The 52,749-nt window shown below is 45.9% G+C and overlaps 1 protein-coding gene across 1 annotated transcript; it reads left to right on the top strand.

The window, feature by feature from the left end:
* Positions 1-11,831: 11,831 nt before the first annotated feature.
* SLC49A3 (solute carrier family 49 member 3) lies at positions 11,832-37,387 on the top strand. Its single transcript, XM_059493128.1, has 10 exons — positions 11,832-12,010; positions 21,864-22,022; positions 22,907-23,126; positions 28,854-28,930; positions 29,048-29,185; positions 29,751-29,867; positions 31,408-31,560; positions 33,352-33,509; positions 34,382-34,494; positions 35,917-37,387. The coding sequence occupies exons 1-10, from the start codon at positions 11,882-11,884 to the stop codon at positions 36,069-36,071; spliced, it is 1,419 nt and encodes a 472-aa protein (XP_059349111.1). The 5' UTR covers positions 11,832-11,881; the 3' UTR covers positions 36,072-37,387.
* The last annotated feature ends 15,362 nt before the right edge of the window (positions 37,388-52,749 follow it).

Below are 52,749 nucleotides of genomic sequence, written 5' to 3' on the forward strand. Positions count from 1 at the left end.
TTTTTTAGGAGGATTTAGTGGAGATAGGTACTTTGCTGTACAAAAGGATTCATTACTATGACATGCCTTTGCTGCTTGTTTTAAATGCAAGCCAGGCTTTCTGCATGCTCTTCAGAGGGGATGCAGCAGCAGATTTTGAAAGCTTTTCTTCATTTTCTCAAGCAGTAATGCTTCAGCAGCCTAGAGACCTTAGTTTGTTTCTATTTCTTAGAAGTCTGCCTGTGCAGACTTCTAAGAAATAGATCTGAATTACTTTCTTCCAGCAGAAATCTCACTGAGATTTTACTTTGATTGTGGCCTTCACACATGCTCAAGAGACATTATATCTGTGTAGACAGATAGTTGGAAACTAATCCTGCAAAGAGGGAGGCAACTTCACATCAGGACCCTCTATGGCTTAATTACAACCAACACACCTGTGTCAGATGTTTTCATTTTGAAAATTGGGCACATTACACCAAATACTTTTTCCAGATATTTGAAAACAGCAACATATGGCAAACATGCTAAAATAATACTTCTTTCTCCACTCGGACTTTTGAAAACTCCTGCAATTTCATGCAAATTAGTTTTAACTTCACAGTTGCCCTCTAATGTGTGTGGTATGGGTTTCATCATGTTATTAATGAGATTAGTTAAATTGCATTTCTGATGTGCCTTTGAGCTACAGGTCAAAGGGGCATTGACAGCCAGTACATGACTGGCTCTTATTCCACAGCTCTTCAACCATGTTTCCAAGGCAGACAATTTGACCCTGTGATCCAGAACAATCCACAGCGGGAGAAGGCCTTCAAAAAAGAAAGGCAAACAGTTCGCCACTGTCATAGAGCGCAAGAAGCTTTGGTTTGAGTGGTGTTTGTTCCACATGCACATTCTCAGCAAGAGGATGTCCATGCTGTTATGATTTCTCTTCCTTCCCCTACCAATTATAATAGGTGTCTCCAATCACAGTTTCTCCACAATTGACTTGCAAATACTTACCTAGTTTAAACACTGGACATTATCTAGCATAGTTACTGTTCAGTGATATAATTCGACTTAGTTTGTTATTTCCTTAATTAGTTAATATGCTGTTACTTGAAATGGTGCCACTTCACCCAGTTAAAACCAGATTAAAGAACAGAACATTAACTATTAATACAGGACCTAAATCCATGCTTGAAAAGCTCCCTGAGATCTTCAGTGATTATTTTATTTTTTAACGTCTTTTATTGCAATGAACCTACATGTCGGACCTAAATAAAGGAAACTATATATACTTTTTACAATATAATTAGCATAGTAGGTCAACCTTTGAGTCTGCCAAGACTTCAATAAAGTAGTTAGAGGTCAAAAAATAAAATTAGTTAAGTTTGAATGTATGAATGGCTTTTTTTTTAAGAATGTTATGAATAAGTCTTATGCAAAATACTTCTCCTTAAGAAAATGAAAATGTGGGAGAAAGGTTGTATGGCTAAATTGCAGAGATGATTTTTTGCTTTCTCAAAAGTGTTTGAAATACTTATTCCAATATAGAAGGAAGCCTTATCTTTTAAATAAAATGCAGACTGCTAAAGGTTTAGATGGGTTAGAGGAGAAAACCTGGCCTATACGTTTTTAAGAATGGCTATCAGAGCTACAGTCTTATCCCCAACCCAAGGAGAATTCAGGAATATAAATAAATTGCGCCACTGTCAGAAGTGATGAGTGTATAGCAGCTGACTGCAAGGAAAGTTTGTGAGCATACTGTGGTGAAGCACAGCAGCCAGGTAGTCTCTGAGTCTCTTGTAGTTCACAGCCCATTTCAGACAGCTTCTCTGCCAAAGAAGTCATGTAAGAGAGATTTCATTTTAAGACACAGCTTTCTCCACTCAACTTTTTTTGTTGGTCCTCTTTCTAGATTTCAGTGCCAAATCAGAAGCTTACCTCGACAAATGAAATTTCCTTGTACCATGTTGACTGTTAACTAGGCAGACTAAACAGCTGAACTCATGCCGACTGACAAAGCAGAGGAGAGCAGCTTGATTTATTGTCAGCAGGAGGTTGCTTTTTCCAGTGAGGGAATGTGGTGTCTGAGGAGACAATGTAGCTCCTGATGCAATTCACAGTACTTCTGATGTGAGAAAGGTAAGGGCATGCTTTTTTCAGATCTGTGTTATTTTCCGAGTGCATAGGTGAAAAGTAAGCAACCTCAGCTTTTTGAAATGAGTGCGCACACTTCCCCTCTTACATTAAAGCTTTCAGTCTACAAGGAAGCTCATGCAGCTGATGTGTTCAATGTGGAAATGAACAGCTGGATTTTAGAGCATTAATATAGTAAAATAAGTTGGTTTTGTGTAGTTTTTTTCCTTTACATTAGTGATGAGCCAGCATAGTATACTGCAGCACCAGCCTGAATGGCTGACTGCATTGGCTCTGCTATCACAGTTGACCTTTGTTTTACAAGCAACCAGTTCTACACAGGTCACCTTCACTGGCCTCTGTAGTATCTAATTTATCCCATGCTCTTTTCATGAACAGCTCCTCTGGGTAACACATTACAGTGTCTCTCTTCCGCATGTGCAAAGGCCACAATGACAATCAAATATCAATCTCATTATTTCTGCTGGAATAAAAACTGTTCAGGTCTGTCACGTGGAAGCTTTACCATCCATGCAGTCTATGAGTTTTTCAAAATCAAATGATAATTCCAGCTTCATAGTCTTAAGCCACAGGATGTAAACACCCCATCTCTTACACAGAGGCTAATTATTCCCTAAAAGTATTTAAAATTTTCTGTAACAATTTTGATTTTAAAAATTTGTGCTGCTGAGAATATTTAAATTGTGTAATTGCATTTTCAGATATATTAGCACATGTGACAGCACAAGAGAGAACAAATCAGCCTCTGGTGGATAAAGTTCTAACAGGAGTTGAGCTTTAAAGCATTTCAGTAATTCTGCAGGACCATAAAGAGAATTTAAAATCATAACAATTGGGATCTGTGTTAAATACTTCTGTCTTCATATCTGTTAGTTATACATGGAAACAAGAACTGGGTATTTGCTCAAGGTGGGAAGCAACTGTGAAATTCAGCACAAGAACACAGAAGAAGTTCTTTGTGAAACACTATCCTATTCTTACAAATTTGAAGACAGACCTGAACTATACCCTATGTATTTTCCTAACAACTCCGTGATACTGTAAAAAAAAATCATTAAAACTGAAAAAAGCTTCAAGAAAATAGGCATGATTTTTAACTGGCTAGTTTTTACTTTCTGGCCTGGTGTAATAAAAAACTAAACAAATTGGTCTTTCTGCAGAAAACGTGTAGTTTTCATGCATTTCTTCCCCATATCCACTCTACCACATGAATCTTTTCTTCTGGTCTTCAAGACATAGAGTGTCTCTTTTTGGTTGAGTGGACAGCAGGCAAAGGGCAAGTGTGCCTTGGCTGGCTTGGAACAGGCGACAGGATGCCAACTGCCCAGCTTAACTCTACTTCTGAGCTTTTGGGGAGCTCACCAGAAGACAGAATACCTGACCCTTCTCTGCCTTTCCTTATGCACAGTGCTGTGTCTTCCTTCTTGTCTTCCTAGAAACCAATTTTTACAAAATTTATATGACAACAAAGCCATTGGGATTTCCAGCATGACTGAAACAGGTCAACACACACAAAAAGTTACTTATACAGATCACAGACTTTTCCCTTGGCAAAAGGAGGGGTCTTCTAGTGTGGCACTAAGCAAATTGTACTTCTTTCACAAATACTTGCTAGCTCTCATTTTCAGTAACACTGACTACATGCATGACAAACATAATTACTTTTCCATTTCTCATCCTTCTGGGCTGGTTTAGGTCCAGTTGGTTTGTTTTGTATTTGCTGGTCAGCAGCTATATCAGAAACAAAAGAAGGACTGAGATTAACTGGTTAATTCTGGACTTCAATGAAGCTTTCACATGCCACTTTCTGCCACCACTGTGTAATAGAAATACTGAATTGCTCTTTTCCAATTACACAAACTGACAGCAGAAGACCAGGAGCAAAGCAAGCATGCATGCCTCCATGTGCTGTGGGTGTGAGAACACACTGCGCGTCCTCCTGCAGAGAGATTAAGAAGTCCCCTGCTGGGGATTTCTGGCATGCACAGATAAAGGCAAAACAGAAGAGGAGGGAAGTAACCTTGTACACCTTTGGACTTTGTTGTCCAAAATCCTCTGCCAGCCTATATACACCTTGGCCAGCCTGTATAATTGAGCTGTGCTCTACATCTGAAAATGTGTTTAAAGCAGAAGGAATGCATTAGTGCATTTGACTACTGAAAGGTAAAACTACAAAAGGTTTTTAAGAACTCTGTAGTTATTAGCAGTCAAAAATGACAACATCCTCTTTGTTGTTTTGAATTAGGTTTAGGAAGGAATTCCATTCCAGAAAAATGTCCAGCTGAAGGGGCATATAACAGAATGTGCATCCAATGACATGGTAAAGTCCTCTGAAGAGAAAATAAAAATACCACAAAATAGGTCTTCCAAACACTAGAAATTGAACTGAGATGACCGATATGCAGAAAAGGCCTAGATAAATCACCCAACTTTTTTTGTTTTTCAGCGAGAAGGAAAAGGAAAGAGGAGGAGGAGAGAGAGAAAAGAAGATAGAAAGGCAGAACACAGAGCTACTGTCTACTGCTTTCTGGGAAGATGAGCAATAATGTCTTGAGGTATTTAAAAACGATAATGGTATGGCCTTTGCACAGTATCCTTAAAGCAGATTTAACTAAGTCCCTTGTGTGCTCTACCTGGATAGCACCAACCATCTCTTCTCATCTTCACCTTTGTTGCAGTGGACCTGGAATTGTAGCTGTTGCCTTCTGGGATCATCAGGCATCTAATTGTGTTGGCAATATGTGGATCTTTCTGCAGATCTTTACTTCACTCATTAGCTCCCATTTAACATATTTCTTTGTGCAGAGAGCAAAGGACAAATCTGGGAATGTTTCTGAGAAAAAGGCTGTCTTGTCTTGCACATACCTGGGGTACAAGACCCAGACACTGCTGACCCAGTAAGACACCTTTGTGCTGACAAAGAAATAAGAAAGAAAAAAAGAAAAAAGAAGAGCAGAGACAATGCTGCCTCAGGAAAGTTAATTGTTAAAATTTCCTTTTACTTCAAATTGTAAATTGGACCTATTTTGTTTGGATTCTGCATTCGCTTATTTTAAATGGAGCATGAAATATGGTCTGATATAATGACTCTGAAACACTTTCAGCTATGCATGTTTGCAAAGCCATTAAAATTAAAATTAAAATTATTACGTCTTTTTACACATAAAATACAATAAAATAGTAAACTAAAGTATTATTTCCATTTCTGTTCTTGAAAAATTTATCCTACAAGGTGCTAAGGAAGCTGTGAGTTCACAAAGGACAGATTTTTAGATAAACTATAATTCTACTTGCTTGTCTTGTATAAGTGGGAAAAATTGGTACAAGTATAAATGGAAACAAAATAACTCAAGGAGAACTAAATACAAAATAAGAAAATACTTTGAAATAGATAGGAAATTTTTACATCTTTCATTGAGTAGTCTTAGGCTTCACAAAAGACTGGCAGCAGAAATACAGCAGTCAGGAGTGTGTTTTACTTCACATTCATAGGATCCCTTTTCTAAGGCATGTGTAATTTTTTTTTGCCAAAAAAAACTGTTGTGAGACTGGATCTCCCCATTTGAAGTAATAGTTGTAGCTACGAAGACAAACTAGTACTCAGCCTTGGGAGAAGGAACATCTCCACAAGGAGGAGCGAGACAAAGTGTAGACAAGTCTTTAAGCTTACCCTGCAGAAAATTATTCCGAGATGAGACTGCATAATGTACTTGTCTTTCACTGGCACTTAGAGCAGCAGAGGTGACACAGCTTCCCATGCTTTTGGCAGCTGCTCGCAGTTCCCTTACAGCTGGTTTTCCAGGCTCACAACTGCCAGTGATGGCAACACAAGGAATCATTCCCAGGACCTGCCTCACTGTGGAGAGATTCAGACACTGGACGACTGGTTTGCTACTCAGAGTATGGGACATGCGTTTTGCTGTCTCCTATATTTTTTGTGATTTGACTGGCTTGTTTTGTTCTGTTTGTCGAAGCAAGCAGCTAATCTATGTCTGGAGGAAAGTGTCTGGTTCAGCAGTCTGCAAACATGCCAGTGCAGTGACTTCTGCATTCCTGTTTCCTCTCCATACCTGCCAGTAATGCGGAACTTGCATATGCAATACTCTCTTGCAGTCTGGGAGATACTTTGCTGCTGTTTTGCTCTGTGCACTCAATAATTGCTCTCTCTTCTGAAATCTTTCGCTGTTTCTGTTGTTTTTAATTTATGATCTGCTCCATGAAGGGTCTTAGACTTGTATCGTCGCAGTCTTTGACATAAAGATTTAAATAGTTTCTTTCAATTCACCTTCCACACTGTGCACTGTGGAAACACACCGTATGACTGCTGGCCTCCAGGTCTGCAGAATGAGTCTTCATAGCCCTCTCTGCTAAAAACCAAACAAATACATACTTTATTAGCATTAAAGCATCCAGATTTTAAAAAATTCATGATTCCCTGGGGAAACCTCCTTTTGCTTCTGACATCTAGAAAGAAAAAAGCAATGGAAAGTGGATCCATTTTTTTAACAACAGCACTTTTCACCATATTTTTGTGTAATGAAAATTAATTAAGTCTTGCTAATTTAAACATTAAAACATTAGGAAATGCCAGAATAAAAACTGCTTGAGCAATCCTAATTCCACCTCCACCCCCATACACACATTCTGTATTTCATGAGCTTGCGTGGCCTTTAATTACACTTTCAGATACCATGCGGGCTCCTTAGATAGTACAGAATGCACAAAACTAGTAAGTTTGCCTATCTCCTTCTCCTTTCTCTCTTTATTTTTTTTAATCTTACCAAGTTTTAATGATACATAGCAGAGAGGCAGCATTCCTAAGGTAACAAAAGTCCCTACAGTTTCCTGAAAACCTGTGGCTGAGGAAAGAACCTATTAGCATGGCAGCACAGAAACCTGAAGTGTCAGCAGCAAGCAGATGATCCATGCAGGAGGATATTACCAATGCCCCAACCATGATGAAAGGGTTGCAACTTTCTCAGTGCTAGTCAACCCAAAGGTGCAGCCCCAAGATATCTGACTCCTTAGTTCTGCAACTCAGGACATCTTGTTCCTCACCTCTTGCACAACTCCTTTTCACTCTGTCACTCTTTCCAGCAGTGAGGAGATCTCTGAAGCTTCCACCAAGTGTAAGAACAGGCCATCTCAGTGTTCAAGAACAAAGGAGATAAATAAGGAGACCGGCTTGGGTAAATACGGAATTGTGGCAGAACTCCAGTGCAAAAAAAGAATATACAGAAGATGGAAGCAGGGATGGGCTATGCAGGAGGAATTTACAAACATTGCCTGGGCATGTAGGAATGGTGTCAGGAAAGTAAAAGCTCAGCTGGAATTTTAACTTTCATGTCAATAGTAACAAAAAGAGCTTCAGCTGCTAAATGGTAAGCAGCTGAACAAGGAAAATTGCATGTGGTCACTGAGCAGGGTATTTTACTCTTAAGTGGACACAATCAAACCTGAGGAACTCAATGCCTTCTTTACACAGCAAGGTCTCCTAGGGCTTCAGGCCAGGTATTCATGGAGGGGAGAGATCACGATGAGTGGGTGAATTAGGAGTTGCTGGAGAAAACTTGGCTTATACAAGTCCATGGAAATACAAGGGCCGTCTCCAAGGATGCTGAGAGACATCTGATTCCAGCACAAGGTTTCAATCATCTTTGAGGAGCCATGGATATCCCTGCCAACAGTAGAAATGTTGTATTTATACTTAAAAAGAACTTAAAGAACAGCCCAAGCAACTGCAGGCTGTCCAATCAAGCTTCAATCCCTGGCAAAAAAGACCATACAAAAAGTTCTCGCATTATATTTCTGAACACATGAAGGAGAAATAGGCAATTGTGAATAACCAGCACAGGTTCACCAAGGATAAGTCATGACAGTGAACATGCCTGATTGCCCTTTTTTCATAAAAAAATGGGATTTGTGGATGGGTGAGAGCAATGCATGATATTTACCTTGAATGTAGTAACATTTTCAACTCTGTCTACCGGCGTTCTTGTATTTAAGCTAAGATATTACAGTCTGGATGTTTAGCCAACTGATCCAACTTTGAATGAGGTCAGAGGGTTGTGCTTAATGAGTTGTACTCTATCTGAGGGCTGCATTGTGGCATCTATCCTAGGACTGATCCAGCAGGAGAATCAGTTGCCCAAAGAGGTTGTGCAGTTTCCATTGCTGAGGGTTTTCAAGACCAGACTGAGTCCTAAGCAAACTGGTCTGACTTCATTTCTGCAGAATCTTAGGAGACAAGAGGGCTAATGTATATGTCTCAAACACCCATATCCAGATAGCTGTGGAGCCAGCCATGGATTGTTGGTGATAACAGCCAGGAATTATTGGTAATAATACACTGACAAAGAACAGGATGTGGCTGGAGAAGAGGCCATAAGGAGGTAGGGCAGCACATTTCTGGGACAAACATCCTAGTTCTGGCTCCTGGAGATAAGCACAACACAGCACAAGTGCAGGGATGAGGCTGAGAAGTGGGCATGGACTGTAAGAGGGGATTGAGGCCACCAAAGATCCCCAAAGCCATCCCCAACCCATTTCCAGAAAAGTCTAGAGGAATGGATTGCACAGGGTTGCTAATTTGCATAGAAAGTGAGAAACTTATCTCCAGTATGAGGAGGTTTATCTGTAGAAGGTACCACCATAAATCCTGGGTGCACAGCTGCTCCCAGAACCCTGAACATACCATCAGCTGGATCAGTGCTGGAGCCAGGACTTTTTTTCCTTTCACTCTGTCTCCTCCTCTCCAATTCATGCCTCTGTTCTCATTCAACTAACCCCATTACCCAATCCCAGTGCCATGTGCTTACACCAATTTACACACAAAGAGTGTCATTTACTAATAAAACTTGGTAAGATTTTGCAGCCCCTCTGATTTGTAATTTCTTTCAACCATGTGCATCTACAAATCTTGGGTACTCCCCTCCCCCTTAAGCCACAATTTCTGACCTTGCTTGGAACCTGGATGATCCTGTAATTACCATCATGAGGGCTTAATACTTGAAAAGTGCTATGGGTGCAGAATTCTTTTCTGACACAAAGTTATTTCACATCCATTTTTCAACCAAGGTACAGAGATTTCAACTACTCCACTGCTGAAAACTTTCTTTCCCTTACTTACTGTATCAATTGCATAGTTGGATCTGTTCAGTATATCTTAGATATACTCACACATCGCAGACTACAGGTATCCCAGTACAAGTACCTATGAAACAAGAAACTGCTTAACTAAGAAGGAGAAATCTGGCTTATCCTTCCAGATCATAGAAACAAGAACAAGGATGAAAATAGGGACAGGATGGGAAAGAGAGGGTGACACTGGGGAGAAAGAGACTGATAGAAATACATTAGAAACAAACAAAGGACTAGGAAAGAATGAGAAGATGCAGGGCAGATGAAGCCATTCTCCTTCAACACTAATCCTATCGCTGTCCTGGTTGTGCTGCCAATAGAAATGGTGCCTCTGTTCATGAGGGATGTGGTGTAGAGTAGAGGAATGAGATCACAAAGAGCTGCTCGAAATACCCCTATGTTTCTGCAGCTCCAGACCGGTCCTTACAGGGTGCATACAACAAGGCAATACATCTAGAAGGACAAGTGGAGAAAAGGATTAATTTTATTCCCAGGTGTGGGAGTAAATTGTTCTGTTCCAAACATCAAAGCAGCTCTCTTCTGCTGCATTGTCCTTTTCCCTTTCTGTAGCCCAGTTTGACACTGGATTTCTGATGTCTGCACTCAAATGGCAGAGCTGTCACAGAAAGAACCTCCCTCACCATCCTGCTCCAATTTTTTCTGGGACCCTATTTCAAGTAAACAGCACAGGTTATCTTGACATAAATAATATCAAAAGAGGCTAAACAGGGCAGACTTGATTCTGATCTGTCCTACAAATATTTGAGCTTTTGACATATTTTACTCACAAAATAAATCAGTAAGGGAATTTCACATGGGATCTTGGTTTCTGACAGCATTGCTCAGACATCTTTAATGATAATAGAGATTTTAAGCAGAAGAGGGTGTGAGCATGGTGATGCTCATCTACACAGAGTCTTAGTGAAGCTGATTTTCCCACAGGGGTTTTTCTGCCAGGAAAGACAAGGGAGAGGAGGGAATGATGGTTCTTGTGGTGAGCACTGGCCACTGTGCCTTTCTGCTGTCCCACACATCTGGGCTCTTCCTAGCATGTTGGTGGATAAGTTTCTCTGCATATGACAGATCTGCTGAGTCAGGAGGGCAGTTCACTCATGCACACAACTCAGATCACTGCATCATCTGTCTTTCCAGAGCAGGGCAGAAGCTGCTGTGCATCAGCCTACAACATACAAACAACAGTGCACATTTGTCAGCATCTCACACACCTGGCAAACCAGGTCAGGCATTTGTAGATAGATGAACATGTCAATCAATGATATTACCTTAATATTCCCACTTGCTATTACAAAATGTCAACTGGTATTACTAAATGTCAACCCCTCATTCCAGCTAAGAGAGACTAGAAGGCACAATCTATCAGTCAGTAAACCTGACTAGCTTGCTCACTAGCACAAATAACCCATGCTTCCCTCTACCTTGAAACAACAGGCTTGACATGGGCTAGAAATGGTTTCTTCTTCTTCATTTTCCTCTTTCTATTGCCTACTCCTCTCTGACCCCAGAAAATTTCAGCTAAAATTGTTCATGAGAGAATACTGGCATGCAGGATAATCTTCCTTGCCCACTCTTCCAAATATGCTCAATGCATTTAGCATAAAGTCGTTCTAACAGTAAGTGACCTCAGCCTCTTACTGAGAGGGTGATATGGTTTTAGCAGGTTGTGGTGAGGAATGGCACAAGGATTTCAAAGGCCTGAGCAAGAGGTGACATGGTGGATGTTAGTATTTTAGGGACATTTCTGGAATCCATCAGCCTGATTTCTCAGTACTGCTGAGGCTGAGTGTTGGTGTGCAGTGGGTGTGTGAGGGTGATTACATCTCAGATTGACATAAAGATGCTGAGGCACTACCAGTGTTCATCTGATCTGGTTACAGGTCTTGTTTGAAATCAGTGGAGACTTTTCTTTTGCATTCCTTTGCATTTTTTTCCCTTGGTGAGTTTTTGGGTAGGAGATAACATCTAGTAGCGTGTCTCTACATCGAGGAAAGACAGCAGCAAAAGCAGTCATAAAAATCCATAACCGAACTAGATATACTTCGGCTGATAGAACCCTGTGGGTCTTACTTCTCCCCTTATTCTCCTCTAGTCCTTTTTCGACTGCAGTAAGCGATCACCCCTCAGACAGGGCTGCTCCCGCAAGGCTTCTCGCGGCTCATGCCACCACCAGCACCCCCAGCTGCGGCAGATGCCGCTCGGCTGCTGCCCGAGGCGGCGGCTAACGGGGACTCCCACGGGAACGCGGAGCCGTCAGCGGGCATTAGTGATGGAGGCGACGCTGATGTTGTTTTTTTTGGCGACACACGAGCAGGAGAGGCAGGGCAGCCCCCTTCCGCGCACCTCAGCAGCCCCGATGCGGGGCGCCGGGCTTTCCCCCGCCGAGGAGCGCAGCAGGCCACACCGCGCTCCGCGGGGAAGGTCTGGCGCCCGGCCCGGGGCGGCTCCGCAGAGAGGGCACGCCCGCAGCGCAGCCCAGCGCGCCGAGCCGGGCGGCGGCGCGGCCGGGGCCGCCCCGGGAGGCCGGGAAGGGCGGCGGGGCGGGGCCGGACGGGGCAGTGCCGAGCCGAGCCGAGCCGAGCGGAGCGAAGCGCGCCGAGCTGCGATGGAGGGCGCCGAGACGGCCAGCCTGCTGGGGGAGCGCAGCCTGGGGCCGCCGGCCCGCTTCAGGACGTACCGGCGGCGGTGGTTCCTGTTGGCCGTGGTGTGCCTGCTGAACTGCTCCAACGCCATGGTGAGTTGCGGCCGCCTCTCCCGGCGCGGGCAGCCGCTCCCCGCAGCCGGCCTGGGCTGGGACGCTCCTCCGGAGTGCTGGGGAAGGGGGCGGCCGCCGGCAGCCCCGGGTGCCCGAGCAGCGGGCGGAGGCGCGGAGCAAGCAGGGCACACAGCCCTTCCCTGCCGCCTCGCTGTGCAGCAGATCTGGAGAGCAGGTCTGGCCGCTGCTGCGGCTGCGGCTGCTGGTGCGGTGGGAAGACGGGCTGACATGGCTCGCCAGAGCCAAAAACACCTCCTGTTTCTTCCTAGAAGCAGCCAGGCAATCCTCAGGGCTCTGCCCCAGTGCCCTGTCTCAGATCCGCCCCCTCATCCTTGGAGCACCGGAATCGGTTGTACGCGCACAGTTCGGAGAAGCGTCAGTCTGGCCGTGCCTGACGGACGGAATAACCGGGTTTTACTTTTGAACTTTGTCGTTCTGGTTATGACTTAGGCCTTCACGCTTTCCTTTCTGACGGGTGGGATCCGGGACACCGAGGGGTGTGACGGGGGAAGGGCAGGATGGGGCGGGAGGGTGTGTGGGATCTCCAAGAGCACAGCAGGAAGTACCGCAGCGTCAAGTCAGCCTGGGATGAAGCAAAATGTGTCCTGCAGCACAGCAAAAATTGCTGCCGAGTACACTTCGTGTGCCATGAGGAGACAGAGAAAGTGTTCATCGTCTCTGAGGGTCACATGTTTCTAGCCTAAGAATAGCAGAGCAGTGTTGAAACGCCATGGGAGAGGAACAGGAGTTAACTGCTGCATTGCTTTCCTGTGACAGCAGATTTATCTGGTCAGGAAAAGAAGCAAGCTTCCTTTCAGGGTCTGTTGCATATGCAGAACACTATAGGAGTGATTATGCACTAAACGGATGGTTGTATGAACTTCTTTTGGCCTACTCTGCCTTGTTCTGAGAGACTTGAAACATTTGGATGCCAGGTCATATCCCACCTGTTGAACTGATTTAAATTCAGTAGTTATAGAGATAAACCCATAAAGCTTCCTCTTATCAAGGCTTAGTGTATGAAAAAGAAGCCCAGATCTTTGCTCATCAAGTCTTTGAGGACATTGTTGATAATTATCAGACTGATGTAGAATTATTCATGTTCTTGAGGATTACCATGCTGTGAATGCAGGCTGTCTGGCAGACAAGATCAGGCACTGCAACCTGCAAACATGTAAATGCTTTGAAGGATGATTAGGTATTCCGTGATGCAAGAGTGCTGGAGTAGAGAAATGGAAAAAACATAGTGAGAATTTGGCTGTATATGGGGAAAAAAATTAATGCACCTTCTCAGTGGAAAATCAGTATATCCTTTAAGAGCGTAAAAAAGTGTTCTGCAGAAAAGCCCCGCTGCTTGCTTGCAGTTAAATTGGCACAGCAGATGAACATTATGTGACACGAAATAAACCCTGGAAGTGGACGGTGACAGCATGGGTGAAGGAAATTGTACCAAGCCTTTTTCAGGATGTCTTGTCAGATTTTGACTTTGCTGAAATCTTAAAGGTGAAACTTTAAGAAACAGATCTTTTCAGTATATCTGCAAGTATTACTGTGTCCTGTGTTTTGCTGAAAACTTTGTAGCTGTGGAAGATTGACCTGTTCTGTTCCCTTTGTATCTTGACAATTTCCTGACTGCCCATAATACTATTTTTCTACGGTATGAAATTAGGCCAGAACTTTACAACTTCAAAGCTGGGTGCCTAGTAAGTATCCTAGAGTGGAATTACTGTTTCTAAGCCATTGCAATGATCTGGAATGGCAACTATGCTAACATATAAAGTTGTAAGCAAACATTTCCTGATGCTAACGTTTCTTCTAAATGTTCCTGATAAAAATCACATTAAAATTGACGTAGTAGTTGAAAGTCCATGAAATCAAAGTGGTTGGTTGCTATTTAAATGTTACAGACGAAAAGATTAATTAACCAGTTCTGTAATGTGAAAAATTGCCCTGCAAGTTGTGTCATCAACTCCTGTGCAGATGTTGCGTGCAGCACTTTGTTTTATGTACATCTGTGTCATTATCTGCAAATGCATGTAGTGAGGACAGGACTTTTGAATTGTCTGGCTTGAACCACATTTGCTGGATCAAGCTTCCAGAATGATGCCTTGTATTCCTCATTCTTGTCCATTGACATGCAGTTTTCTATTAAGTACTGAGTGGGGGAGACTTTCAGTGTCAAGGAGACAAGGTAGAAGCAACTTAACTGCAGGTCAGCACATTTCGTCATGCAGCAAGTACAGGCTGAGAAAGGAGTATTTCTTAGTCTGGTTTAGAGTGTGATTGAGCAAAGCCAGAGCAGACCATGTGGTGATGAAAGAGGTACTCTTCCCTATATCCTCCTGCTGTTTTGTCGTGTGAAATCCTTGCATTAACTGGAGCAGAGTGGAGTTAATATGATATAGAGGCTTTTACACCAACGATAAATATAGCACCTTACTTGTGCTTCTGTTACTGACTTGAGTTTAAAAGCCTCTGTCTCTCCCTGCTGTACAAAGTGGGTACTACCTTATCAGGAATTTCTTGTCATTTCCTAAATAGAGCTGTTCGGGGAATTCCTAGCTGACAATATAGTGTGAAAAACTGCTGCCTTATCTTAGGAATGCCATAAGCAGACATCAGCATAATATACTTGCTGCCTGAAGTCGTGTACAGAGAGGATGTTGTGACCACAGCTAAACTTAGATGATTTATCCCCAGCTGTCTCTTGCAGCACTGCTGATGGGGGGGTTGACATAACTCTGTCTGTGGTTTCTCCCCAGATTTGTTTTGCCAAACTTATGCTGTGGTTTTGAGTATGATTTTCTTCATCTGAAGGCTTAATGTTTAAGAGTGTTCATGCTGTGCTTGCAGCTGCTGTAGCACATAGCTCCTCCCTTTTTTCCTCCTTCCTGCGAAGCTGAACAGGTGGGAACTTTGTGTTTCACAGGAGGGACTTTCTCTTGCTTTAGCACTGGAGACACAGAAAAAGACAGGAGAATGAAACCAAGAGTGTTTACTGCCCAGTGCTGTGCTCACCAGCATGAGCAAGCTGGGAAGGAGCAGGGGAGCAGAGGGTTGGCGCTAGCTCACACTTGGCCAAGTGGCTCCTGACTCACCAAGTGGAGGACTTACACTACCACTCAGTGTACTTGGGAGAGGAAGGAGAGCTGCACAAGTGGAGCCTGGCATGCTCCAGGGCAGGGTGCACACGCTCCTCACCCACACCTGTCTGCTCCAGCAGTGCCCCTGTAGATACGCGTGCGCACACTGCTGCTGCTCTTTTTCCTGCTACTTCTCTTGAGAGCTGTAGAGACTAAAAGAGACATCTTGGCAAGGATCTGGCCTTTTCTGAAGATCACACCTCTGTCCTAATGTCCTAAACTCCTGTGTCAGCATGGGTTCTTTCAGCTGAGCACAGGAGCTGTTTGCTTCCAAGCGGTGTGTCCCTTTTAACCTTAAAGATGAGGACTCTGGTGTAAGGACTTCATCATCCAGTTTCAGGGGAGAAGGAGGCAGCATCCATGTCACATAAAGACCTCTTACATCACCTTGTAAGCTGTCTTCAAGCACATGAAAGAATGCATGCTAGAGTTGGCAGAATTGCTGTAGGTCAAGCCTGTGTGGGGACTGGCGAGCTGTGCTGGTGCCTGTTACGAAGCAGAAATTCCCATTTCATTCCCATTTCACAACCCCCTTGGCTCCGTCTTTTAAAACTGTACATAAAAGTTACTGCAAGCATTTCTACAGTTTCATTCTATAGTCAGCTATACAGTATGTTGGGACAATGAAAAGTACTCCTTATAGCAACCCTCGCTAGCTGATACTGCCACTGACATGGCAAAGTGGCCTGATTCCCACCCTGCCTGATTGCATATGCTTGCTTTCTGCAAATACTTTCCACTTTTAGAATCTTGATTTGTTCATGAGGAAAGCAGGCATTGATTACCAGCTTGCCTTTTGTGAAGAACATGTCTGGCACTGCTTTTGTCAGGGTTGTACCTGGTTATATGTGTGGTGCATCAATATTGCTGCACTTAGAGACCCAAAAATCTTGCATCTGTCATGTATGCTGTTTTCAGCATACGTGACAGCTCACAGCTGTTGGTTACCAAAGTGTAGAGCCTGTGTGCAGTCCCACCTTCAGGCACCACCTTGGTACCACTGCAGACAGAGAGCTGGTGTCTCCCAGCCTACCTCCTGCAGAAATGGGAGGAAGGACAAACACTGGGCTCCCTTCAAATGGGTGGAGGGAAACCAGATCCTGCAGGTGAAATTGGTCCTGGAGAGTCTGTGTGGGAGTGGGAACAGTGAAGGCAGTAGGGTGGAAGAACTGAACCAGGAGTTCTGTTGGAGTTGTAAGGGGAATGAGTGCAGATCTTGGTCAAATTCTGGGAGGAAGAGAGTGGGACACCTGTAAACCCTTACCTGTCAGCTAAGAGTCTACAAGGATATCAGAAAGGACAACATAAAAACTTAAAAATGCAATCAGGATGAGAACAGCTGTAACCTGTTTTGATTACAGGAATGCCCATGCAGGCCTGCAGTTGTCATAAGATCATGATCATAGAATCATAGAATGGTGTAAAAAAAGACTGGATGTGGCACTTGCTGCCATGATCTAGTTGAACAGTTAGAACATCGGCTGGACTTGATGATCTTATAGATCTCTTCCAGCCTTGAACTTCTGTGATTCTGTGATTCTGTGATTCTGTGTAGGTTAGAAGGGACATTAAAAATCACCTAGTTCCATCCCTCTGCCGTGAGCAGAGACACCTTCCATTAGACCAAGTTGTTAATCCAGCCTGACCTTGGCCACCTGTAGACATGGAGAGTCCATAACCTCTCTGTGTAACCTGTTCCTGTGCCTCGCCAACTTTAAAGTAAATTTCCTAATATCTAATCTAAATCTACCCTCCCTTAATTTAAGGCCATTCCTGGTGGTTCTACCACTGTATGCCTCGTGAAAAGTCCCTCTCCATCCTTCCTTTTAGCCACCTTTAATAAAGATTAAATCTCAGTTAATGGAGAAGGGACCAAGCAGTCTCTGGCTGGTGCAGGAGAATTAAAATGTCAGCTAGAAGAAGATTAAAGCAGAGGGCAAGAGAGCTGAAAGTGGAGCCAGAACCATTCCCAACGTCAATATTAGTCAGAAAGTTTGAATGTCAGTGCCCTGGCCCTGGTGCAAGCCTCATTGTTAAAGAAGATGTGGAAGGGCCCTCCTGTAGCTGAGGATATGAGTTGACTGTGGGTAGAAAACATTTCTGTCCTTTTCTTCTAGTGTTGGGGCATGGCTCCCCAGCCAGACAGCTGTGTGCAGGGGGAGTTATAGCTGTACTCCAGTGTCAGCTGGGACAGGCTCGGGGATCATCAGGGGCCCTTGTGTTCTCTTCCTCAGCTGCTAAGCACAAGTTTTTATAATGAAGAGTGTATGCTGAGGTATGTCTTCCAGACCAGACTAGCAAGCACTGGAGCTTTTGCTATCTTTAAACCTAAAACCACAGTGAGATGAAGGTGTTTCTAAGGCCTGAGCTCAGAAGAGGAGTGTAGGAGCTAAAATTCCTGCCTTCTTCCTGGAGAAGAAACGTCCAATTATTGGAGAATAAACTCCAATAAGCGTCCATTATTACACTCTCTAGATGCATATGTGAGGAGAGAAAGGAGAGAAAAGTCCATAACTAAATGCTGAAGGAGCAAATACCATGATCTAAAACATCAGTGAAATAACGATTGATATTGGATTATACTACAGGAGGAGCTGCAATTTGAAAACAACTAATGCCAAATCTATGAGAGATTGCTGGGGAAGTGAGTTTTGACAGGTGTCAGGGGATTGATCTCACAAACTCATTGTGGCTTTTTGGCAAGCAAAGATAAGAGTCCCTGTGATTTAGTGGCTCTGCATGGGTGTGGGAACCCAGGACATCCCTCTGGCTGTCCAGAATGGCCAAGACCCCTGCCAGGGGGCCCAGAAGCCCTGGCACAGAGCCCAAAACACCTGTGGTTTTGATTGTGACCCGTGGAGCAAATTACCAACCTTATATGAAGATCAGCAAGCCACAACAGTTTAAATAGAATAATAGTGAAATTATCACAGGGTGGAAAAGTAGATTTTGAGGTTTCTGGAATGAGGGTTTAGGAGGCAAGATGGAGGGATCTGGGCGTGTCCAGCCTTTCTCCTTCTTCTTCTTGGCCTCCATCTTCTGCTGTGATGTTGGCACTTTTAGACTGGTTTAGAGTAGAAGCTCACTGTCTAACATAGGTGATAAGTATTGGAAAGTTATTATAAACATTGTGTACGTAGTTTTTAGTAAAAAGATATAACACCTCCCTGGGGGGAGGCAGAGTGCCCGGACTGTCTTGCTAAGCGGATCTTGGCAGGACAGGAGAAAGAATTTTATAGATAAGATGCAATAAAAAACCTTGAGACTGAGGAAATTAAGAGCCCTGACTCTTTCTTCAAGCACTGGTCTGGGAGAAGAGACTTTCAAACTCTTCTCGGGGTCACTCTGACAAGCTAAAGATCCTGACACATGGGCTTCCATGTAAATCTTTTGATTAACTTGCCGTGGTCCAGAAAGTGAACTGCTGCTGCCTTTCATCATTATCTATTCTAACTTGTGCCAAATTGAGAATTTTGTCAAAGTTTGCCAAAAGGTTTCAATAATTGTAGTACTAGCAGGGCTTTGAAGGAATATAAGCTGTAGTAGGTGAGTGAAAATTGCTTGCCAGCATCGCAGTCAGGAGTTTACCTTGTGGCATCTATTGAGCTGCATTTGGAGAAGCTCATGTGAGCACAGATGAAGCAGTGCCCTGCATAGCAAGAACGCATCTTGATGCCTTCTACAACTTGCACTGAGGCTCTGGTTTTGTGTGGCCTCTCGGGCAATGGAACTGCATGCAGCTTGACCAGACCACAAGGGTGTATTTCCACATAGTGAAGCTTGTGCAGGGACTGAAAATTGCAATGACTGAACAACCCTGCAAGAGGTATCTCTCTGTTTCTACTTTCTTTATCTGTTCCAGAAGACAACAAGCTTCTGGGGTCTGACATCCTATAACCCCACACATTGTCTCTCCCCTTGTATCTGTCACTGTGATCTGCAGTGATAAGCTTTGATACAGGCCATTAAATTAAGACTTGGACTTGATGGTCCTTGTGGCAACTTTCCAGCTCAGAATATTCCATCATTCTGTGATTCTGAGGTTTTGGTGTGCCAAAGATGAGTGAAGAAAATGGCCCTTGGAGAGTGCTGGAGGCCAGAATCTCTCTCTGTCTCTGTTCTCCATTCTTGGAGCTTACAGGACTTTGATCTCACCAAGAGAGAGCTGTATCTTCTTTAAGTGCTCTGAGGGGGCTTACCTCAGGGTGGCCCCTATGTAGGTGCCAGCCTTGGCAATGCAAAGTTTCAGAAAAGCATGTTGGATAAGGGCTCTAGTTTCCAGCAGAAGAGCTTATTAACTGCTGTGGGTGAAGTTACCATAACTGGGAAAACCAAAAGCAGAAGGTGTCATACTGACTGTGTATTTCCCTGAGTAGGCAAAACCCCACAATGCCACCTCTTTGTTGTAGGGGCATTTGGTGGCCTCTTTGACTACAGTTACATCTTGAGCTCCATTGCCCAGTTCTGAATTTCTGTGTTAGAGCAACACATGGTAAACAATGAAACATACTTTTTCTGCCCAGACCCATAAATAGACACACTTCCTATTTTGAGGGACAAGCTGCAACTTTCCACCCTCCATGCTCTCACATGGTTATGCTAGGACTGGAGCTCTTGCTCAGGATAGGAATATGGGGCAGCCCCTATGCTTGGTTTTCTGCATGAAATGGTTTTACTAGATCTAATGGAATTGTGCCAGTGCTTGGTCCCAGATCACCTAGATGCATACAGTCACTGAACAGAAAATGCTGTGCTTTGGCTTGTGGCATCACTTTCCTAATGATGTAATGCATGGTTGATCATGTTGTGTAGAGGAGCAAGGGGGTGAAAATGTAGCTGGCTTACAAAATGTATCATCTCTTTAATTGTTTCCTGGTAGAGTGTTTCATCACCACCACCCCTGCGTAGAAGGCGTTGAGGAACGCAGAAGTGCTGTTGTTGGAAATACACAGCTGGGATTTGTTTAGCAGCAGTTTAGCATCCTGTAAGCAAACTAATGCTCATGTCTCAGTCATGCTTGTAACATCTAAACAGTTACATTAGCATTAAACAATTAAACTCTCATCCCTGTCTGATGGAAATCTGGAAAGTGACCTGGATTAATCTCCTTGTTGTCTAAGAGTACAGTTTGCTTCTGCACCTAGCGTCTTCCTTCACCAGGTTGTAGAAGCTGAGTAAACACCAAATCCATCCCCTACCAGACCTTTAAAGGATATCACATAGGTGTGTCTGAGCCCAGCATGCTGATAGGAGCTCTGAATTGAATACAGGAGGTACAGCATGGCAGCTTCTTTCGGAAAAGAAGAAAGGGCTGATGCTAGGAGTCCTTGCAAGGCTGCTGAGAATATATTCAGAGCTTCTCTGTTACTACCATTTACTCATTGCCTCCCTGCCAGGGGAAAAGCCTAGCTAAAAAATCATTTGTGTGTGGCTGTTGTCACACGGTGACTCTAGGGAGAAGAAAAGCCCATCTCCCCTCTGCTCCTATATAATGTCACAGTTTTTATGGTCCCTGTCATGTAAGAAAAAAAACCCCAGGAACCCTGGAAATAACAAGAAACAGTTTGTAGGAGCACACCTTTCTCTGAGATTTTCCAAGTCTTTTTCAGTTAAGCGTAAATGCCACATCTGATGCTGGGTGCAGGATGCAGGCTGTGAGGAGGAAGCTTGTGATGACAAAAGGGAGTACCTGGAAAGCAACTGTGGCTGTAGTTCTTTTGTGGAAAGCTATAACTGAAGTTTTTGCTCACATTTCTGCAGACTTTATAACCTTGAGTATTCAGCAGCAGCAAGATCATCCTGTAACAGTGAGGCAGCCTGTAATCGGCATCATTGAATGGTTAGGCCATTTGATAGGTTAAACCAGTGTTTTTGAAAAGCACTAGGATGCATCTTGGCAAAGAATCTACAGGAACATCCTCTAACTTGCAGTACCTCATTTTCTTTCTCATGGATGTGATCTCAGAACCTGATTTTAGGATCAAGCAGTTCTTGTCATTCTCATAAGAAACCAGAAGCAGACAGGAACAATGAAATCAGTGTCTACAATGAAGTTTAGGGAGCTGTGTTCAGATATGGCGCTGGAAGAAATATGTGGATAGTTGTTGAAGTACCTCTTTTGTGTGTACCTCCCTGTTAGGTGTTCTAATACATTAAATAATGCAATCTCTAGGTAATTTTATATCTGTTGAGCGTGTCTAGGAAGGCAGGGAATAATGTATCTCTTGGCTGACACATAGTAAAGTTCTTCTTACAAGGCCACATCCAGGTGTTAAAATGGAACTGAAAATACCAGTCCAAGTTTAAGGGATCTTAGCTGTAGAGAGGAGGTGGCAGATTCTATTTGTTTATGCTAACACAGAATGAGTCCATGTGGTTTCCATCAGGTAAGTAAATGCATCAGAGCCAACCTGTTCAACATGGGGACAGGAAAGGTACTGATTTCTACTTTTGCCAGCCTCCAGCATCAGGACTAGGGGACTGGGGATGAAGCAGTGAAATGTAAGTGGTGCTCTGGGCCAAGTAACTGCGGACACTGAAGGTTTGAAATTTTATTACCAGCCTTAACATCACAGTTTCAAGGAGAGACTAAGACAGCAAGCCTCCTCAAAACTCAGTTTGAGGGCATGCTGAATTACTGTTCTGTTGGGAGTGTTCATGTTTACTGATTTTCAGTCTTTGTTTGGCAGCTCTGGCTGACATTTGCTCCTGTGGCTGATAAGACAGCTGCTTACTTCCACATTTCCCTGGAGACAGTCAACTGGCTCTCAATGGTGTACCTCCTCATCTCAATCCCATTTGGTCTGGTGGCAACATGGGTCCTTGACAGCGTGGGGCTCCGCTGTGCTGTGAGTTGAAGTGTTCTGCTTCCCTGAGAAAGTTTCACCTAGAGGTAGCAGTAGAAGCACAAATCAGTAATGTACACGCTTTGAATAGGAGTCTTCCCAAATGCTGCAGAGAATTAGCAGGTTGGAAAGGTTGGAAGCTCTATCCTAGTTCAGTAACATCACTTCTGTGGCGATGGTGGAGAGAGCAGTGGGAAAAGTCAGAATAAAGTTGTATGCTTGCCTTTTCCAGCTTTAGTTTTCATTGTCTTAGCCAACTGACAGGGACAGATATTGTGAGCTGACTCTGTGAAGTGCTTTCTGTAATTGGGTCAGATTTGCTATGGAAAAGTCTTAGCACCACAATTTTGTTGTCTGGGCCAGTTTAAGGAATAGCAGGACAGAGTGCAAGCAAGAGACCCCTATCAGGTTAGAGCTTGGCCTCTGCTAAGCCAGCTTGCGATCTGTGCACAATCCCAGAATTGTGTTGTGGAATGCAGCAGTGAAACACTAACATGCTAATAGAATAGAAGAACATTTGCAGGATCCATAAGCTGGATGATTCATTGCCATTATCTTTGGTTTGTCACAGCAAAATATGGGTGATGGCGCAAACTTGATAGCAAGGTGTAATTAGCGAACTTCAGATTTCTCATCAATGTGGTTCTTATATGGGGCTGAGACAGCCACCTTGCTCCCTGTCACCCCAAGACATTCCCTAAGGAGGCGGGTAGGATCAGGAGCATCTCACAGTGGCCCAGAGAGGTGGGCAGGGTCTGCGGGCAGTGATTACTGACACCCAGTGTCTCCTGTAATGCGTTTGAGACCTTGCTCATGCTAATCCATTGTATTAAGTTCTTCCCGTCAGGCTTCAGCACGCAAACCCTGTTTGTTTCTGCTCACTGCAGGTGGTCCTGAGTGCATGGCTGAACATGGTTGGTAGCATCACCCGGATGTTCAGCGTTCTGAAGTTCCTGAGCTTGGGTTCCCAGAGTTACTGGTACCTGTTTGTTGGACAGTGCTTCTCTGCATTAGCACAGCCTCTTATCATCTTTTCACCAACAAAGCTGGCAGCGCTATGGTTCCCAGACCACCAGAGAGCAACAGCAAATATGATTGCATCAATGTGTAAGTGATAGCTGCAAAGTAACATTGCTGCCTCACAGAACTTGCTAGCAATTTGTTTGCCTTTCAGAGGCAGCAGGCAGAGGAAGTCCTTTGTACTTCAGCCATTTGCCCTTGCAGATACAGCTTCACCCAAAAGTCTTCTAGTCATGTGCAACAACACAGATGAACACGAAGTGGATATAAGCCACATCCAGGTGCAGTGCTCACCACCCAGACTCCTAACCTTCTTTCTCTCTTCCAGGACCAGGTTGTCATCTTTGCCTAAATATCACATAGGATGACGACAGCCCTTAATGTTACTAAGTCTTTAGTGGCCTTAATTTTGCAGTTTCTTAGGAAGGTGTCTTAAATTGCATTGTAGTGCCAGTGGTCACAGTTGCCAAGTTCTGTAACTGGATGGAGGGGAGGTGAGGCTGCTGTGGCAATTTTGCCCACCAGTTTCATCCAGTAGGAACGCTGAGCACATATTCCTAATTGGTATGTACGCACCCACAAACAAAATATACTTGTCTGTCTGCACAAACATGTTGGGGATGCTAAATGGCAGGACTATCCATGCAGAAAGCACACTTGCCGTGCTAAGTGCCTGGAATCTGGGAAACTGGATAAGCAGATAAGCTTGCTCTAATCACATTCCTCTCTTGGCTCCTTTGGGCACAGATAGAGACAGGATACCACACTTGATGGACCTGTTTCCTCTCTTCATGTGACACTTTACCCAGCAGCCAAAGAAATCTCTTCCTCTTTTCTCCAAGGACTTGAGAGGTGCTCCAGAAACCGGGCTGGTTCACTGGCTCCAGCTGTGAAGTCTCACAGTACCTCTATGTGTGTGGCAGCCCCATCTGTCCTTCCCTCAAAACAGCAGCAGCTGCCTTCCCTCCCCATTGCCTTGAAGCTGTAAGGAAGGGTTAGGTATGGAGAATGAAGAGCAACCCTATGCAGCTTTTCTAATGCTGCTACTGGACTAGAGCATGGGCACTGTTGTTTAGCAAGAATGGATCTATGGTGTTAGAACAAATGAATTATTTTTGCACTGCTTTTCCTAGTGCTGAGACAGACCTTCACCTTCGCTGCTGGAGAAGGAGCTCTGTTGTCAGGCTCCTGACAACAGGCATTACCAAGGACCACTGGGCACTCAGTGCTTCACTGCCCTGAAGGACTGCAGCCTGCAAACAAAGGGCTCTTTTAAGTGAGAGAGCAGCCAGAGAAGCTAAAGAGCATTTTATTCACACAGCATCCTCACAAATGAATCTAACTATGACAAAGAACAAACCTGAAGAGCAAGGAACAGTGGAATCCCAAGACCTGAAGCTGTTCAGTATCTGGCATGTTGGGATGTCAGAGTGCAGGCTGAGTGGTGATTATTGTCTGCTGCAGCACCTGCATGTTGCTCTATGGAAGGCTTCTATTAATAATGCCTGGTTACATCCATAATGTCTGCTGTACAGTATCAGGATTTAATTTCAAGAAAATTTAAATGCTGTCTGGAAGGAGGATCTGCCGCAGCCCCAGTCTTTTAATCCAGTTTTTAATTAACTCATGGGAAATGTCATTATCTCAATGCTCTTTATGCCCTGTGTATTCAGACTTGTTGCACCTGTCTGTCAGGTAGTTATCAGCTCTTCTCTACTTTGTCTTGAAAGACTTGAATGTCTCTTCTCTACTTTGTCCTTAAAGACTGAATGGCTCCCACCCAGGCACTTTACAGCCAAATTTCCCTTTGCTTCTTTGCACTTGTCTCCATTCTTCCTGTTGCTGATGTGAGCTTTTTGTGTCATCTTGCTCCAATTTATCAGTGCCCACTTCCTGTGTAATTAATGCTGAGCAGCACTCAGAATTCCAGTTCCGTCAGTATCAGTGCTGCATGCAGAAACTGGCTCTACAGCCTTCTGCTGTTAATGCCTATGGATAGGCTTCCATGGGCTTTTGTGATAAATATGAACCTTGCACCCAGGATCCTGCTGAGCAGCTGAAATTACTATGACTCAGCTGTCATAATGATTAATAACTCAGCTCAAGTGTTTGTTCTGCCCATCACTTATAGAGACTTACTCAGAGAGAAGCAGTGCAGGGCCAAGAACTCATCTCCTGTAAAGATCACAAGAAATTCTCCTGTGTCAGAAAGAGCAGGAATTGTCTGAGTGCACTAAAGTGACCTCTGCTTCATTCATAGGAGTCTTCATTTACTGAAGTTTGTTGGTATATCACTTTCTTCACCCTGAAGAGTTCCAGTGCATCAGGATCACTGACCACAAAACACCAAGCCCCACTGCAGAGTACTGCAAGCTAGTCCACCAGGATCTCTCGATCATAATGTATAGTTGATTAACTCAGTGGCCTCCTTTCCATTCATAATCTAGGCCATGCAATAGCTCTTCCCAGCTCTTCCCAGCGACTGAAATCATGTAATTACTCAAGTGGTCTCAGTCTTTTCAAATTTAGCCCAATGCTCACCTATACCTTTCCAACGCTCATCTACACTTTCTGGAACTTCTTCAACATGTTGATAGCTCATGGAAACAGCTGACTAGTTTACAGGCAGTCCCCTACAATGTCCAGTTGCATTTTACCCCAACAGAGAAGATGTAATCCATCTCCTTGGAAACTCTCTTTAATTGTTTCCATGTACTTAGAAGCAGGTAATATTTCACCGGCATCATAAGCTTGTCCTTTCCCAAGCACAGAGTAGAAATGCTACAGTTGTGTGCTACAGGATTATTAATGATGCCTCAGCATCATTATAGAACAGACAGGGGTGGAAGTCACCTCTTGGGATCATCTTGTTCACCCCCCTGCTCAACCACAGTTGTCAAGACCAGGTTGCCCAGGTTTATGTTGAGTCAGGTTTTAATTATCTTCATGAATGGAGGCATAGGAGCTTATCTGTGCATCTTGTTTCAGTGCTGAACAGCTATCACAGGAAAGAAGTTTATATTCAGGTAGAGTTTCCTGTGTTACACTTTGTACACCACTGAGAAAAGTCTGGTTCCATCTTTATAATTGCTGATCAATGTTCTTTTCTCCAAGCTAACTAGTCCCAGCTGTCCCAGTGTCCTTAGGGATGAGAGATGTTCCAGACCTTTAATCATGTCTTTGGCCTTTGACTGAACTTGCTCCACCAACTTGGAACCTTGTATCAAGGAACCCAGCATTGGACTTGGCACTCTGTATGTTTGTCACCGGGACTTAGCAGAGGAGGAGGAAAATGATCTTCCACCTGCTCTTCCTGATGCAGCCCAGCGTGCTGTTGGACACTTTTCTGCAAGGATTCATTGCTAGCTTATAGTCACCTTGCAATCCACCAAGACCCCACGTCCGTCTCTGCAAAACTGCTTTCCAGCAGCTTCTCCAGGCTGATTGGTCCCACCTCTTTAGTGGCTTCTCACATGACAGAATCTCCAGTCCTCTAATCATCTTTTCTCTTTTTTGGACCAGTAAATTCATGTCTCTCCCACACTGGGAACCTGAGAACTGCTCACAGTTCTCCAGATGTGGACTTGCTAGTGCAGAGTAGAGGGTAAAGACCAGCTCCCGCTGACAACACTGCCTAATGCTGAGCCCAGGATTGTGGTGACTTTCTTTATCAGAAGGCCATGTTGCTAGTTTCTGGTCAAGTTAGTGTGTACCAGGACTCCCTGCCCACTTCTCCTCTGGTCCTTCTTTGCACAGGTGCTTTCCAGGTGGTGAGTCTGAAGGGGTACTGGTGAATGAGTTATTTTTCTTCCCGAGATGCAGCATATTGTATTTCCTTTAGTCAAACTTCACAAGGTTCCCTTCTGCCTATTTCCCCAGTCTATTGCAGTGCCTCTGAGTGGCAGTACAGCCATCTCTTCTGCAAGTCACTCCTCCCATTGTCACATCATCTGCAAACCAGCTGTGGGTGCATTCTGTCCTATCATCAAGGTAATCTGTATGGCCCCAGTATCAACCCCTGTGGTGCATCACTGATGACAGGGCTCCAGCTGGTCTTTGTGTCAGTGATCACAATCCTTTGGGCCTGGCCATTCGGCAGGATTTCAGTTCATCTCACTGCTTCCTTGTGTAGACAGTACTTCCTCAGCTTGTCTGCGAGGTTGTTATGGAGATAGTGTCAATTGCTCTTTTCTCATCCATCCAGCAGTCATTTCACTGTATTAAAGCTATCAGGTTAGTTAAGCATTTTTCCTTTTCACAGTTTCATCCCTCATGTGCCTGGAAATGGTGGCAAGGATTGATTATTCCATGACCTTCCCAGGGAACAAAGTAAAACTGAAAAGCCTGAAATTCCCTGGATTCTTTTTCTTGTTCTCCTTGAAGACAGGAGTGACATTTGCTCTCTTCCAGTCCTCAGGAGCCTCTTGGAATTGCTTTTAAAGGTAACCAAAAATGGCCTTGCAATGGAAACAATCTGTTACTTCAGCACTGATGCGTCCTATCAGTCCCATAGATTTGTGTGTCTGGCTTAATGTTCTCCAACCTACTGTTTCTCCATTAAGAGTAAATCTTTATTGCTTCAAACTTTACCTCTGATCCCAGGGCTGAAGAGGTGAAGAAGGCATTGAATACATTTATGTTTTCTGTGTCCTTTATCACTGAGTCTTCTGCTCATCCAGCAAAAGGCCCACATTTCTCTTTCCTTCTGCTGCAAAATGCTTAAGGGTACCTTTCTCATTGCCCTTCACCAGGCTCACTAGGCTGGCTTTGGCTTTCTTAACCCCACCCCTGCATGCTAGTAGAAAAGCAGATTTTCTTGTTTGACTGTTTCCAGAATGTTGCCTTAACATTAAAAAATTGTTGCCTGTAATTTTGAATGTTCCCAACCTGAGTCCCAGGAGTGCTGCTTCACACACTGCTCGGCTCCAGCCCCATAATAATGCAACTGCCTCCTCCTGTACAAAATCTGCAAGATTCTCTGCTGCCATGTAATTTTTGTACTGGATAAGTAGCAGAGATCATGTTGTATACCTGCCTGGCATTTGCAAAGGAAATGTAAAGGCTTGAAAGGTCTCAGGAATCAACCTAGTGTGACTTTTTTGTTCATGGCCTTTTGACAAAGAAAAGTAATGGCATCCTGGTGACCCTCCTGAAGAGCATTGCCAGCAGCTTGAGGGAGGTTGCCCATCCACATCTGAAGAACTGTGTCTGGTTGTACATTTCTATATATAAGAAGGATATGGACGTATTAGTGTAAGTGCAGTTAAGAAGCCACTAAGACAATTAAGGGAAAGGAGCATCTGTCATGGCAGCAGAGGCTAAGAGAGCTGTGGCTGTTCACCCTGGAGCAGAGGAATCCTCTACGCAATGTATACATGCCTAATGGTATAGGGGAATACAGAAAGAAAAACACCTTTGTAACTCTTGCTATGTAACACCAGGACACATGATATGGATTCGCCCATTTTAATTTTGTCCCTTTAGCTTGACATTTACTGAGGCAGCCTTGTGAGAGTGAGGACATCCTAGTCCATAGTTGAAAAACAGGTTATACAGGAGTTAGGAAGGGAGTTGAAGGGAGATGGTTTTATAGAATGGATTTCATGCGAGTGAGACAACAGATGTGGCAAGAGTAAGACCACACAGTCAACTTCTCCAAATGTTCCCCTCCTGGTTCTCCCTATATATGCCTTGTTTTGTCCTTGTTCATTACAGTGCTGCACACTGCAGCTGTGATGCTGGCAGGCAGTAGGGGTGGATACATGATTCTGACTGCTTGCATGAAAAAAATATTTCTCTTCTATTTCCTTCCAGCCAATCCCTTGGGCATTCTTATAGCAAACTTGTTGTCCCCTGCACTAGTTCCTGAAGGAAAGCACATTCCATTGATGGTAAATGAGAACTGCTTTAATCAGTCAGCTGGGCTGATTTGGGTTCAGCTGATTTATTTGTTTGGACGTGGTGGAGCTGGAAAGACTGGTAACTGGTCTTGTCTTTTTGTTGCATAGCTGGGTATTTATGCTGTCCCAGCAGTAACAGCCTGTGCTCTAGCAACTCTGGGGATTCATGAGAAGGTCCCGCCAACACCTCCATCAGCTAGTGCCACCAACTCCAACTCACAGCCATTCTTCACAGGACTCAAAATGGTAAGTGTTGCAACCTAGGGACTGCCATGCTGGAGTGAGGGATGCAGCCCTGCAAGGTGGGGATATGCTGAACAATCTGCCTACGAAACAGACTCTGAATGCCCCTCCTCCAAACCTGCCATGGAAGCCCCTTAAAGGAGATTCCTCGGTATTCCTTCCTTCCTCAGGGAGTGGAAGCTGCTCACAGCAAAGCTGCAAGAGACGCTGTCTGATCATTCAGCTGTGAGCTGGCAGGCGTTCAGATAGCTCAAACAAGCGGACTTGGGCTTATCCAAGAGGAGCATACAACCTGAATCTTCTAAACAGATGTGGTAACAGTTAGGATAGCACATGGCAAAGCAAAGAAGAATTTGAGTACTGAAGATTTCCTCCCTCCCTAACATGGTCCCCATTGTAACATGTCCTCTGGCTGAATTGCCAGGACAAAGCCACACCTTTGTCAATGGTCATAGGGTTACCTTGTCAGCAATTTCAACTGAGGAGTCAGAGTCACTGACCCTCAAGTCTGCTGTCACAGACAGGCCTTTTTCCTCCTCCACTTATTTACATTAATTTCTTTTTTTAGCTCCTGAGAAACAAGCCATACATCATCCTGGCAGTGTGTTTTGGAGGAGGAATTGGGATGTTCACCTGTTTTTCAGCTCTGCTGGAACAGATCCTTTGTGAAAAGGGGTATTCAAATGTGAGTCTTCCTCCTTTTCTCACCACTGTCCACATTGTCTATGGTACAATCAGATTGATATTCCCTCATAAAGGACTCAGAGCAAAATGAAGACAATTGAATATGCTGCAGTCTCATATCTTATTTGCTCATGTTATCTAATATAGATCAAGCAGCAGATTAATCCAGAACACAGTCAGACTCAGTATAATAGATGAACTGCATTTTCATTACTGCCCATGGCCAGGCTCCCATTTGCAAACAAAAATGTTTTCAGGAAAAAAGAATATTGTGATTTTTCTAAGCCACTCCAGAGCACTGCTTATGCAGCCTTCTGTCACCTACTCCAGAGTAGAATGGGGCCCAGGCAGGCCCTAGAGTGAAGCTGAAGACCAGCTGATGCAAGCACCTTTTCCTCTTTGGACAGATTTACATGAAGCCAGGGCAGTAGAAGAGGTCAGTAGTACTGTAACAACTGTTTTTTCATCCTTCTCATTACATCAGCAGGTGCTGCTTTTACAGTTCAGCACAGTATGTGCACAGCTGGTTCCTGCTGCTCTCCTCCTCCTGCGTATTGGGAGCCCCCCCCAGTTCAGGCATTTTCTCTCAGCAGGCTGCACTTCAGTCCTGGTATATGTATTGCCATGGGGGTCCTCTTAAAACACCTCTCCAGCTGTTACATATGCACATTAACATGTCTGGCTTCTGTTCACCCCCTCTTCAGCTCCCAGATCTGATATCTGGCTCAGGGGTCTATGGCCAGGTCGCATTTTGCACACTCCATTGGCTTTTAACTGGAAACCTTAAACTTTGCAGCCTTGCTTTATATGCATCCTGATTTGTCTCTGTGTGACTGGATTGTCCTGGCCCTTTAGCCCAGAGAAGCTATTCCATATACCCTTTCCTTCCAGTGCCACTCAAGGTCCCAAAAATGTTTTTCCAAGTTTGTTAAAAGCTTCTCTGCTTTCAGGATTGCTGTCTGTGTTTGAGTTCTTATGGAGCTCAAGAAGTGCCGCAAGCAAAGGGCAATCAGTGCAGGCAACAGAGCTTGTACCCTATCCCAGCCACTGCTCACTGTCTCTCTAGTTAGACTTTGACTCAGCTGATGTCTCCTCTAACATGCTTTGGGTGTGCCAGTGCAGGTCCCTGGTTAGAAAAGGGCCAGGAGGGTAATTATAGACATCAGCAGGCAGTTGGGCCTGTTGTCACCAGTATGGACAAATCACCTGACTGCCCCTGGAAGAGCCCTGTGGCTCCAGGCTGGAATATTTAATGCCAGAGACCTGCTATGGCTCTGCATCCAGCCTCCCTTGACAGGTGTACAGAGACTTGTCATCCTTTGGGAGTGCTGTCACTGTGCTGACCCCACACACTTGTAAAAGTACCTGGACTCTGTCACTTGCGACTCATAGCCCCCTGATGGCCTCAGCTACTGCAATGGGCAGGGAAGCTTTTCCTGCCTCAGTACGTGAACCACTGGTAGCTGGCAGATGGGTCAGTGACATTAAAATGTCTTTCCTAACTGCTCTAGTTTCTCATTACTTGTTCTTCTGTCCTCCAGGATTTTGCTGGCCTGAATGGTGCACTGTTCACTGTCTGTGGTTTGTTGGGTGCTTTCCTGCTGGGCTTGTATGTTGACCGGACAAGGAAGTTCATAGAGTCCACCAAGATCAGTTTCTGTCTGAGTGCGCTTGCCAGCATCATGTTTGCCGTGGTGAGTTCTCCTTTGCGTTGTGCCATCCTCGTGGGCTTATTTCTGTTGCTATCTGATTAATCATCAACTTAAATCAAGGTCATTTGATGTCACAGTGTTTCTTAAGCCCTGTGTTATGCTTTGGGATTATCTCTTTGGGCTAGGAATTTCTTGTTTTAAAGAAAAACGTTTTACTGAGGATTTGACTGTGGAGCCTGAGACAGACTGAATTGGGATAAAGATAAATAGACATAATTTTACTTCTCCATACTGGATCACCATATTTGCTTACTGACTCCTGAGACCATTCTTTTAAACAAAAAAAGAAAGGGAATGGCTAAGTATTTATATCACAAAAATGAACAAGAATGTCATGTTTTTCCAACTCCTGCCTTTAACAGTGGTGAGTATTAGGGTTGTAACATTAGTGGGAAGGACGTAGTTATATTCTACTTCTGAAGTAGTTCCTTGAGAGAGACAAGAGAGGCAGAAGAGGAAAACACTTGAATTCAGCCAGGAGAGGAATGCACAACCTGGAGACTTTACACCGACAAGGCCAAGTTACAGGTACTGTACTCAGGCACAGCCATTGCCAATGGGAGCCATCACACAGCACGAATCTGATTACAGCACACAGCACCACAGAGGACCCAGAATGGTGCAGGTTTCTGCTTTCCCAGCAGTCTTATCCTGTGCATTTCTCTTGTGTGATAAAAAGTCCAGACTTTCACTAGAGGGTGATCACACCTTCCCTGGGACCAAGGCCCCAGAGATTGTAGTTCCATTTGGAAGAGACAGACAAATACAATGCTTTTGTCAATGTAGGACAAGGTGCCTAAAGCACACCTTGCATTTTCCCTTTTCATTTTCTGACATTTGTTTTGAGGATGATCTGAATATAATCCAGCTTGCGGGGACTCAGGTGAAGCGCTGAATAGGTAAGAGGCTATGTTAGGAGCAACAAGCAAACCTATTCCTCCTGCCCTTCCCTCTTCACCTTCATCCCATCCAGAAGAACTGTTAATTCAAAGTGGTAGAACAAAAATCACCCATTGAAATCTGTTTGATCCCTTTGTGCTTTGAACTCTGATTCCAGACACATAGAGTTTTCCTTTACTTAACCAGTTTAGCTGGGCCAGGTTTGCTGCCATCCCAGGACAGACACCTTGTGTTCCTCTGTGGGAATTTATTACATGGTGAAGGAAGGAGGTACCGGCAGCATGGCTGCAAAGTTCTTTGTCTTTAGTAGCATTGGCTGAACAAGGTCATGCTCTTCCCTCTAGAGTTAGGGACAGGCTGTTCTAGGCACTAAACTAATCTCCAGGTTTTGTAAATATTTTAGGTGTTTTTTTTGTTTGCATTTTTGTTTGGATCTTTTGATATTAAAATCCTAGTGTTACAAATGTGTGTCTGATTTTCCCTATCATTTAGCTGCAGCAACCCAGAATTCTCACAAGTAATCTAATGCAAACATAATTTCCAAAATGTTATGTTGCTTTGGGACATAGGTGTGTGTTTCACTTGGCCCTAGAGAGATGTTGAACAAACTACTGGTAAGTTACTGACCTGACCAGTGAAGTTACTATAGTACAGCCATACCAGTGCTTTTCAGATAATTCTGCTGATCCTCTCCTTACTTCAGTTCAACAGACACCTCTCCATTTTGTAGCCTTCTGTTGACTTTAGAGGGCTGAAAGTAAAAAATTGATTTCAGGAAAAGGTAGGGAATATACTGGTGAGCCACCCCCTGAGACTTTCTCTGCAAAACAGTGCTGACATTGAGACTTTGGTATTGTTTTGTTTTGCCTGCAGACTTCTCGGTTCAGACATCAGGCCGTCACGTTGGCCATCACCAGTTCAATCTTTGGTTTCTTTGGTTTTGCTATCTACCCCATTGCCATGGAGCTGGCTGTGGAGTGCTCCTACCCCGTAGGAGAGGGCACATCTACAGGTCTGATTTTTGTTGCAAGGTAAGCAGGTAGATTAAATCCAACTGAAACATGAGCTTGGGTTCCAGCATTCACACACATACACAGCTAAATGTTTTAAAAAAGGGAGGACTTTGTGGAAGAGGCACAAGAAAAGCAGTAGGGAAGATGAAGGTCTCCATTGGTTGGCACAAAGTATGATTTATGCCCAGCACCACCTGCCTCTGAAGTAGATGGGGGCTGCATGGCTAATAGAGGCACCATTCCCACTACAGTACAGAGTTGAGTCAGTTCCCAGTACTCTGTTGAGGGACAGTGACTGTCCTTCCAGTTACCAATTTACCTGTCTAGGGCTGCCTCTGGATTTCAGCAGGAATGACTTGCTGGAGCTCTAAGCAGTGACACCAGTGATATGATGCTATGTGTTTGTGTCAGGAGGAGGCACAGCAGCAAGAAACTCAGTGAGGGGAGTCAGACACTGCCTTTGAAGGCTGTTGTCTCTTACTGGTTGTGGACTTAGTGACTGCTGCCAGCCAGCTGTGAATGAGGAGTAGGCTGAAGCCACAGCCTTTTTTATATCCTCAGTCCTGCAGTGAGAAGTGTTTCCAAGTCTCTGCCCAGTGAACATGCCTCAGGTTTTTGACAGGTGTAGATCAACACCTGCTCGCCTTCAGAGGGAGCGTACAGTGATCCTGCCACCCTAGCCCTGTGTCTGAAGTTGACCTGGACACCCTGTGGGACAGAACCAGTTAACCAAATGCCTGGGCCAGAGGAATCCAGCAGTAGCTTTCTCTGCTAGAAGGACCATGCTGCAGAAAGAGACATCATTCTCTTCCAGCTGGGGAAGGTGGCACTGTCTGCAGCACTGGTACCTCAGGCAGGTAACATAACTGCATGTTGTCTTCTCCCCACAGCCAGATTGAGGGTGTGATTTTAATGATTCTTCTACAAGCTCTCACTGTCCGTGTTTCTGAGGATCCATTTTCCACCTGTGCCCTGGACCAGGATGGAGCCCTGGACTGGACAAGTAAGTATGTCCTTGGGAAATGATGCTGGACACTTGGTTGCACCCCATGTACTCCCCACTCTTCTCCAGGTCTCAGTGTGAGGAACCCTGCAAGTCTGATTCCTATTGTAGAATATCTTTTAACCCCTTTTCTGAGTCTGATGGTGCACTCCTTGCCGCTCCTGCTAAACCAATCCTGCAAGATTGAAATAGAAAGAACTCTAAGGTGCCATGAATGCCACTGCTGGCTCTGGGTTAAAATTTCTCTTGCAGTCACCCTGCAGAGGCTTGAGTTTCATAAAACTAGAAAGCAGCTGTTCTAAGGGGAAGCCACTGTCCATGTAGCATAACCAGGGCAGGTTTTCATATCGGAGGCCAAGGTTACAAATGTTTTGACTGAAAGCTACATCCCTTTATTCTGCACACACAGCTGCCTGTATTTGAGCTTTGTTCTCACTTACTCCAGATTTCCCTTCCTTTCCTAGCTGGTCAGAAGAGATAGCAACTGAGATCAACAGGAGCACATAAGTGTTTTCAGTGCGGGCTAAACCCTAGTCTTGATCTCTCATCTGGTTCATGCCACCTGGGGACACCGTAGGCAAAGGCTGACCATCACCTATTAAATATATCCTGATTGGCTGAGCAGAAACTCCCCAGAATAAGGTCTGCTAGCTGTAAGGGATCAAGGCTTCATAATAACTGTCCCTGAAAAGCAATTTGACTGTTTAACCTATGAAAGTCTGCAATTTGCCATTTAATCAGATCAGAGCTGGATTTTGGGGTTAGGAACCCATTCATATTCCTTTCGTGGTCTGATAGATACAGGAAAAAAAACCTGTGGAGAAGGAGATGAAGATGTTCATTTGGGACACTGGTGAAATTAGAACTACTTCCAGGCTTTGTTGCATAGTCTTTTAGATATACTTTTTCTTTCTTTCAGAAAAGATTCTTTAAACACAAATTTGTCATTAATAAAAGTTCACGTTAAGTGTACTTTTCTACACGTTGCTCTCAGATGATATTACAAGAAGCACTATCTGTGGAGCTGTTCCCTTGTGGACCTCAAGTGATTTGATTCAATCTTTTTTGTAATGTTTTTCACTAACCCCCAGGACACAAACGTGTCCCTTACAGAGGGACACACACTCCTACAAGTACAGTGTCTGCTCTGATTTAAGACCTCCAACCTGGGGGGTCATGCAGAACAGTGTTCTGGAAGCCTTCCACATTTTAAGTAAATACTCTTTCTATGCCAGTGGTAGGTAAAGCAAGACTTGTCTGTTACCAAACTGGTCATGTCCCACTGTGGTCTGCACCCTGTCCTCAGGGGTATCCTTTGGCAGGAGGTCAGACAGAATGTGTTGTTTTGGGGAGCTGGCCTGTCTGTTTCTGCACCCATGGGGAGTTTTGGCTTCACTGCCTAAAAGCGTATCTCTCTCACAGCTCCGGTACTGGTGCTGGCTGGCCTCTGCAGTGCTATGGCTTGTTTCTACGTCATCTTCTTCCACACTGACTACAAGCGGCTCCATGCTGAGACAATCAGTGCTGATTTGGTCAAGGCAGAAGATGCAGCGACAGCACATGTTCCTGAATCCTAAACAGGCCAAAAGGGGATGCCAAGGGCCAGGACTCAGACTAGTGGGCATGGACCAATCCTGAGCTGGTACAGCTGGGATATCTGTGTCATGTTGCACAATAAGCAAGGACTAGAGCAAATAGCACCTTTGCTGTACATCTCTCAGCCTTGTGTTTATTTGGGGATCTGGGCTGTTAAGGGCTGTCCTGCCAGAAAGGTCAAAGTGGCAATGGACAACTATGCTCGCAACTAAAATTTTTAGCTGACTTGATTCAACCTAAAGAAATGCCACAGTGGAGGGTAGCATCATATTTCAGACATTTTTAAATTTTCATGTATATGGATCAAGGGTGAAGGTTTCAGAAAGATGGAAGCTGTGCCTACCACAAACCCAGTGGAAAACTTCTATTTAAGGACTGTGGTACAGCATAACAACTCTTCCACTCATGTTGGAACTAATTGTGCCTTTTAGCTAAAGGGCAGTAGAAGCTAGAGCATCCTTCCATTCCAGTGGGGATATGTAAGTATGTGATCTGTAATGGAAGTCTGTTACAATAAGTCACTTTGTCTTCTACAAGAAAAGAAAAGCCTTGCTTGTACTGCTGCCTATAAAAGAAAATATCAGTAAGCAGCAGAAGTTAAATACAGCAGCATTTCTCACCCCTCTGCTTCCCTGAAAAATGCTGAGACATTCAGGATTAGCTTGTTTCACTTGGGATTCTGTTTCTTCACCTCTCTTGCAATTTCAGTGGTTTAAGTTTTCACAAGAAGATGAAATTACTGGTTTAGTATTAGACTAATGTGATGGTCTCCTATAAAACATCACTCCTTGGGGAATGACACTGTAGTGCCTGGCATGATGGAAGCTGGCAGAAGAACTGGCAATGGTGACACTAGTGCAGGGACTTGCCATAAGTTTCTGCAGGTGACAGGGGCTTTGGGGCAGAGACCAAGTAAGAAACAACATCAAAAAACACCTGTTCTCTCTGCAACTGACATCTGTTTTTTAGTGTTAGATGAGATGGGAAGTGACACAAAAGATCCCATTTGGAGTTCAGTTACACTGACAATTACAATGGGCACAACTGGATTTTTCATTTTACAGTACTTCCATGGCAGTGTAATGTCCTGCTTTGAGTTCAGGTCTAGGTGTACTACCTAAGAAATTCTTACTTTATAACACTTAAGTGGTAAAAAAAAAAAAAAAAGTTGGGATTTTGTGATGCTTCATGCTCAGATTCAAGGGAATCTGAGTACTTGCTGATTAAGGGACCTTGATGCAAATTGAACCTGTGACTAAGTTCATCCAGTCCAGGTAGAGGACAGTCCCAATGCCAAGGACACACTGTGCCAGAGGAATACTGTACAAAGCAGCTCTATCAGTGCCTGAATTCTCTCTCCCATTAGCACCTGGATGGTTCTCCCTTTGTAAAACGCGTTTGCATCCTTCTAAGGAGCCTGCTTGTTCCTACAGCTACAGCTATGCTCTCACTAATAAGCACTGATGTTTGTCAAAAGGAGCAGGAAAGAGGTCTGAAACCCAAGTGAAACAAGATTGTTTAAGCCTGTCAGAGGAATGAGATAGCCGTCTTTTGCAAAACTAGCCGGTCAGTTCTGCAGTCCTGGAACTAACACACCAAACAGATTAACACCAAATTTACCTGCCACTTCTGAATTCCACTGTACTGGGAAGCAAGAAGCACTTAATACTTTATAATTTTATATATTTACAAATGTTTATGTTTTTTTAATAAAGGGTGGTTTAAGAAAGCATTAACCTCTTCTCACTGTATTATCTTTTAAAAAGTATTTTATAAATGCAAGTGTTTGATCTGCAGCACAAAGCACAGGCCCCTGTATTTGCTAGATGTGCTTACACTGACAATCTGTGAAGTATAATCTCAGATTAATCTCAGATTCTTAAAATGACCATGTGAAATTAACTGCAGGATAAACTATGGTTAGCTCTGTTTTGAAGGACAGGTTAAAGGAGTAAGGAGATACTGCTAGCAACTGTCTCCAAAACCTGTTGTTGCCCTGGTGAGAGAGTCTGCCTTGCACCAGCTGAGACACTATTATCTCTATCCAAGCACATAAAAGAGATGATAAAAAGGGGACATTTTTCTGTATACTAATGCATGAGACATAGAGGTGTGTAAGGCTCTTATTGGATTCCTGATGAGTAGTTGCTCCCTCACTCTATGGTTTGTCATACCCTGACAGTGTGCCATAAAGGTGTGATGGCACTGCCAAGCAGTGAGGCCAGACAGCTCACACAGGTACCTGCTTTGCAGCATTAGCTGTTCCTGCTGGCTCAGCTAACTTCACATTTTGTGTTTAGAACAAAAGAGGCTCGAGTGTCCATGCTAGTCTGTAATTACCACCACAGCTGAAGGAGACTTTCTGCTGTGTACTCTTCTCTTCAAGACTGTGTAACTGATCTATCTCACAGCTCACTTATAGACGTGCCTTTCCTTGGAAAACCTATGGAAAATGTGAAGTTGAAATCTTAGCAGAACAGAGGGATTTTGATGTTAAGGCATGGGCCAGGTATGCTGGGGACCCGTGTCCTTTCCCTGCCAAAGAAGTGGCCTTCCATGACCCCAGCAGAGACCTCTACAAATAGGTCTGTAGGTGTCACTGCAAATCTGCAGAAAGCGTCCTGCAAAGGAGGTGCTGGCTGTAGTTGGGTCTCACTAGAGCCCTTCTGTTTTTGTGAAGTCAAAGCAGAGGAGATGGGACAGTCATGTCACTGCTCCCATTACAGCAGTGGATCAGAGAGAAGCCCTCTGAAACAGGCAAGGTTACACAATCTTGCTGTGGCTGCAGTCTGAGGTCTGCAGTTCTGGCTCTCCCCACAGCAGTTCTGTCTGGGTGGGGACAGCAGACACCACCAGGATAGATAGGACAAATCTCAGATTGCAGGAATAGACATGTTTCTCCTGGGGAAGGGACAGGCAGCAAACCAGTATGCAGAGCACACGCTCAGGTGGTGCACCTCCTGCAGCAGGTGGCTGAGCTGCAGAAGGTAGCAAGAAGGGTGCATAACATCAGGGAGACTGAGAAGGTGCTGGATAGCTGGTCCCAAGCTCAGCCTGCAGTGGCCCCCCAAGGCAACGACCTAACAGCCAGAAAAACTCTCTCACTAGCACATATGGAAGGGAGGGGCTAATAATGCAGAAGAATGGAAGCTTGCAAGGACCACAGGGGGAAGAGACTTCCCTGAAGCCTGAAGTGCCCTTGCCTTGCATAACCACTTTTTTCCCCTGTGGACTGAAGAGGAAAGATTTGTCACATCATGAGAGGCACTAGAGCTGAGTAAGGCAGCCCCATCTGCTCCCTGCATAACAACCAGTAAGGCAGCCCCATCTGGTCCCACATCACAGCCAGCACAACTAAGAAAAGGCAAGGGGTGGTAGCAGTAGGTGACTTCTGAGAGGTTCAGAGGTACTGAGAGACCTGACACAGTCTCTGGAGAGGTGCTGCTTACTGGGGAGTCATAGCAGGGATGTCACTGATAGGCTGCTGAGCCTTGAACAGTCCACTGACTATTACACACTGCTGTTTCATTAATTACCCTCTCAAAGGGAAGATGTTTGAAAGGGCCAGTCAGGCAGGTAAATCAACAAATGGTTACAGGCTGGTACCTCAGTCCAGGTTTCAGTTTCTTGGACCACATAACTCACCTTGGGAAACTGGGTGTACTGAGGGCTCATGGGGTCTGTCTGCCAGGGAAGGGGAAGAGCATCTTCAGCCATAGGCTTGCCAGGCTGGTGAAGAGGGCTTTGAATTCAAGGTGTCAGGGGATTGGAACCTCAGTCCCTCTTAGTCCTTCTGTCTGATGGGAAGTCAGCGAGAGATGGCCAGAGCATGGGGCGGGTCAGGAGGAGAATACATGAAAAGTTATGAAGGAATTCCTGACACTCCAGCCAGTAGGTCTGCTTCATCAGGGACTGAATTTATGCCACAGACATCACAGGGAATGAGCAAGAGGAGTTAGAGATGGGCTAAGAGGCACCACAAAGGTATGGTAGGGTGGCTTCTACAAGCCAACAGTCCTATGAAGGGTTGGAATGAGAGGTTACAGATCCTTTTGAAAACAGGCAGGAGAGACAAGGAAAGAGTGTTGCTGTCTGTGCCAAGAACATGCTGAAGTGGATGGATTTCTGCCCTGGGATGGATGAGGAGCCAGCTGAGAGCTCATGGATCTGGATTAAAGGCAGGGCAGAGACAGGTGACATTATAGCAGGGGCTCACTACAGGCTGCCTGACCAGGAACATTGAGCAGATGAGTCCCTCTGTAGACACACAGGAGCAGCCTCACATTCACAAGCCAGGTCCACAGAGGGGACTTGAATCACCCTGAGAGCAGTTCAAGGGAGAATATAGCAGGACATAAGCAATCTGGGAGATTCCTGGAACACAATGACAATTTCCTTCTTCAAGTGATAGAGAAGGAGACGTGTTAGGCAGGACCTTGTTCTCACCAAGAAGGAGAGGCTGGTGGGGAATGTAAAGCCCAGGAGCAGCCTTGGCTGCAGTGACCATGAAATGGTGGAGTTTGAGATCTTCAGGGCAGTGACAAAGATGCACAGCAAGCTTACTACCCTGGACTTCAGGACAACAGATCTTGGCTTCTTCAGGGGTGTTTAGGGATAAAGTCCCAGAGGGAAAAGCAGCCCAGGAAAGCTGGTTGAAATTAGGGATCACCTTCTTCAAGCTCGGCAGTACACCCCAGCAAGGAGGAACTCAGGCAAAAAATGCCAGGAGGCCTATATAGATGTCAGGAACCCCTGGACAAACTCAAACACAACAAGCAAACACTCAGAGGATGGAAGCAAGCACAAATAGTCTGGGAGAAGTGCAGAGACATTGTCTGAGCCACCAGGGAACAAGTAAGGAAAGCTGGTTTTTGGCCTGGTTTTTGGTAGTGGGGGAGACCACAGAGGTGGCTTCTGTGAGAAACTGCTGGAACTTCCACCGTGTCCAGCAGAGCCAATCCCTTATGGCTCTGAAGATGAACATGTCGCTGGCCAAGGATAGAGATGACGGTAATGCCTCTGTGATAACATCTTTAAGAAGAAACCAAAACAAAGGTGGGAGCACAGTTTTAATTCCAGCCTGAGAAGAGGATGAAGTGAGAACATGTGAGGCACCAAAGTCAGTGGAGAAGGAGGGGCAGGAGCTGCTCCAGGCACTGGAGCTGAGATTCCCCTGCAGGCCGTGGGGAGATCACGGTGAAGCAGCTGTGCCCCTGCAGCCCATGAGGATCCACGGGGGATGCACAGATCCACCCACAGCCCACTGGAGGAGGCCGAGGGAGACCCAGTGGAGAGAGGGGTCCCTGATTCCAGGCTGGAGCAGCCTGTCCTTGGAGAACTGCACCCCCTGGAAGAGTGACCCATGCACAGCAGTTCTGGGAGGGAGTCACGTTGCAGTTTTGGGAGGACTGCTGCTCTTGAGATTCGGAGCCATGCTGCAGAAGTTCACGGAGAACTGTCTCCCGTGGGAAGGGACCCCATGGTCTCACAGGGGAAGGATTCCTCTCCCTGTGCAACAGAAGAAAACCTCGGGTGATGAACTGACCAAAGCCCCTGTGCCCTGTCTCCCTATGCTCTCCATGGGTAGGAGGGAGCGGTTGGGAGAAGAAAATAAGTTTTTAAGGGCTTATATTACTTATTATCTTCCTCTGATTTTGTAAGTAATAAACTCACTTTGTATCTCTAAGCTGAGCTTATTTTGCCCTTGGAGTATTTTCTCCTGGTTCTTAGCTCATGAGCCCTACGTTAAGTTTTTCTCTCCTCTGCCCAGCTGTAGCAGAAGAGGGTGAGTGAGTGGCTTTCATGGGTGCCTGGCACTTGGCACTCACAGTGTCAAACCACGACAAGTCCTCATAGACATAAATCTGGCCAGGGACAACAAGGGCAACAAGAAATTATTCTATAGGTATACTGTATAGGCACTGTAGCCAGGCTGTCTCAGTCACTGTCAAGTAACACCTGTTTTGGCATTGGCAAAGGCATGGTGACAGACATATTGCTGGGGATGGTCCTGATGTGAGAAGGAGGCTGGACTGAAAATGTCCTGCCAGCAGCACAGCTCTAAGTCCCCACTGAGATGAAGAAAGCAAGTGGGTAGTACCTCATGTACCTCAAATCCCCTCTAGTAATTCAAGCACCATGGGACCCAGACTTTCAGGATCACTATTTACAGTTTCCAAATTATGTCAAGCAGTTCAAATATGCCACATGTTCTGTGGAGGATATCTAGTTGCATATTCCCCGCCATCAGGTATGAAACTTCACAGAATATCTTTAGGTAGGTCGGGGTTGGGCACTTTTGGGTCCAGTTTCATTCTGCAAGAGTCCTCCTGTCTCACACTCTCCATAACATCTTGACTTTGAGAAATCTGTAACACAGTTCAGGAGTTGTGTGACCAAAGCAAAAGCTTTAGTTACCCGTGAATTATAAATACACTGATCAAGACATAAGAAATATCAAATTATTTTAAATACATGTGTAACTATACTCAACTACTGTTCTGCAAGCAGTGTTCAAGAACTTTTTAATACTTTGATGGCACAGCCAGAGACAATTTGTGGTTAAGTATGTGAACCAGTGAAGGGGCAAAGTAGGATTCAGGTTCAGAATAAAGGTCTTCGAGTAGCTAAATGTTGCTAGAAAGTGAGCACAAGACACTGGAAATAAGAAACATTCTAAATACACAGTAGCAAAAGCAAACCAATATAAACAGTGTGAGGAACAGGGGAGACCTCCACCTCATTTTGGGAGAGAGCATAAAAGAAGCTAGGCACAATGGAGGAAAATCAGAAGTCGTAAGACAAGCTTACTTTAGCCTCTGTCCTCAAAGTGCTTTTGTGACTCAGCGCCATTCCCTCCATGACTAGAAGCCACTCAGGACCATAGGCAGCAATGCTGAGAGGTGGTATCTGCTACATGGTACTCATAGCTTACTGAGCACTGAGCTACATACTCACAGGGTGGGAAATGAAGATATGATGAACAGCATGCAAGAACGAATCTTTAGCAAGAACTGTGTTGTTACAGAATAGATCTGCAATTCCCCAGCTGATAGATAAATACACATATATTTAGATATCAGTCATGGTTTGGGTTGCTTTGTTGACTCCAAGCCTTCCATCACAGGTCTCCGTGCCATTTCCCTTTGCAGGCTCCTACAGGACAGATTCTCAGAAAAGTCTGAGAAACCTGACAGCCTTCATTGAGCCTTGTCTGGCACTGAGGAAACACAGAGGAAAAGAAGCTATAAGAGATGCTGTTGTACCTATCATGCAACCTCATCTTAACCCCCTTTTTCCTTGTCAAGCAAGTTGTGAATGGATAAGGCGAGGTCCGAGTCAGGGGCTGCTGTTTCTGGAAGCATGCAGTATGCAAAGGGGAGGCATGGCAGGGCTGAGGAAGCACTCATGGGCAGTGCTTGGAGTCAGCACGGACAAGACAAAAGCACTCAGGCTGCTTAGGTCAGCTAGGGTACTGACAGAGGCAGGCTTCATTCTCCCAGTGTCACCTGGGATGAGTGGGCTGTGCACCCTGCAACAGGGAAGAGTCTTCAACTGGGTAGAGGGGCTCTGCTTCCCAAAGACATCTTCATCTCTGAGGTCCTAACTGCATATGGATTCAGGAGCTTACAGATGTCCTGAAGGTGTCCTCAACGTCCTGACTAGTCCCACCAGCAAGCCTGTAATGGAGCTGGGGAGTCAGTCTGAAGTTGTTCCTCTGCTGACAGTCACCAATACTTCCCTGGGTTCCCCCATGCTGTCACAATGGTCAAACTCCTGTGGCTAAAGCAGCAGCCCCTCCATATGGACGGATAGCCCTTGTATGCACACTGCTTTGTCTCTTCCCTCCCTTCCTTGTCCAGCAGTCTTCACTCTCATGGAGCCTTCTTGCCCACAGTGAGGGAAGACAGCACTTCCTACCTGTTCTGACTTGGTGCTTACTGTTTGCACCAGGAACACAGATTGTGCATGCACAGCACAATCCTGTTGATCCTCCAGATGTGGAAGGAATGGGGGATGATAATGCAGCTCAAGGAATTCATGGCCTGGCCTCCCCCCAAATAAGTGCTCCTCCTCTACTTGGAGGAGAAAGAAAAGAACATAGAACTGAGAAAGTTACACATTCAAAAATCAAATAGTTGAAGCATAAGCATCCCTTGCCTAAGTGTATCACTTTGACGTTCCACAGTAATTTCAAGATCTTTTTGTAGTTGCCTGTGGCCAAGAGAGAGTGTCCCAAATGCTTTTATTAAGCCAACAGCATTGCTGCCACAGCCAGAAAGGAATGGCATGCAAAGCTGTTGCTGGTTAGTGGTATTGCTCTCAGCACTTGGCCCCAACTGCCTGGACAGCTGGGAGCAGGCCAGCTATGCACTGCCTGGCGGCTCTGCTAAGAGTGCCGTCTGCAGTGGGCTGGGAGCAAGCCTGAGTGCCCCCTCTGCCAGAGGAGAGTGACCTCCATGCTGTACTCGGTGTGGAGGGATGACAGCTTTGAGGAGCATGTCATTCCAGCCCACAAAGCACCACAGGACATGTTCCAGAGGAGGAGGTCCCAGCTGCTCCCCCATCTGCACAGCCCTGCAACGCTCTGGCCATCAGTGGGAAGAGAGCTACCTCCAGTGGCTGAAGGTGAGTACAGCAAATGAACTACAATATGTGTGAAGTTGTACTCATTGGCAAGTGCCTTCATTTAAAGAGAAATTTGGAAAAGAAAACTAACCAACCCACCAGACAATCAGAAAACAACAACAACAACAACAACAACAACAAAAAACCTCAGCAAAACAAACAAACAAAACCCACAAAAATCCCAAACAAATCTAACACAAAAATAATGGACTGCTCCAGGTTTGCATTTCTGCAGTTGATCCCAGGGCAGATGTTTCCAGCCAGGGTGACTCTAAGGTCAGCCCGTGCCCCACCACTCAACCTCGCAAGTTCTCCTCCTCACCCTGCGCCCCACATCCCGGGCTCTGCTCTCCTGCCGGCTTGCACTGCCTGCTGCAGCCTCACTACGGCAGTGCCCAAATCCCTCCTCCTGCCCGGAGTCACGACTTGCTGCTGCCCTCTGAGTCAATCCAGGCTTGTACCCTGTCAAGGCAGGAGCCCCAAGAAATTCAACAAGGGGGAGTACAAAGTGCTGTCCCTGCTTGCAGTGAAAGAGAAGTGGGTGAGTGTTCAGAACAGGCAAATGAGAAAAGAAAGGCTGAAATGATGAATTTAATTAATTCAAGCCTTTGTTAACTTTTCCTTTTCTTGGCTGGTGAATAAAACTGTAGTGGGTGGGGAGGCAGAGGAGCTGTCCTGGAGGAACCAGGCATTGTGCAAAATCCTTTGGTGTGAAGCTAGCACCTTACTTACAGAAAAGTTGCAAAGAACCTGCCAGGTAGTTGTAAAACTTTATGGCCATTGTGAGTCTATTTTGCAGGAAAGCAGCACACCTCCGTGTTTAAAGCAGTCCTTTCAGACAATCCCCCTTGTAGAAAAGAACTCAAATTTTGGGTGCTTTGAGTAGAATTGGGCAGGGTAGGGAATCTTGTAGAGGCAGCAGGAGCTATGGCACATCACAGTATATCTGGGGTTTGGTGAGACATATGTGGAACCTTTGGCATGGCCCTGGAGAAGTCTGAGAAAGTCTTCAGAGGGTTTAGGGTTTAGGTTGTTACTGGACATTTTAGATGAGTCTTTGGGGGCAGCTGGATGTGATTTCAGATGTATTTCTGGCTCAAAAAAAAGGTTTCAGGGTGTTTAGTGGTTGCAGCCCTGGACACAGGATATAGGAACTTTTGGGAGTCATAGACAAGCTTGTGGTTTGTTTGGCTGCTCCTGGAAGGGACTTGCGGATGTTTTGTGGACTACAAAAAAGGTTTATGGGGTGTTTATAAGAAATTATGGTTTATGGCTCTTTGAAGAAGGACTTTCAGTGGTTCAGAAGCAGGGGCTGGGAAATTGGGGGCTCTGAGGCAGGTTTGGGAGGTTTTGAGGGTACTTGGGTAGGGTTTGCAGGTATTCATGACACCTAGATGGCATTCTCCAGGTCCCATTCAGAGGACCATTCAGACGTATTTGGACGCCTTGAAAGCAGTTTTGGGAGTGTACTCTGACAGAATTGGAGAATACCAGAGATACTCAGGTAGGCTGTGGGGATAAGTGGAGGCACCCTGGAACCGGACTTAAGAGGGTTTTGAGCTGCTGGCATGGGGATGGGGGTGTTTGGAAACATTTAGGTAGGGTGGGGGGAAACTGCTGAGCAAGGTTCAGAGGGAGGAGACTAGAGCAGGGCTTGGGATGTTTGGGGGCTCTAGGACAACTCAGGCATCCTTGGGTTTAGTCAGGCAGGGAGTTGGGGTCCTGAAGCTATTGCCTCCAAAGGAAGGCTACAAAGATGATTGAAGAGCCTTGAAGAGAGGCCATATGAGTGCCTGAGGCACTTGATCTATTCAGCTTGGAGGAGACTGAGGGAAAACCGCATCACATTGTTCAGCTTCCTCGTGAGAGGAGGTGGAGGGCAGGCATTCATTTCCCTGGTGATCAGTGACAGGACCTGAGGGAACAGGGTGAACTTGTGTCAGGAGATGTTTAGGACATCAGGAAATGGTTCTTCACCCAGACGGTGGTTGGGCACTGGAACAGGCTCCTCAGGGAAGCAGTCACAGCAACAAGCCTGACAGAGTTCAAGAATTTGGACACCACTCTCAGGCCCATGGTGTGATTCTCTGGGATAGTGCTGCGCAGGGCCAGGAGCTCGGCTGGATGATCCTTGTGGGTCCCTTCCAACTCAGAACATTTGTGTTTCTGTGATTATGAGAGGCTGGGTCTTAGAGGCCTCGAGCAGAGCTCTTGTTGTTCGAGGCTGTGGGGCTGGTTCGGGCTTTCCTGGGGGCACTAGAGTGGGTTTGCGTGTGCCCAGCGACAACCAAGAGCCCCGAGTTAGTGTGGGGGGCCTTTTTAAAGTGAGCGCAGGTGTGGCCACGGGCTGGCTCAACGCAGCAGGGACACGCTCCGGGCCCGTCTTTGCCGCTGTCCGGCTCCCGCCAGCAGAGGACATCCCGCCGCCGTCCCTCAGCCCTCAGCGCGCTCCCTCCGCAGCAGCGCCGCCTCCCCACGCTGCCTCAGGCCGTGCCCACCCTCAGGGGGCGCCGGCGGCCGCCGCGGTGGAGCAGCGGAGCGGCGCGGCCGTGCCGGGAACAGCGCGGGGCTGCGGAGGCCCCGCCGCAGCGGGCAGCGCGCAGGGCCGCACTCATGGCCCCGCCGTGCCCGCGGCTCCGCGGGTTCCGAGGGGACAGCGCCCGTGTGCCGGGCACGGACAGAGGCAGCGACGGTGGAGGGACACTGCCCCGCGGCGAGAGGGGGAGAAGGAGAAGGGCAGGGGCCGAGGAGTGGGGATGTGTTCGAGAGTGGAAGGGAGAGGAAAAGGGATGGTGAGTCAAGAAGTGGGGGTAGGGAGAATGAAATAGGGACAAGGAATGGAGGAGGAGGAGGAGAAGAAGCAGGAGAGAGCAAAAGGAGACAGGGATAAAGAAAGAAGTCTGGAGATAGGGAAATGAAGGGCTAAGAAAATACACAAAAAGGTTACAGAAACAAGACAGGGCCTGGCAGTAGGAGGAAGAGAAATTGGGAAAGAGGGGCAGAGTGGAAAAACCGGGAAGTGGGGCAGAAACAAAGAGGAGGCATGGGAAGCAGGAAGGAAGCACAGCAGGAAGGAGGAAGGTGGACACTGATTTGGGGAAGGAAATGTAGAAGTGGGAAATAGGACAGTTAAGAAGCTCTGCAGGCCTTAAGGATGCAGGCTGACTCCAGGAGCACAGCTCCCCTCTTGGCTGAGTCCCTTTCAGCAGGACCAGAGGCTGGCATTGCTCCCTCACCAACTGAGCATCCACCATGTCCGGTGATGCAGACTCCAGCAGCTGAGGAGGCGGAATCGCCCTCTGGCTGAGCTCTGGTGCAGTGCCCTTCACCTCTATGCTTCTCTTTCTCTTCTCTCTGCTTCTCTTGTGTGGGGAAAGGACAGAGCAGGGCCTGAAGAATCAGAGCCTGAGCCTTTGGGGTTAAGGGGCTACTTGTAGGCTTGCCTGACAAGGCTGGAGCTCCTTGCACCTTGCTTTTGTTGTGCAGCTCTTTCCATGTGCCATTGGAGCATGCAGAGTTCAGGTGGCAGCTCCCTTGTCACCTCAGCTCACCCACTAGGCATCAGCTGCCTACAAGAGTGGGAAGCCATGAGATCCCTAGTTCATGCAGACCCTCCTAAAACCATCTGTCTCCCTTTGCACCAGCAAAAGAAGTGGACCCCTCCATAGCTCATTTCCTTGGCTTCCTCATCCTAGCACCCAGCAGAATTTGGATTACCCCAGCCCAGCTCCCTGCTTAACCAGCCAGGTATATTCACAAGCTGCAGTACTTTCCTGTCCTCCAGCACCCCCAGCCTCACCAGCAAGGTCACTTGGCCTGTGTATGTGTGGCCTGGTGTCATCTGCCTTCCTTGGAGAGGAGCTGAACCCACTGAGTGGTCTCTGCAGCTTGACATGCATGGTGAAACCCTGGTGATGTGACTTCTGAACAATGCTCTGTGTCTTTCAGCACTTGACACCTTTGTCAGAATTCCCCAAATCACCCAAACCACTCCTGGGATAAAGCACTTTCCAGTACTTCCTGCACTATGAGGGCTTTCTTCATCCTCCTTTCTTCCTGCGCAGCTGTTAAGGTGTCATTGTGGCCAGTTGTCCTTTATCTCTGTTCGCTCACAGCATGAGGTGCTGAGTTTGGCTTGGAAGTCAAGTCAGTGCTAGAAGGGCTGACTTGTTAGTGAGCCCCAGTGCTAGAAGGACTGAGTTGCTAGCAGCAAGCAACTCATGGTTAAAGGTGGTAGAAGAAGAGCTGTCTCACCTGCAGACAAACCCATCCACAGAGGAAGGATGCCCAGCTCCAAACTTGCAGAGTTGTACCAATGTGACCCAGAGGAGACAAAACCTCAAGAAGAGGAGCAAGTCACATAACTTCCCAAGGTCAGAACACAGTCTGAACCCCTAAGTAGAGCTTTGACATGGACCTTGTCTATAAGCCCCAGTTTGCAGCAGTCCATCCCAGGCTTCACAGGGAAATGGCAGTGAGAGAAAATGTCCGCCTCTAAGGTCTTTGGTGAAAAATCCTGGTTTCTGTATTTATGCCATCTGCTTCTGTAGGAAATGAGCAATGAAAACGTCCAGAGCTGAGGGGCTGGTGTACATCCTTACTATAGGATCTCAGCCAGAAGGGCTGGTTTTATCTTCTCTGGGAAAGCCTTTTCCAGTGGCAGCGCACTTCAGGTGGACATAAGAGAGGAGGAGCACGACTTGCACAATAATTTTGTCCTCACTGTATCCTTCCTTAACTACAGCCTGTGAGAGAAGCACACCTTCAGGCCCCTGCACCGATGATGAAACCTATGTAAGCAGCAATCCCAACAAAGAACCTGGTTGCAGCTCAGTAGTGCAATAAGTTGTGTTTTGTAGACTCCACAGTGTATATTTGGTTGTAAGACATGGTCACTTCTGCCAGATGACATGGTTAAATGGCTGTCTGTGGAACAAAGCAACCCAGGCATTTCGAAGAATTCACCTGTAGCCTAATTTTGAAATGTGATTAAGAGCTGAGAATCGCAGAAAAGGACCTAGACTGCAAAGCCCCTGGATTCTGCCTGTCTGCATTTGCATGCTCAAAGTGGGATATTGCAGCACCAAGTCTCCTACTTGCAGAGTGCCATAGGTGGATTTTCCATCCTCGTGAGATCAGTGGCTTTCAGCCTGTGCCCCTGTGAGTAATTTGCAAAATGGAGCTCTCAGTTGAGGCAGCCGGGGCACTCAGGAGTCACTCTTGCAGGAACAGAAATTATCTTGGAGGGGAAAGCTCCATCTGGGGAGCAGGGAAGGTTTCTTCTTGAGGGACATGGGTATTACGTCCATCCATCCTTGGGCCAGACAGCAATTGTGGCCTCACTTTTCTAGCACTACAATTGCTGCTGCAGTGTCACTGACAGGCAGTGAAGTGGTTTGTCATCCCCAGCTGTCTTCAGATGCCACTGCACATGGCAAGCATGGCCATGGAGCTGGACAACTGCTGTCCCATCTGCCTGGACAGCTGGGATGACACTGCCTCTCTGCTTCTGCTAAGATTGCCTTCTGCTAAGATTGCCTTCTGCAGAGGGCTGGGAGAGGGACCCTCTCTGGAAGAGGAGAGTGACCTCCATGCTGTACTTGGTGTGGGGGATGACAGCTTTGAGGAGCATGTCATTCCAGCCCACAGAGCACCATGGGACCTGTTCCACCTCAGAGGAGGAGGTCCCAGGTACCCAGCTGCTCCCAGTCCCCAAACTCTGGCCATCAATGGGAACACAGCCATCTCCAGTGGCTGAAGATACAGCAAATGAACTACAATATGTGTGAAGTTGTACTCATTGATGAAAGCTTTCATTTTTACAGGAATTTAAGAAAAACCCAATCTAAACCACAAATCATGGACAAAACTATGCCCCACGTTGTTGTACTGTGGGGATGTGAAGGGAGTAGAAAAGGAGAAAAGGAGAAGTTTAGGTGCAGCTGCCCTGCAGTCAGCACAAATGTCTGGAAGAACAGGCATCTCTGCTGTTGGACAATACCTTTTTCCTAACCCAGAGATGCGACAACTGAGAGGTGTTTTAAAAGCTTTAATTCCGTTTTTAGTCTCATGAACAGGGTGTGACAATACACATGTTATAATCCACGCCATCACAATCAGAAGATGACGATTTCCTAATTACATTACACTATATGCATTTCTTGGCCTGTCAACTTTTTGCCACACCATGCTGTAGATGCCTTAAAGCCAATCATCTAGAACTACCCCTCATGTGTCCTATTACAATGCATCTTTCATAGTTCTATTTCTTCAAAGCATCTAGTCTTATTTGTAAGGCCATCCTGTGAAACTTTTTTCTAGCTCCATTTCTCTCTCACCAATATCTGTTCTATTCCATGACATTTTTAAGTCAGCATTTCTTGTCTCAAAGCTTGCATGTGGATGCATGCTATGTGGGCTTTCTGTCAGGCCTTGAGAACTCTACGAATCCATTTCCCACACTCTGCAGTAGGCTCTGCTCAAGTGATCTCCCCTGCAGGAAGCTGTGATCATGTATCAAACTCACTGATCTCCTAAGCACTTAGCTGCTCCCAATCCCCATTGCTCAGCAGCAGTATCAGACCTGAGACTAGGATTCCTGCTGCCCCTAGTTCCCACAGCACTGCAATAGTCCTGCCATCAGCCGTGTGGCCACTGCCCTGGGCTCAGTGAGCATCTCCTGCACTACGTCTCAGCATCCCTCCTCTACCTTGCTGTTCTCCACTACCTGCTGTCACAGTTGCATTGGGAGCAGAGGCAGCTGTTTGAGGATGGTAGGAAGCAGCAACAGTGCAGTGCCTTGTCCCATCCAGCCTGCACTACTTTGGCTCAAATGAGGCTTTGTTCCAGCTTTTATGGGCTTCCCTGCACAGGCACACAAGGAGCTTTGCCCACCAGTTTATTGACACCATCACAGGCCCAGTGTGGAGGCCCAACATCAAATGGCCCGGAGGTCAGCAGTGCAGCTGGAGAGTGGGAGAACAGCCCCTCTACAGTCCCTGATGCCACTCCAGGGGGTCTCCCAGGCCAGCCTTCATGGGGTCCCAGCAGCAGTTCCCATTCTGTCCCCCTTCCTACTCATGGGGAGCAAGAAGGAGCCTGGGAGAATCCAGAGGAGGCTGTGCCTGGTTGTTCCATGTGCAGCTGGTCAATGAAAGCTCACCTGGGGCATCCAAGCAAGCCTCCAAAGGGAGGGCCAGCAGCTCTGAGGACCCTTCCCAGACCCCCAGGAAGACAGCCCACCATCCAGTGACAGGATTGAGAGGGCCTGAGGATTCAGCTAAATCATTCCAGGCTGCAGCTGGGGTATATGCCAGCCCCTTGTGGTCTTAGCCTTCCAAATCTATTTAGCGTTTATTAAAAGAAAATGAAAGCATGAAAACTGCAGAACATGTTTGTGTGTTATTAACTAACGCTGGTGGTGTTGCTCTCCCCACTTGTAATGTTTTCCTCCCCTTTCCTGGTTCTTTGACCTCTGATTTTTCATGTGTTTCCTGAGCATTATAAGTTTGCGTTTCTGCAGTTGATCCCAGGGCAGATGTTTCCAGCCCGTGCCCCACCACTCAACCTCGCAAGTTCTCCTCCTCACCCTGCGCCCCACATCCCGGGCTCTGCTCTCCTGCCGGCTTGCACTGCCTGCTGCAGCCTCACTACGGCAGTGCCCAAATCCCTCCTCCTGCCCGGAGTCACGACTTGCTGCTGCCCTCTGAGTCAATCCAGGCTTGTACCCTGTCAAGGCAGGAGCCCCAAGAAATTCAACAAGGGGGAGTACAAAGTGCTGTCCCTGCTTGCAGTGAAAGAGAAGTGGGTGAGTGTTCAGAACAGGCAAATGAGAAAAGAAAGGCCCAAATGATGAATATAATTCATTCAGGACTTTGCCTCACCTTGCCTTTCTTTTGCTAGTGGATAAAATTGTGGAGAGGAAGGGGAGCCAAGGTGAATGCGAAATCCCACTGTAGACAGCTGGGGAAGAGGGCACTCAGAGCAGCTCCCTACATCTGGTAGAAGCGATTACAGGAAGGGGTGCACCAA

Source organism: Ammospiza nelsoni, chromosome Z (assembly GCF_027579445.1).
Source record: "Ammospiza nelsoni isolate bAmmNel1 chromosome Z, bAmmNel1.pri, whole genome shotgun sequence".
Lineage (NCBI taxonomy): Eukaryota > Metazoa > Chordata > Aves > Passeriformes > Passerellidae > Ammospiza > Ammospiza nelsoni.

Bases quoted from the DNA above. Each gene is read 5' to 3' on its own strand.
- SLC49A3 (XM_059493128.1), top strand. From the start codon at position 11,882: ATGGAGGGCGCCGAGACGGCCAGCCTGCTGGGGGAGCGCAGCCTGGGG. The intron at 12,011-21,863 runs GTGAGTTGCGGC...TTTGTTTGGCAG, and splicing joins TGAACTGCTCCAACGCCATG to CTCTGGCTGACATTTGCTCC. The intron at 34,495-35,916 runs GTAAGTATGTCC...TCTCTCTCACAG, and splicing joins TGGAGCCCTGGACTGGACAA to CTCCGGTACTGGTGCTGGCT.